This window comes from Felis catus, chromosome B3 (assembly GCF_018350175.1).
Source record: "Felis catus isolate Fca126 chromosome B3, F.catus_Fca126_mat1.0, whole genome shotgun sequence".
Taxonomy (NCBI): domain Eukaryota; kingdom Metazoa; phylum Chordata; class Mammalia; order Carnivora; family Felidae; genus Felis; species Felis catus.
Genome location: NC_058373.1, coordinates 15,129,003 through 15,201,091, shown reverse-complemented (window position 1 = coordinate 15,201,091; position 72,089 = coordinate 15,129,003). Strand labels below are relative to the sequence as shown.

Here is a 72,089-nt window from a genome sequence, read left to right as displayed (position 1 = left end):
GGGGGGGGGGGGGGGGGGGGGGGCTCGAACTCACAAACTGCGAGGTCATAGCCTGAGCTGACGTCAGATGCTTAGCCGACTGAGCCACCCAGGCGCCGGGACTATCTTTTTAATGTGATACATTTTATGTTGAATTAAAAAAATCTTCCTTGGGGCGCCTGGGTGGCTCAGTCGGTTAAGCGGCCGACTTCGGCTCAGGTCATGATCTCACGGTCCTGAGTTCAAGCCCCGCGTCCGGCTCTGTGCTGACAGTTCAGAGCCCGGAGCCTGTTTCAGATTCTGTGTCTCCCTCTCTCTCTGACCCTCCCCTGTTCATGCTCTGTCTCTCCCTGTCTCAAAAATAAATAAACGTTAAAAAAAAAATTAAAAAAAAATCTTCCTTAATTAATGCTACATTTTAATGGGAGAATGTTGTAACGGCGCTGTATTATGTGCATGTTAGAGACCACTTTATCCATGAAAGCCTTCAGGATCAGACGTTTTAAGGGGTCTCCCTGCCTGCAAGTATTGCCCTCTCGTCCAACTGGCCAGTGGCCTTATTTTGAGCGGAAAAACAATAACAAAAATATACATACGCTTTAGGCAAGACATGTGTTCCCCAGTGTGCCATGGGCCCCACTGCAAGCCATTTCTAACTGGCCAGCCATGAACTCAATTTGAATTTCAGATTATGGTACAGAGGCTAAAATGGCAATACTTTCAGACATCCTAACCCGCCTGTGCATAACTCCGTCTTCCCTGCATCTCACTGGGTTAATGGCGCTGGTGAGGTTTCTCTGAATGAGAAACAATCCTTTAAAACAAAATAGCTCAGCTCAAAACCACTATTTACCCTCCGGTCCTCTCCGAGAGAGAACTGAATGTGGGTAGCTGACTGCTTTCCTCTCTTTTCTTCCCGGGAGGGGGGGGGGGGTGGGAAATAACGCCTCATTCAGATCTTTGGCCCAACTAATGAAAATTGCAATATATATATATACGTATATATATATATACGTATATATATATATATATACACATATATATACGTATATATATACGTATATATATACGTATATATATATATATACGTATATATATATGTGTGTATATATATATATTCCTGCTAATTACCCACGTGATGACCGCTCCAGGTCAGGTTCCGGGCTGATTGGCCCCGTATGCGCATGTCTGACTCTTCACCATCAGGCTGCAGACTGCAGTTCTGTTGCAAGCCAAAAATCCTTTTTCTTATGCTGGCAGAGTGTCATCTCATATTTCCTGTTTTTAAGTGACATCACCACCACTTTTAGGAGAAATCACGGACCTGTCACCCTTCCTAGCAGAGGCGATCTGGCCCTATTCATGGCTCTGCGGATTCCCCTCCAGGAGTGACCTCATGAGACAAAAAGAAATCCATTACCATGCCCATTCAGGTCTTTGGCCTGTCTTCTGAGAAAGCCTGCCAGCCTGAAAACCTTGCTAACTATATAAGTGACTTAATTTCGATAATGTAATAGTTGACCATTAGATAGCAGACAGATACAAGTGGGCTCCGCTCGGCGTTATGATGTCCAAATTGCTCAACGTTTGGTTGTTTCGTGCAGCCTCTTTTCTCTTTTCTTTTCTTTTCTTTTTTTTTTTTTTACTAGCTGGACGTATGTGAAAATAACTTCAACGATACAAATCATCGGGAAATCTTAAAAGTGGAAAGTAGAGCATGGTTCTTCCGCCTCGATAAATACACAGTCTCAGAAGTCAGAGGGTTTGGTATCGGGCCTCGAAATGGGATTGATTTAGGGTCTGAAAGACCGTTGCCTTGATTACTTCCTTCTGACACAAACTCCTCAAAGAAAATGTCTTCTTCCAACCACGTGGGGTTGAGTGTCGAGTGCCTTATAGAGAGCTGATTTCCACTACTGTGGAAATGGTTAAAGAGAGACACCATTTGGAACGTTTAGCACGACTCATTAGAAAAATTATCCAAGAGTGCCGGAGGTTAATCTTGAACTGAGTAGCGATGTTCTCTTGCTGCAAAGATTAGCACCTGGGTAGCTCGGTCGGTTGAGCGTCGGACTTCGGCTCAGGTCATGATCTCGCAGTTCGTGGGTTCGAGCCCCGCCTCGGGCTCTGTGCTCACGGCTCAGCGCCTGGAGCCTGCTTCCGGTTCTATGTCTCCCTCGCTCTCTCTGCTCCTCCCCAACTCATGCTCTGTCTCTCTCTCTTTCAAAAATAAATAAACATTAAAAAAAAAATTAAGGTACGTTGTCTTGCATCAAGTGTGTCCTGTGTCGCTGTTGTTGTCGTTGTTGTTGTTACAGAAGCTTATTGAACACAGAGCCACCTTTCCACACGAGCTTACAAAGATCCACTACTGCGGTTCCAAACATAGGAACTTGAAATCTGTCCGCCATAATTTCTTCTCATAGGTTTTACGGAAATGTGAAAGCATTCAAAAGTAGCCAAAATGAGCTTCCTCAGTTTGACATCATGAATAGAACTCGATAGAAAGAACACCCTTCTCTCTAACCGGGGCACGTAATTCTGTGTGGTTTGGTGTTTGGTGGCACCCATTGCCCAGACAGAAGTCTGAAAATGACTCCTACCCATTGTTATTTTGGCTTCCTATTCCCACCTAGCTAATTCACTCGTGGGGCAAAATCACCGTCGTTTCTAATTGCACCCACAGTTACTTAATTACCACAGTAATTGGTCACTTGTGTCCTCACAATCGGAGGCAAATGCCTGATCTCCCCTGCCAACGGCAGGTGTAATTATTTGTTAGCAGAATTTCCACCTGAAATTAGAAATGACCACGAGAATAACAGGTGCGAAAAGGAAAACGCCTAAAATTTGGGCTGAATCGATAGCTCGTTTCGATAAAGGGAACTGGCCATAGAGAAAATAAATAATGAGAATTGTCTCTGTGACCTTAAGAAATCTCTGCAGGAAATAATGAAAGGTAATTGTAGGGTGGGGTGGGGGGCGGCAAGAGGAGGAGGTGAGGAATGGAGAGAGGAAGGTACAGAGAAAGGGAGGGAGAGAGAGGCAGAAAGAACCTAGTCTTGGAGAAAAATAATGCCACCTTATCAAAATGTGCAAGCCACCTCGTCAAAGCTAGCCTGACTTCCCACTGCCAGAATGAGGCTCCAGCGATCAATTTCTTTTCACAGATAACAGATGAGGAGAATGCCTGACACCCAAGTACGTTTTTCGTCCTTAAACTCCAGTCCCTCCATGTCTGGAGGCTTTTCTTTCCCCCCTAAAGATGTCGTGGGGCCTGGGGAACCACTTAAAAGTTCCTTCCTATGCTTTTGCCCAAGAAACACAAAGTGTTGGTGAAGTATAAACAGAGAGCTCTTTTTCTTTGACCCACTCTGCAGAGTGATGGGGTAGTGTTGTTAGTTTATGTGAGAGAAAACAGCATAGGCTTTCTGAAAACAGTGGGATTGGATTAAGGCCTTTGTGCAAGCCTCAATGCTGAGGGGAATTAGCAAGAGTTGTAGGCACTTAAAGGGGCCCTCATGCTGAAGCTTATCCCAGATTTTACACAATAAACATTTGAATATCAACAGTGTTTTGCAACTTGCAGCACTAATGTATAAACTTCTCTCTTTTGAAACCCCCAAATCCTTCCAAATGTCTGCAACACCCTCTCCATAAACATATAGAAGCTAGAGCAGAAAACACCTAGTCAATGATGTAAGTCTGCTTTTTTAAAAAGATCTTTCTCCTTTCTACCTTCAGGATCTAGAATGTTTTATAACGGCTGGCTAGTGTAAGGACTTCAGATGCTCTATGTCATTTTAATCATTCAACTTTCTTTCAGGCTTTGCATTCTGACATGGGGGGGGGGGCGGGGGGCGGGGGTCCCAGGAAGGGACAAGGATGCCCGGTTGAGTTTAGGACGGTTTTGACCAAGATCGTTGTTGTTGTTGTTTTAAACATCAGAATGCAATTTGGGTATGTTGTTTCAGAAGGACTCCTGATGAAGTTTTCAAAAAGAAATCCAACTTTGGAGGACAAGAGCTGTTTTGTCTAAAAGCCTGCTGCCTACCTCATTGAGAATCCACATATACAAGCCGGGTTCCCACCCCAAACACTAATCTGATACCCAGTCATCCTGACTGAAGGCAGGAGACTGATTTTTGTAGCAAGAGTGTCCAACATAAAACAGCTATTTGACGTCCCTGACATTAAGCAAGTTCTATTTTTCTCTTTAAGAATACCAAACTCCCAAAAGTGAAATCAAAGTGTCATAGAGCCTGGGGGGCGGGGGAGGGGGGAAACAGCTTTCAGTCCTCTCTCTTTCCGAAATCGATCAGAAGACAGACATAATATTTTGTTTTCAGACAACGGGATACTTGCTTTTGGTTGCTGTATTCTTCCGTCCAGTGCTTTGTGTGATCTGTGCAACGGTGTTGCTTTTTAACATTCGCCCCTCTGAATTTTACACGAAAGCAAACACTTGGGTTGCAAGCACATTCTTCGTCGAAAATCTACATCAGCAGTGTATGGAACTTAATGAATAAACAGATTCCCTTCTTGCTTTGCAGCATGTAGTGTCTCGAGATGATTCTAAGCAACTTAGCCTGGCGGTAATGTATTCCATCCAACTGAGGAGTTTAGAGGGAAATATACCTACAGTGACCCAACAGAGTGGTAAAACACTTGTTTGAAATTATTTTTTATAACTGTGCTCATTTCATGCCTGGAAAGGCGGTGGTAAAAATCTCATTGCACTGGGGGCTGGCGGGGGTTGGAGGGGGGGGTGGGGAGGGGGGTGGAGGGGGGGATGGGAATGAAGACATAACTGTCCTGTCCGGCTCTGAGGCATGTTGAAGCTGTTTGCCTATTGAATTTGATACAATGATGTGTAGATGAATAAAGTTATCTCCGGTTCTGAATAGGATGGTGTCAGTGGGAGGGTAAGAGGGGGGAACTTGGAATCTGAAAAGAATTCTTTTTTTTTTCTTTTTCTTAAAAAAAAAAAAAAGAGAGAGAGCGAGAACTTGAAGGTCAGGGTCCAGCTGCCGGGCAAGAGTAGAATTCAACAAAATGCTGGACAGGCCTAAATAAAGACAACTATAGACACCCAGACGCACATATTGCAAAAGTTGCTTCGCTTCAAGTAACTAATGTATTAACATATATTTCTATAGGCAAAGAGCTATTTCTTTCCTTTGGGCTGTCTTAGACACTGATGAAAACATAACATCAAGAGCATCTGTAAAAATTACAACTTTAATGAAACAGATGAAACAGTCCATCAAAGGTAGGAGAAAAGAAGAAATTTTAATGATTATGGCTTAATTCTAATAGATTATAATTATGATGATTGGTACGAACCAGTTTCTGACTGACATTCCATTTTCCCCCATTTAAGCTTTCATTTTAAAAAGGGGGGGGGGGCGGGGTGGGGGGGGAACAAAAAAAATCCCAGCAGCCACTAATTATTCTCCAGGATTTGCTGCTTAACTCAATACAAGGCCTTTAATCAAATAGAGTAAAGAGATAAAACCTTTAAATGTGAATCATCACAGAGATGCACACTTTTCCTCATCCCGTTCTTTTCGCAATGGTCTAAAAAGTTAACATTTTGATTGGTAGCAATTCGAGTGCTGTTGATGTGAAGGGACGTCTGAAGAATTTGCAGGCGGTCAGCTGGATTATAGCCGGAAGGTTGGGAGGTTTATGACAGATCAGCTTGATCTAATGTTCGTCATCTGTTCTCAGTACTGCTGATCGCTTTTATACTTTTTTTCAAATGTGGTGGTTTTTGATGCTTATTTTGATTAGATGATGCTTGTCTGTACCCTGATAAGTTTTTAGAAGACAGAGAGAGTGAGAAAAAAGATGCGGAAGAAGGGTCTTGCTCATCGAATCTGAAAATTATGGCCCTCTTGCTACAGGCACCGTGGTCCCCTTTCCATGGAGGTACACCTGCGAAAAGCATTCTCGAAAATCACAAGTATGGACGATTCATATATGCATGCATTCATTTTTACTTCCATTTCAAGATATCTTTTGAGCCATCTTCTCTCAAAGCAGGTTGATATTCGGGTCGGAAACATTCTACCGGAGAGTTTTGTATCTCTGTACTTTAAAGCAAAACAGTAAGGCCACCATGATGATGCCAAATTATAAAAACTCAAAGCGTCTAGCGTAAGGTAGAGACTTGTTGAATCACTCTGTTGTACACCTGAAACAAGTGTAAACTTTGTGTGTCAGCTATCCTTCAATTAGAAAAAGAAAAAAGAAAAAAAAAGAAAAAGAAAAGAAAGAAAGAAAAATTCAAAGTGACTGAAAAAAAAAATCTTGTTTCTCTGTATTTTGGTCCCAGACTGTTCCAAGTCCAGCGTAGAAATCTAGACTCACAATCGTGAATATTAGCATAGGTTTTCTAAAGGCTGTTTTCGCAGAGATTGCATTCCATTTGATGCTTGCAATCAACCTGCAATTGAAAAGTACTTAATTTCAATGAAAAAAACTACAAACCCTCACAATAATACTTCACGACCGAAATTATTTGCCGAGTGACATAACAGCCCTATATACGTCCACACTTTCCAACGTCCCTTACACTAGAGCCTTTTCTTCTATTCCGCAGTGAAAAAGCCCGGGCCTGATCTATACATGTCACTGCATTAAACTACAGGGTGGCACAGCGTTTTAATCATGACAGTGGTCTCCTACGTCCGCAGGGGGGACAAATGGAGGAGTTTCTTCATCGTGCATGTTGCCAGTAGGCTATTGACACCCTATTGTGCGGTTGAGAGAGGTAAAGTCACCCAGGAGATTATTCAGAACGTGCGATTGTAAATGTTTCTTAAAGATGTCTTTACAGAAAGTATAGTTTCTCTCGTGTGGTCTCCAGGCCGCAGTGCACGGCTCCGGAGCCGCAATTGTTAAAGGCGGGTTTGGTAGCGTGCTGTGTTTAATGCAACTCTTACCAACAACTTGCAGAGATTAGGAGACTGGCAGAATGATGTCAATGGAGGTTTAAGGGCTCTGCTTTCTGAAGTTGCTCTGAGTTAATAATTAATGGGTATCTTTCTTTGATGGTTCTTTTATATTTACATGCAGCTGCCTGAAAATCGGCCACAAAGGAAACTTGATTTTGTTTGTCGTTAATTTTGACTTTGCTCAACCGATGTTTTTGTGCGCCTCCGCGTCACAGCCTTCCTAATTTGGCCTTGGTTGAATGTGGAGACGAAATCCTTGATTAACAGCACTGTTGTTAATTTCTAGGGATCGGTGATGGCGTTTTTTTTATGGAGTGAGGTCGTTCTAAGTCGTTTACCATCTTTCAGATGGGCTGAATCCAAGTAACAGTTCAGTGGTGATGCTGATGTTGAGGGAATGTGTTCACAGAGGAGTTCCTGTTCTCGTAAATGTAATCATTTATTCTGAGTGCCTTTAGCATCGGACGATTCTCATGTTCTCTGCTCTATTTTTAAAGGCAAGAGGGAGAATGACATAATTGCCCACAATGAGCAAATCTTAAATGTCCTCCCTGTACGTGTCTCCTGTCAAATAATAGGCAACAATTTGCCCAAATTAATATGGAAGGTACCAATTAAGAAAGATAAATAAATACCTTGAAGTATATCCAGCCTTGAAGATATTCAAATAAACTGTTGCCATAAAATACATGTAACTTACCCGGATTTTTATTTGCACCGAATCCAGTCTATCTCAAAGGTGTCAGGATGAGCTTAGAAACAAAACGGCGAATTTAATGTTTATATTATGTGCATGGGATAGACTTTGGTAGCACGACACTTAAAGTCATTTCAAATGTCTTTTTATGCCAAAACAATTTCTGTTGACTCATTTCCAATTTCTAATTATATGAATAATTATTTCTGAATCCCACATTTCTCCCAAATAGCGTCTATTTTAATAACTGCAACTGATACTCCCATCAGTTAATATAATGTCTTGCTTCAGCAAATAACTAAACATCTGCTGGTTGCATTTACTGTCACTGAGTAAATGATTTTATTTAAAAGAAATCATGTAAATTAGAGAGAAGGACAGACTACGCAATTTTCTCTTCTTCATTAGCCAAAGAGTTTCCTTTCCCCCTTAAGATCAGGTTCCATACCTGAAGAAAATTACCTGCCTTCCTAGCTTTCTGTAACAAGGTTACGGCATAAAATCTGGCTCCAGAAAAGCAAGATAAAAATAAATTCTATTTGGTTTCAGGATGTTCCTTAATGCTCCAACTGTTGATATTTAATTAGCTAACTGGGAGAGTTGAGATCTTTAATATCGGTGTTTCATTTTGCTGTGTTAGGCTACGCTCTGCTATCTGACGATAGCCTTGGATATTAATGAAAGCTTTCGGTCCCTAAATCTCTGTTTGCTACAGACAGGGCAACTAGATGCCTTCAAGACTATATTTCTCAGGTTTTTTTCCCAGTCAGCATTTAAAAGTCTTTTTCTCAGTCCCTTCTAATAGCTACAGATGGCATGCTTTCAAAAAAAAAAAAATGGAAGGCTTCCTCATCATTCCAACATGCCCGTGATATCGGTGATCTCCTGTAATTGATAAGAGCATCTCTAGATTGTTTCTATCTGACACGTGTCAGACTCGAAAGCCACAGATGTACTGGGGTCGTAATATACTTGTTCATGCCCCTACCTGTTTTCACTGAGAAGGTTAGAAAAAGAAACTGCTCCTGTCTTCCTGGATGTGTGATTACTACTTGGGTTGGACTTGAGAATACCTCAGAGTGATGTGTCAAAAAGATGTGGGTGGAGGGGGGGTGGGCATTATGAAAACTTCCAAACCAGAATACTAAAAGGTGTCATGGTCGTGAACACAAAGAGTGCAGAGAAAATATGTGAAGAATTCTTTTAATCAGCACAATCAATAATGCCGTTAAAAATAAAACCTCCGTTTGAAAGAGAAAGCACAAAGTTAGAGCTGTTCGTGTGAAAATGTGTGTTTCGCAATTCAGCAAATGAATCTTACACAGCGCGTATGGAAATGCTTTTTAAAGAAGAGTGACACTTGTTGCAAGCTTTTCCTTTTGATGACATCTCATAATCACACATTAAAAGATACATTTTGTCCTCAAAGGGGTAATTACAAGATCAATATTGCACAAATGATCACAACCAGTTTTACGATTGGTTTCGTGTTTCCAATACTAAAGGTTGTGAGTACTCCATTCAGGAAAGGGAAAAAAAGAGCACTGGAATAGTTTAGAGTGCTTTTTATCATCCCTGATTTAATGCTGTTGAAGTTCCTTTTTTAGCTGAAAAATAGAAATGTCCTTTCTCGCTGTTTTGGTCAGAATAGGTCATATATTTCATCATCGCTTTCCAAATTGTTGTACATTTGTCAAGGCTAGAAAAAAATTATTTAAAAGAAATGTTTGACATTTAGGATTATTCGGAGAAAAAAGAGAGGTAGAAATGTAACAACGTGTATGTCCTCTAAAAGAGATTATGCAGATATTTAAGGACCAGAAAACTAAAGCACTACCAGGTTTTTATTCGTTTTCATCTTGAGACAGCTTACCGTGACATTGGAAATTATTCTTGCTGTTGATTCTAATAACTTTCCCCAAAATGTATAAGCATCTTTAAAACATGTTACTTCTATATCAGCCACACGAAAATTCAAATCTGTACCTCGTTATCTTTCTGTATAAATACACTTTCAATAGCATAACACCTCAACTGAGAATATATACCTCATGAAAAATGAAAGGCTAACCCACATTCACTCAATTAGCTTTAAGCTATGACAAGATTAAATATTGTTTTCCCTAAATTGATTTTATGTGTTCCTGCTGTTTTTACTGAGTCCTTCGCTTTGTACTTTGGTTAGGTTACCCTCTGCTCAAAAGAAGCCCATCGCTGGAATATTAGAAAATGGGGGGCGGGGGGGAAATGCATCATTGTTCCACGGTAATAGATATTGTTTTAGAATGTTTGTCCTTGAGTTTAAAATAAAAGATATGTTAATAAGTGTCCTATTCAGGACTTTATTCTCCTACACTAAGAAGCTTGTTTTCATTTGATGAAAACTATTAATGCTAAAACAAAAATTGTTTTGAATTCATTTATCAGGGAGGTGCACCTACCTCTTTGGTTAAAATCAGTGATCCATTAAGGCTTTCTAGCTTTTTTCCAAGCTGTGAGCATACTGAGTATTTAAGTATGAATAAGAGGGAAGGTGGGGGGTAGGTTTAGCTAAATAAAAGATTGCTTGATATCTTGGGGTTCTTTGAAGAGTTTTATAGGCTTAGAGTTCACAGTTTGAATAAAGGACTTTTTTTAACTTTTATATAGAGAAATTTGTTAACCTGCATTTCAATTATTGAATAATTAATTAATTACACTAATTACCTTGGTGAAAAAATTTACGCGGTGAGCAAACCTAAGCTTAAGTCATAAATTGAAGTGATGGACCTGGTATTGAAATAATTAAAATTGACTAGGATTTCAGTGATATTTATTTAACATAGAACATTTACATGAAAAATACTACGGTATTTGCTCTGGAATATTAGTTCAGTGTCTATCAATGTACTTAAATACTAAACTATCAAGATATTTCATGCAAAAAAAAAAAACCAGATAGTTACGTGTTTGCAAAGTTTTTGCTTTGGGAATTTATAAATATTGGCACTAAAGAAATAATAAAAATGTTTACTTTAAATAACTTTAAATAATTTTTTATGAAAAAAACTGATTCTTGCTTGCCCAGAAATTATAAAATTATACTTAAGGAACAGAGTAAATGCCAAAAAGAAAAAAAAAAAAAAGAATGCAATTTTGCCTTTGGAAATTTTGCCTTTTAAAAAAGTTTTTAACACGATCAACATCTACCAAACATTCTATAAATTGAAGACAGAAAAAAATGCGTCCTTTTGTACTACCTGCTTTTTAAAGCAATTCTTCTTTATTTACCTGAGAATACTTAAAGAAGTCTTCAAATGCACAAAAGCAAATACAATGAATTGAATCTTGCAGACTTCTGTGAAATACTTTTACAAATGAAAATAAATGAAAGGCAAACAGAGTACCCTTGTTCCAATATTGACACAAACCGATGAGAAACAGAAAATTTACTCTCATTCTGCTCAGAAAATTTCCCCCTCCTAGCAGAACTGTCTGCCACAGTATCATTTCTGAAGGATAACCAAAATGCCGGACTGTTCACCGGTTTACTTCTTGATAGTTAGAATTTTTAAAGAATTATACCTTTGAAATATCTTTTGGTCTTCATGAACTACAACTGCTGTATTGCCTGGCACACACGATCCAGGATCCAGAAATAAGTCCAACAGAACGGGTCTAGATATACTTGAATTGCTTTGCTAGATTTTGTTACTCATTATGGACTACGCAAACAAATAGCAATATGTCCTGATAATTTTCTCTGAGAGAATGCATTTTAAAATCATCACTACCTTGAAATCATAAATTTAAAGATTTTAAAATTTTATCACATCAAACTCAAACTCATAAATCATTACTTTCTTTGCAATTCCAGCCTTTTAAAATGGCTGCTACAAAATATTAAATATATTGAAGCAAAAACATTTTCTAAACTTGTGCAACTTATCTCCCCGTTCTTATTGCCCTTGGAATATATATTGCGGTGGACTTTTATTATATAGAATTATTATTAAGAAGGAATCTTTTTCATAAATTAGAATAGAATGGAAAAGCTACTCTCTCTAGAAAAGTCTCTAATTTTGACAGTCCATGTAAAAATTGTGGAACTGCATGAACTTAGTTTTATTTTTCTTGTATTATAGTCCACAATCAAATAGAAAAGTAATCAGATACATCTAAAATTAATCTTCCCTAAATTCAAAATACTGGTGATGTCGACAGTGAAAAATAAATTACTGTAGCAAAATAAAAAAGTAATGTTGTTGTTAAACTCCAATTATCATAATTTAATGCTATTAAAGTAAATCTTAAATGTCTAGTCCGTGGCTTTGATTAAAAATTTCCAAATATTTATCTAAATGATCCACAAGAACTTAGGCTTCAAAAAATATCCAAGACAGTATTCTGAATCCCATTCATTGAGGTGTGCACCTGAAGGAAAAGGCGTTTGTTAAAATACATTTAAGTAAATATTAGTGTGATAATTTTACTTAGCCTTCGATTTGATTGAGGAAAAGTTACTTGACAAATAGCATTGATGGAGGAAAAAACAAAAGAATTTCTATTTCTTCTTGAAATTTAAATTGTAGAAATAAAGGATCTGGGGTTCATATTAAAATGTTATAATACCCTTTTCGATTTGAAATTGAAAAACTTAAAAAAAATCATAATTTTCTTCCATAAAATTATGTTATTGAACTAAGCAAAATGCTTACTTATGCCGTGCGTTCAAATGCAAGCTGAGATAAAGTGCTTCATATTTTAAAGGGCTTAAGGCATAGATAGCATATTATAATTTAAGGAAAGATATACGTGTACTTTTTAGTCCCGTTAATTTTGAATTATTTGGATGCAAATTATATTGTCGTGCAGAAACGTCAATCTTTAAGGAAGTTTAACACAATATTTAAATGAGTCTACTGTACTAAAATTTAAAACTACTTTTTTTTCTTTTGATAGTCTGTGCTACATTGACATTTATTTATAAATCTTTTGAAATTTTCACAAACTATAATGGGCACCAATTACAGGGGAAAGTATTGACCTGAATTTATTGGTGGTAACTATCAAAAATACAATCTTTTGCACTATAATTCATGTTGGTTTTATTCTAATGTTTTTCCTATGTGAACATGTATCACTGCAGATCAAAATTATTCAATGGCCTTTTGTCCTACCGTCTACATTCCAAGAATTATCAGAGATGAGAACGATGCCTCATGAACATTTCTCAGATGGTAACAAAATACATTCTAACCATAAGTTCCCTCGCTTGTATGTGCAGATTTCAGTTAAATAAAATTTCAAAAAATAAAAATAATTTTCTCGATGTAATTTTTTCGCACAATGGAAAATCTTTATCACAAACTGGCCTGAGTTACCTAATCAGGAACAGATCATATAGTAATGAGTGGGAAAATTCTAGGGTGAAAAATAGAATAGAGTCTTCCAGAAATAAAAAAAAAAAAAAGCAATTAAATGTAGAGGGAACTTTCTGATAAAGGATATAAGCTCCTTAGGTTATAATATAGTTTTTAAAAAAATTATTAACATGTTTTTTTTTATGTTCAGTAATTTTATATGTATGTTTGTGTATACATGTTATGGGCATATGGGTGTCTATATATTTACAAAGTATGTTATATATTTAATATTATACATTTTTGCAATAGAAACAGTTAAAATCTTTAGCTTTTCAAGTGTGACAATATTTTCCATTTGACAAAAGTAAGGCTGAAATAAATCTTTTTAGACATTTTATCAAGCTGGCCTTAAATGACCTCATTGTCATTGTACCTTCCTTTGGAGCCCATGATGAATAGATAGATTTACAAAGTAAAAATCTGAATTGAAAACAGATCATTACTTGAGCTAAAGACTTTTCTTATTAATTTAGTTTACTGAGTTGGAGCCTATTAAACAAGGAAAAAAGTTGGCTGTTTTCAAAGTACTGAATTAAGGATTATCATTATTTTGATGAGGCCACCCTACTATGATAGGGCAATGTAATCAGAATGTTGAATTAAGTCAAGCTCTAGTCTGAAAGGAATAAACCGTATTCATCAGTAAATGTTCTTAATGGGAATCCTGAAAATATTTCATTACTCCTAATTTAATTAAGAGGCCTTGAACAGTTAACTATAGGCCCGCATTCATATTCGAGAATATATTATTAGGAAAACCATAAGAAATGGTCCACAGGGTACTGATTTTAACCTGCATTTTTTTTTCATATGAAAAATAGCCTTATTAACTTGACAAACACTCGTGGCCTACACAGTTCTGAAACTTTGCAATGTCATCGACTATACGTTACCAATAGAAACCCGCTGAAATCAACATGTTAATTAAACGGTAATTTATAAATATTTATACCGGGTTTATGCTAATATGAAGTTCAATTATATTGGCCTTATCTATATAAATAATGGATGTGCGGGCCTATCAATAAGTGGACCTCGGAGTAACGTATAACGTTCAGAGAATGTTTATCGACAAGCATTGTCTTGCATTATTTTCACCTATGCGCAGCATCGCTGCATGGGGGCCATACCGGAACTACATTGCAGGTGTTTTCAGTATCAGATATAATGCAAACACCTAGCACGATGCCAGGCTCACAGGAAGCAGGACAGAAATGGGAGAAGCTGTCAGCAGTATTATTAGAAGGTCCCTCTCCCTCAAAGCATCACTGCATCGTTATAGCCCGGAAGAAGTTCACTCGCTCGCACACATCTCCCAAGTTAACTCCTCTGGCCAACTATACATTGTCTCCGTATAATAACGCATTACCATGTAGGGTTACACCTAGCATTAAGAAGACATTGGTGCGGGGTGAATATTTCCGATGAAATCTATCAAACGGGCTCGGGGGAGACGTGTCTGTAGCAGGGGAAACCCACGGTGACAAGCCGAAGCCTGGGTCCTCAGGCTTTGTGCACAGCCGTACGTGCACGTGCTGGCCGCCAGAAAGAATGGCACGAATTTAACGCACAACTGCGCGAAGCCACACTTGAAACTTCTCCCTCTTTAGTTTCCTGTTGGGCTGGACGTCAGCTTGATTTGCTCCTTCTTGCTCTCTCTAATAAAATGGTAAGGGGACTCTGCTAGACCTGCAGGCGAAGGGTCCTGGGCCACACAATCCATTTGGTGCCCTTTCTGATAGAATTGCTCTGAGTGACAGTGCAGGGTGAGGGGATAAAGCCTGGGTATGATCTGATGAGCGTGGCTCGACTGGGGGCAACTTCCCTAGGCAGCTAAATTAAAAACCTCCCTGCAATTTTGATCGTAATCACCCCCTCCGAGGCTGTAATTGGGGACAGTCACTTAACTCTTTCGCTCCTTCCAGATTCAAATGTGCAGTGTCCCTTTCCACCGCACATTTATTAGATGCCTCCGAGGGGACTCAGATGGCATGCCTGCGTGACCTCCCCAACACAGGATGAAGACAGAGGGGATTCGACTACATCAAATCTCACCGGCCTCATGCATTGTTTCTTCCTTCTTATTTTTTGTAACAGGGAGGAAGTGACATCTTTAAAGTGCCAAAGATTTGGGCTTTTTCAAATGCTCGTTATTAAAAGCCCGTATTTGGGGCGTCTGGGTGGCTCAGTCGCTTGAGCGGCTGACTCTTGTTTTCGGCTCAGGTCATGATCCCAGGGTCATGGGCTCAAGCCCCGCGTTGGGCTCCGTACTGAGGATGAAGCCTGCTTGAGATTCTCCCTTTTCTATGTCCCTCTGCCCCTTTCCTCTGCTCAGTCTCTCTCTAAAAATATATATAAAGAAATAAATAGTAAATAAATAAATAAATAAATAAAGCCCACATTTATAAAATAACAAAAGATTATATTGTAGATGTTGAACCTAGAATCTGTGGAATGAAGGGAGTCCTTTAAAAATTGAAAAGCACTCTGAAAAAAAGCTATTTAGGAATGAAGATCAAGCTGGAGAAAATCTAATCTTCAAAAAGCTTCCACATGCGGGAACATCTGATGGCACCCTGAAAATCCTCGGTCACACCGAAGCACGTCTATCTGACCCCTAAGAGAGCTTGCTGCCTTGTCGTTTCCTTTTGTGTGCGTTTCTTTTGTAGCAGGGGGGTATAAATGATTAGGAATTAGAGGCAAAGCAGTGTGATTCCAGAAGGTCTCCAAATCCCCACGCAGTCTGAAAGATGATCGTGGGGGTGGGAGAGAGGATTGCATTCAGTGTAAGAGACGCTTACTGAGTCGTGGGGGGCCGGGGAGGCGCACAGGACAGAGGCTCATCCCTCGCTCCTAAGGAGTTCGCCGTCCTTGGGAAAGAGAGAGGGCACGCACGGGGACCGATCACCCTCACCCGGACAGGAGCACACGCTCACAGAGGTACACACACACCCAGCAAACACAGGAGGGCTGCAGAAAGAGCTGAGGAAAAGCCCCAGAGTTGCGGAGAAGTCCATATTTCACCCAGTAAAGACATCTCTGAAATAAAAGGTGGCCTTTCTCACGGAGCCGAGCTGTAATCGACACCGCTGAGACTTGTAAAGTCATCCCCGTGACCTCAAGGCTGACCCAAACGGGGCTGGGGCCAGACAGTGGAGGGCTGTGCTGTGGGTATGGTAGTGGGGACCCAAGCGGCTTCCTCTTGCTTGCATTCCCCTGAATTACCGGGGTGAGGAAGCACGCAGGTTCAAGGGGAGAAGAGAGACAAGTGCATCGGGAACCGAGCCCGTTTCTGTGCTCGGGAAGAACCCATCTCTGCGGCCCAGCAGGCTGGCATACTGTTCACCAAGCGTGCTGTGAATGCCAACCCCCAGCTGACTGCTTCCGGGGGGCAGGGATGAGAAGACGGTCGCTTTCCGCTTCATTCTGACCACAGTGCCTCGGTCACAGCCAAGCGACAACGTCACCCCCAACTGGATGGCAAGTCAGGAGCCAGCAGCGGCCCTGTGCTGGGAGACCCGGCGGGCAGGGTGGCCCCCAGGGCTGGGGCGATTGACGATCATGATCTGTAGCCATAGCTGCCTTTGCGGAACAGAAGTGTGACCCTGGAAGTGCCCGTGGGGTCTGCTGCGTGCATTCCACCCGCGGACACCCTGACTCTTCTTCTCCGTGCTCTGATAGACCAAGAACCGAGGGAGGCTGAGATATTTACACATTCACACCAGGGCCCAGGAAACGAGGCTCTCGGTCCGTTAATCTGTGGCAGAGTACAGCTGACTCCTCTCTCTCGCCGTTGGTGAGTTCGAGCCCCGGGTCAGGCTCTGCGCTGGCAGTGTGTGGAGCCTGCCTGGGATTCTCTCTCTTTCTCTGCTCCTCCTCTGCTCACTCTCTCTCTCTCTCTCTCAAAATAAACAAACTTCAAAAGTAAATAAATAAATAAATAAATAAATAAAGCGGGCCTGAACCGAAGGGATCCTTTCTTTCATTTCCTCCGGAGACGAGCAGCCCACACCTGGGAAACGTGAGCCCAGAACACACGCGGCTGGGATCCTTGCTCAGTGCTCTCCCCACGACACAGGAGAGGTCTCGTTGCTGCTCGGGTTATGGCTCATAACCCATTCATTTAGCCCCCGCAGGGCCAGGCACGCTCCAGAGATCTGGAAGTGAACTTGTTGTCGTTCCAGCCCTCAAAGAACTCGGAGCCTGGGGGGGGGGGCACAGAAATTGCTAGAAATCGCAGCGGAGTGTCCAGCAGCGCGCGGCGTGTCTGAGGCCCACATCTTGATGAGGCGGACGACAGATGGACGTGCATGTAGCGTCTCACCAGACACACCGAGAAGGAGGCACCGACGCAAGCCGTCCTTCCATGTGGGAAGAGACCCACGCCCGGAAGCCATCTTGGACGGCCGCTTCCGCAAAATGGAAGGACACCCACTGTGGCTTCACGTGTGGCCTTCAGTCACGGAGCAAGCTGCGAAGACATCTGAGAGCGGAGGGCACGCGTGGGGTGTACACAGGGCACTGGTTTCCCGCCTTCTTGCCACCCCCCCCCCCACCGGGCCTCTTGTTCCACAGAAGTGTGGAAAATGCAAGCCGCACACCACGCAGAGCGCCCCACGCAGAGCAAGAGGCCCCCCGAGCAAAACAGCTCTTCGGTCTCCATCCCACCGCGTAGCACACCCTTGAGATTATTGATGCCACGTAGTTCCTTCAGGAATTTTCAATGTGCTCCCGCCGAGCAGCAAATCACCCGCCATCCAGAGTTCTGATGTGAGCAGCATGAGTTTCCCCAGGCTTCGCAGGAGACATATGCGAGCGGCGTTACTTCCTTCGTGAGAGGCTGGCCCAAATGCATGGACCGTTTCTTCCACCCAAGGGGGTGGGCTTCTTTTCCAAAAAGTTTGCCTTATGACAGCCATCTTGCAAGGCACGGAGGCAAGTCACTAAGTAGGATACAAGGCTTGCTGGTGACGAAGGTCTAGGGGGCTTTATCCTGGACAACTGTCCGGATGGGGCACTTCCCTTCCAGGTCGGTAATGGGCTCTGTGGACCCAGCTGCCCTTCCCTGGCCTGGATGATGGGGTAAGGGGGTCCCAGCTCTGTGGCAGGAGATTCTCTGACCCACAGTGAGATGTCCCGGAAGTGACGTGTGACGAGATGGGGCGGCAGGAAATTTAACCTGAAGGAACACCTGAGCCTGAGGCTGCCATCTGTAGCTGCTCCCCAGCGTCCTTTGTGGCTTGGGACAAGCTGCATTTGATGCCAGGAATGGGACTCAGTGAGTGCTGTTGCCATGGGATTTTTCTAGAAGCACGGAGGAGCTCTTACAGGAGTCCCCAGATGACTATAGAACCTCTAGACGTTCCCCCAGGAGGGTAGACACTATTGCGCTTTTGTTCAGTGTTGCCTTCTCAGGAAGAAGCACGGCCTGGCACTCAGTGAGATTTGATGGACATCAATAAATGGACCCATTCCCTCCCCTTTCCTATCCAAGAGATGTCTGGTCCAAGATCAGGACATCCTTTGACTCTAATCTCCAGGCACTGCACTGCCGTCCTCTGAATACGGAAAAGCAGCCAGGCTATGGAAATCAAAACAGTACTTGGGCGCAGTTATAAGACACTCTGTTTTAAGCATCTCCATTTACTTATTTAACTTCACTTCAGCACTGAAAGGTAGATACAGCTATTATTTCCGGAAGACGAAACTAAAGCAAAGAGAAGATAATAGATTAGTTGCCCAAAACACACAGCTAATAGCTAACAGATCCAGGATTGTGAACCCAACAGTCTGCTACAACACGCCAATACTTTCTTTTCTCAAAACCAGTGGGTTTTTCTGCATGCAGGAAACCTGGACCTTCTAGAGAAACCTTGTACTTCAGAATTGATGACGATGGTGTTTTCCCCAAATTGAAGAACAATGAGTAACAATGGCTCGCTCAAACTCTTTCTTTACACATACCTTGAATTCTTTAGATGATGAGCTATCAGTGGTTGGGGTTGCCTGGCCCACTCACTCTCCTCTTCCCCTCTCCCCTCTCACTCTCTTCTAATTTCTGGGCTCACTAACTAAGGAAAGTGAATAAACACAGCAATGGACTTCAGCATAAAGACGTAGACTCATTGCGTGCATCTATTTTTATTAATGGACAATAAAAGTTTTGGTTTTTTTTCCCTAAGGGAACAAACTTCAAGAGGCAGGAAGAACTGAAGATGTTACTATAGCATCAAAATTTTCAAAGCTGTAAATCAGAGAGAAAAATAGCTCACACACACACACACACACACACACACACACAAACAGAATCCTGTGAAAGACCTAAATGTAAGACAGGAAGCCATCAAAATCCTTGAGGAGAAAGCAGGCAAACCTTCTTTGATCTTGGCCGCAGCAACTTCTTGCTCGACACGTCTCTGGAGGCAAGGGAAACAAAAGCAAAAATGAACTACTGGGACCTCATCAGAATAACAAGCTTCTGCACAGCGAAGGAAACAATCAGCAAAACTAAAAGGCAGCCGGCAGAATGGGAGAAGATATTTGCAAATGACATATCAGATAAAGGGTTAGTATCCAAAATCTATAAAGAACTCACCAAACTCAACACCCAAATAACAAATAATCCAGTGAAGAAATGGGCAAAAGACATGAATACTTCTCCAAAGAAGACATCCAGATGGCCAACCGACACATAAAAAAATGCTCAACATCACGCATCATCAGGGAGATACAAATCAAAACCACAATGAGATACCACCTTACACCCGTCAGAATGGCTAACTTAACAACTCAGGCAACAACAGATGTTGGTGAGGATGTGGAGAAAGAGAATCTCTTTTGCACTGCTGGTGGGAATGCAAGCTGGTGCAGCCACTCTGGAAAACAGTATGGAGGTTCCTCAAAAAACTAAAAATAGAACTACCCTACAACCCAGCAATTGCCCTACTAGGTATTTATCCAGGGGATACAGATGTGCGGTTTCAAAGGGACACATGCACCCCAATGTTTATAGCACTATCAACAATAGCCAAAGTATGGAAAGAGCCCAAATGTCCATTGACAGATGAATGGATAAAGAAGATGTGGTATATATATATATATATATATATATATATATATATATATAGGAGTATTACTCGGCAATCAAAAAGAATGAAATCTTGCCATTTGCAACTACGTGGATGGAACTGGAGGGTATTATGCTAAGTGAAATTAGTCAGTCAGAGAAAGGGAAAAGTCATATGACTTCACTCATATGAGGACTTTAAGAAACAAAACAGATGAACATGAGGGAAGGGAAACAAAAATAATATAAAAACAGGGAGGGGGACAAAACAGAAGAGACTCATAAATATGGAGAACAAACTGAGGGTTGCTGGAGGGGTTGTGGGAGGGGGGATGGGCTAAACAGTAAGGGGCATTAAGGAATCTACTCCTGAAATCATTGTTGCACTATATGCTAACTAACTTGGATGTAAAATAAATAAATAAATAAATAAATAAATAAATAAATAAATAAAAACAGAATCCTAACCTCGCACGGGAAAGGCACACAACTGACCAGGTTCATACCAGCCATCCTCAAAATGTTCGAAACTTAGTGCTACCACACAATTCGGAAAATGGGCCATGAGTAATCGGCGTTAACACAGGGATTAAATGCAAGTGTGTTTTTTAATGTTCACTTCGTTATTTTGACAGAGAGTGGGAGAGGGGTAGGAAGAGAGGGAAAGAGAGAATCCCAAGCAGGCTCCGTGCTCAGTATGGAGGTCCACAAGGGGCTCCGTCTCCCCACTGCAAGATCACGACCTGCACCCAAATCAAGAGTCAGACGCTCAACCGACTGAGCCACCCAGGTGCCCTGAAAGCATGTGTTTTAGATTCTCGGAAATCTCCCCATTTCCACACACTGGAGTGACGTGTTCCTACTCCACCCTAGCAAAAGATGAGCATTCCAATCTTTGACTGGATGGAAAAAACAAAAACAAAAACAAAAACAGAATCTTCGGACCGGGGAAACACCAGACACATCTCAGGGAAGTTTTCATATGCAATCCAAGAGAATTCCAGCACCGGCTACTACGGGACCCACAGCCCTCCATCTGCTATGGTTCCAGAACGCTGGAAGCTTGACCTTCAAGGCAGAGGTTAAAAGACCTTTCAAACAAGTTACTGCCTTCTTCCCAAAGACTGAAAGATGCTGAGCCTGGAGATTCCCCAACTAAATGGTCCACTTGCACCACGCTAAAGCTCTGCTCCCAGATGGTAAGCTCCAAGAGACTTCTAGAATTCCTTTTCCTTTTTTTTTTAAGTTTTTATTTAAGTTGCAGTTACTTAACCTGCCACGTAATGTCAGTTTCACATCTATAATTTAGTGAGTCAGCACTTCCAAACGTCACCAGGTGCTCATGATGCCAAGTGCCCTCCTTCATCCCCAACCCCGGGTCTCGCCCACCTCCCCTCTGGTATCCATCAGTCTGTTTTCTACAGTGAAGAGTCTGCTTCTTGGTTTTCTTCTCTCTTTTTTTTCCGAGCTGGTGCAGCCACTCTGAAAAACAGCATGGAGGCTCCCTCAAAAACAGTTAAAAAATGCAATTCCCTTTTCTGAAACACGAGGAGGCAAAGAGAAATTATGGCACCAGGAAAGCCTCCAACATGAAAGACAGAGACAAGAACACACAAAGAGAAAAAGCAACTTGAAGGGACAGAGATGTTAAAATAAACTATCATTCATGTCCCCTCAAAAATAAGAGAAAGTAATGCAATTGGGAGCCTATCAGAAAAAAAAAAAAACATAATTAAGAGCAAAATACAATAAAATAATATCCTGTAAGACACTATTTTTTTTTAAGGAAGATTTAGAAGAACTAACAAAGAAGACCGTTCGAAATTAAAAGTATAATAGGGGGAGTAAAAGCATCAGTAGAAAGGTTGGAAGTTAAAATTGGGCACTTTTAAAAGACTAAAGCACAGAGACAAAAAGGAAATTAAAAAAACTATGTGAATGTCTCGCGTGTTCACGGTATGTGAACAAGACCTACCCAGAACCTTCAGTATCTACATAACAGAAGTTCCAGAATGAACAAACAGAAAGATTAGGAGGAAGTCATCAATGAAGTAATTCAAGAGATTTCCCCAGAGCTAAAGGATATATATTTCCAGATGGAAAGATGCCCATCGAGTGTCAGACGTAATGGATGAAAATAGATCCAAACGAGCACATTGTCATGAGAGTTCAGAATTCTAGGGACAAAGATAGGAGCCTACCATCTGGGTATGCAGGATAGTGGGTCATATAGGAAGAATAAGGTATTAGAAGGATTTTCAACTTCTTTTTTTTTTAATGTTTAGTTATTTTGAGAGAGAGAGAGAGAGTGCGTGCAAGTGGGGGAGGGGCAGAAAGAGAATCCCAAGCAGGCTCCTCACTGTCAGCGCAGAGACTGATGTGGGGCTCGATCCCACAAACCATGGGACCATGACCTAAGCTGAAATCAAGAGTCGGATGCTTGGAGCACCTGGGTGGCTCAGTAGGTTAAGTGTCTGACTCTTGATTTCAGCTCAGGTCATGATCTCACAGTTTGTGGGATAAAGTCACATATTGGGCTCTGTGCTAACATCATGGAACCTACTTGGGATCTCTCTTTCCCTCTCTCTGCCTCTCTCCCTCTCTCTCTGTCTCTCTCTCAATAAAGACCATGGGGAGGGGAAAGGAAAAAAAAAAAAGTTAGAGAGGGAAGGAGCCAAACCATAAGAGACTCTTAAAAACCGCGAATAAACTGAGGGCTGATGGGGGGGTGGGAGGGAGAGGAGGGTGGGTGATGGGTATTGAGGAGGGCACCTTTTGGGATGAGCACTGGGTGTTGTATGGAAACCAATTTGATAGTAAATTTCATATTTAAAAAAAGACATATAATGAATGGAAGGAACACATGGGTGTTTTGGACGGTGCTTGGAATGTCCTCTATTTTTTGATCTGCACAATGGTTACCTGGTTTTGTTCGGTTTGTGAAAACTAGTTTGAATTATATACTTACTATCTGTATATTCTTCTATATGAATAACTCCATGAAAAGATTTTTTAAGTTTTTTGTAAAGCTGATATATTGAGTGATGGTTACTATGAAATTCATTAGCTTCTACATATATGGTTTATGCCTCATATGTGGGGTTTATATGTAACAATAAAATGATTTAAAAATGGGAAAAAAAAACATTTAAAAACATCTTTAAAAAAAAAAAAAAGAGTCAGATGCCAGGTGCTGACTGAGCCAGCCAGGTGCCCAGGACTTTCAACTTTTTAACAGTAGCACTAGAAGCTAGAAGCCAATAGAATAATGCCTTTAACAACCAAGAAAGAAAAAAAAAGATGTCAACGTAAAATTCTACTTCTGGCAAAACTAACAAACAAATATAAGAATGAATATAAAGAATCTCAGACACGTGAGTCGCAAAAACATTTTCCCTCATATGCGCTGTCTCAGAAAGCTACTAAAGGATGTATATTACTAAGTCAAGGGAATGAACCAAGGAAGCGAAAGATATAGGAGAGAGAATACAAGATCCAAACAGGAGAAAAGCAGAGACAGTCTCCAGAATCTCAGGTGAAGGAAGGTTGGCAGGTTGGGAACTGAGCCTGAGATAAGAATGGCAACCAGCCCTGATGAAGACAGCTCCATGAGAAAAGATACAAGTAATAGAATACAGAGTGTCCCTGAATGTCTTAACAAGAATGCTGGCATGGCCTTAATGATATAAACAATGAATTGTGATCTAAACAAAATTTCAAAATAACTTTATTGGAAGAACAAAAACATTGAAAAGGGATGCGTTCGCTTAAAACTGAAAAATCAAGTAGTGAATATACATGCACAGCAGTTAGAAATCGGGAAAGATTATCAAAGATAATCAGAAAAGTCAAGAAAGTGGCTGCTCCTGGGGAGAAGAAATGTAGGGAGGGATGCAGGCGTCTACGGTTTTTCCTAACAAAACCCGTAGAGCAACTATGGCTCTATTAAATTGTGTGCATGTATAACTTGATCTTTTTTTTTTAATTTTTTTAAATGTTTATTTAGTTTTGAGAGAGAGCGTGAGGGAGGGAGGGACAGAGAGAGAGGGAGACCCAGAATCCGAAGCAGGCTCCCCGCTCCGAGCTGTCAGCACAGAGGCCGATGCAGGGCTCAAACCCACGAACCGTGAGACTATGACCCGAGCTGAAGTCGGATGCTTAACCGACTGAGCCACCCAGGTGCTCCTAATTCGATCTTTTTTTAAGTTTTTTTATTTGTTTTGAGAGAGAGAGAGAGAGAAAACACGAGTGGGGGAAGGGTAGAGAGAGGGGGAGGGAGAGAATCCTAAGCAGTTTCTGCACTGTCAGAGCAGAGCTGATGCACGGCTTGAACTCACAAACCATGAGATCACATAAAGCTTCACTTTTTAAAGGAAGAGTGGCTTTGTACTTCTGAATAAATTGCCTCAGACAGGACACTAGCCAAATATCTGCATCTCTCATACAAAAACACAAAAATCCTTGCATTGACAAGAAAGAAGGCAAAAGCAGAAAGGCCGCAATCAATATTTGGTTTAAATGGCCTCAATATCAATTGAAGTTACACCCAAGGAAAGATTCCTTGACCATCCATGTGGCACACAGCCATGCAAAAGGAGTGGAAAACTTCAGGAAAGAGGAAGGAGAATCGCCCGTCTCTTGTTCAAACCATCTTGCATGCTTTTCATACAATGGTGCTAGTTAGCGATTCCTAATCTATTCCTACAGAGTTCTTCACCTGTTAGCAGGTTTGCTAACTAAAACAAACCCTTCAAGCTCAAAGAAGCGCAAGAGATGTTAAGGGAAAAAATGTTCCCAGGATAACTTGTTTCTCTATGAGGGGAAAACTTAACATTTGTTAAATGGAGCGGGGAAGAAAGCTCCTGTGTTTACAGAAAGTAGCGTTTCTTCCATAGCACAGTCTTGCGGCGTCTTCACAGATGGAAACCACACTGCGTTGCATCCATCACGGCCCTTGACAATCCCCATTTGGGGAAAAGACATCTATATTCCTTACCCAGCATTCCACCTCCCTGACATCTTCTTATGCCCCATCCAGTGTCTTGTAACCCATCCCCCCAAAAAGTGGGTAATTTTGACGTTGATAGGGCACTAGTAACACTCGGTTATCATTAAAAAAAGAAAAAAAACATAACAAAACAAACAAACAGACCTGGTTTAGAGGAGTTCCCACCTCACTTGCTATAACCATACCTCATTCCTCTCCGTTCCCGGAAAAGCAATGTCAAAAAAAATGAGGAAATGAGGGAGACTTTATCATAGTAAGACCAAGATATTACCAACTGATTACTAAGAACATACCCCCACAGATACCCCAACAATGCAATTGAGAACCTTTCCTCTGTTATCTGTATAGATAAATACTGACGGCATCCCTTCTAGGTGCCCACCATTTGAATATTTGAAGAAAGTAGCCAGCCCCGCCCCCAGAGTCACCTTGGCAGAGGAGGCATTTTTTTAGAATGGAGTTGATTCCCAGTTGGAAGCTTTATCAAGTTTTCGTTAAGAATTGTAGTTTTATTTTACCTAATATTCACGATTTTCTTTTTGTTTTCCTCACACTCTCCCCCCATTAATGGATCCACCTAAGCTTAAAAGAAACTAAAGACTCTACATCCTTTAAATTGTTTAGCTGCTATTGACCTCTCCCTCCTGCTTTGATACATCAGTTGACCTTTTTATTTTACATGTAAGCTCACATTCTCCTATTTTCTTTATAGAATCTGGTCTTGTAAGATTCAGCCCATCATCCCAACCTGTTGTGAATAGTTTTTGTCTTGACTTTCTGAGCTTTAGATCATGCTCACGTGATTGACAAGATCCATGTATATCCTCAGTGATAAAGTTGACATTTCAGTCAAGGGCAGAGCCAGGTGGCCAGCTGCTAGAGACTTCCCTTTGGGTGGATCCAGATCTATTAGTCAGTTCTTTTGTCCTAAGATCATACTCCACCCCAGTTGTAGCCAAGCAAGAAAACCATTCAAAAGTTGATATGGCGGAGGGGCATGTCTCCTAATTAGTCCCCAAGCCAAAGACTTATCCAACTATGTCCCTCTTTTCTTTGAACACCCCATATGTGGGTGGTCTCTTTTCCTGTTCTATTCTTCTAGATCGTTGCATTCCATTACTAATCTTTTGGCTGTCTTCCCTCTTGTTCTGTTGTCAGACTATGATGAAGCATTCTTTCTACTGATACTGAGCTGCTTTCGATTTCTATCCTAACAGCTCATCTGTCATGACGAAACACGTAAATGCCCCATCTTTGAGATAACTTCCCTCTCTCGTCTGTGTGTCTGTCATAGGGACGCAGCAGAGCATAGTGGTCAAAAATACCAACTCCCAGGGGCACCTGGCTGCCCAGTCGGGAGAGCAAGCGACTTTTGATCTCAGGGTTGTAAGTTCGAACCCCATGTTGGATGTAGAGATTACTTTAAAAAAAATAAAAGAATACACGGGGCACCTGGGTGGCTCAATCGGTTGAGCATCCGACTTCGGCTCAGGTCATGATCTCACAGCTCATGAGTTAGAGCCCCACATCGGGCTCTGTGCTGACAGCTCAGAGCCTGGAGCCTGCTTCGGATTCTGTGTCTCCCTCTCTCTTCCCCTAACCCACTCACATTCTGCTCTGTCTCTCTCAAAAATAAATAAACAGTAAAAAAAAAAATTAATAAAAAATAAAAGAATACAGACTCCTGAACCAGATGACCTGAATTCAAATTCTGACCACACCTTTCACTCACTTGGTAACCACTTACTGGCTTTGCATTTTCTTTGTGCCTCGGGAGTTTTGCTCAACACTTATGACGAACTCCCAACCCATCGCCACCACCTCTGGGCATTTTCGAGGCCCCAGATCATTTTTAGGTTAGTAGGGTAATGAACTTTAGCTTTCTTCATCCTCTACCCTGTGATTTCAGTTATTTTCCCAATCCTGCTGAAGTAAATGCTCAATCTATATGAAATTCAGACACTTACTAAGCAAATGCATCTTTATGACAAGTGTCCATGTCCTTCTGGCCAGCCAGATTCTGCCCCTAAATTCCTCTTATACAGAAACTGAGGAGCCACCACTGGCCAGTGGGAAGTCCCATGAAATCGGACAGATCCTGGGTTCAACTCATGTCTCTGCGTTCAGATCTGCACCTTTGGGAGCCAAACAGCTTCTTGCGAACGATGCAAAGAATGATCTGGGTTCAGGTGCAATTTCAAGAGAAATAGCAAGGTACATTTTGTTTTCCCAAACAAGCAAAGAACTGGAAAGCTTTAATTGGCCGTAGGAAAATCATAAGATATTTCAGCATCAACAGGCAGGACAAATTCATTCTAGGGGGTTATTAGATTAGGGCCCAGTAAGAGGTTCCAACACTTACGAAGATAGAGACAATGATTCAGAGTTTTAAAAATGGAACTAGGAAGGAAATGTTCTTCTGGGAGGGCTGAGCCTACGAGGGCTCCAACAGCGGTCTATATCAAATAAAACAAGTTCTTTATCCCTGCGATGTCCAACAGCTGTTTGCCATTTCCCCTAAAAGCAGCGGGAAATTGGCGTAAACGGCGAGGATTTGAGTTCGACATAAGGAAAATATTCCTGACAGTAGGGGTTGTTAAACAATGGAACAAGTTAGCAATAACAATCGTGGAATGGGTTTCCCAGGGCTCTTTGGACATTGTACCCCGTTTGTCTGGGAGGTTTTGATATAACCTTGCCTATTGGAGACCTCCTAGGCTCCTTTCCAGCTCCCTGGTTGTTAATTAGTTCAGCATGCTTTTGCATTAATAGCATTATAATCCTGGTCACAACTGATTAAAGGACAAAAATCAATTTCCCACTCAAATCCCCCAAACAAGAAGGTGTTTTTCTCCCCCCGTGCCCCAGAAATGGGATGGTCCGTGCATTTTCATTCATATGTTTTTAATTTCTTTGGGGAAGTTTTCAAATGGAGATTTCCATAAACCAAAGTTTAGCCTAAGAATACGTTGAATTATAAACTGGTGGAAAAGTTGAATAGAGACGTATAATGGAAACATTAACAGAGCTTTAGCAGGGACGGCAATAGCGTGTCCCTACAATGCAAGGAAATCATGTTAAAGTAACTGCTATTGTAGATAAGGGGGTGCCGCTCTTAATAATGGATTTTTCATGCATTACTTCTATGCTTTTAACATTTTTTCCATCATGAATAGTGACCTTGGAATAACGCTAAGAACTATATTTTGTATTTAACCTAAATACCAAATTTAAAGACTTAAATAGATAATACCAAGGACTTGATTCCATGCTGCTAAAGACTGCGGAAGGTTGTAAAATGCTCCTACAAACTCATATGTAATGGAAGTAAATCTTTTTCTATTGCAAATATGCGATACATAACGACTTCCTTCCAACAAAGCCCGGAATAGTTCACGGGAAGGGAAAAATTGTAACTGAATTGACAGGTAGATATGATGCAGGTGCAAAGGGGTGGGGAGGGGAAGATTTCAGCTTCCTCCTGATAATCCTCATAAGACCCCCTCAAACCACCCTAAAGATGTCGAAAGCAAAAACAACATGGGCCACCACAGCTTCCAGTAACTTCTCCTAATCCTCCTTTCAGCCAGACCGCTGTCCTAAGACTCTCCACCTAAATTCTAGAACTCCAGCATGTCTCAAGGTAAAGCATACCCAATTCATTGGATATGTAATTATCCCGCTCCTAGGAAAACCGGAAAGTGTGCATTTAAAGTCTGCGGGCCCATGCCACCTCCGTGAAGACCTGATCGTTCTTCCCCTGGCATTTCATCCATCCCCTAGGGCCAGCATACTTGTCACCCTCCATTGTTTTTGGTCTGTCCCTGCCCTGATCGTGCTCATCTCACTGCCCGACCTAGTCTCCTTATCTCAGAACCAGGAGGCCGACCAGAAGACCTGATCAATTGGCCAGTCCCCTTGTCTGGCGGGAGAGGGATAGGCGAGTCACTAGTGAAATCTGAATTAGACTGCCTAGTGTTAAATGCTCCCTGCTCCACCACCCCCTGTGAGTGCTTGGACAGAACACGTGCGTCTTTGCTTCCTTTTTCCCATCTATAAGATGGAGGGGATAATACCACCTAGATCTTAGTGTTATCGGAGAATTACTGGGTTAATACGCATCCAACAGTGACTGGCACAAGTGAACACGTAATAAATGTGAGCTTTTGAACTGGCAATCAAGAGATAAGACCTAGGTTTCTCCAACAGCGATCTACCTCTTGCCTCAAAAACCGTACCTGGAAAATTCTCGTCTGCTCTGGGGTCCATGGTTAACCAACCTCTTGTCTGCCTGCTTCCCTTCACTCTCTCCAGCTAAGAAGGAAAGGCGGTCTCTCACCTTGGTACACCTCTTCACATGTCACTTTTGATTCGGTTTCCTTTAAACAAAAACAAACACAAAAACAAGCAAAAAAACAAAAACAAAAACAAAAAACTTTCTCTGAAGAAATGGCCAGGAAAGCGTTTCACCTTCCTCTTCCCAGTCGTCACAGGCTATCAGGTGAAAAGAATCATTTTTTTCAGCCATGAAACTTTAAACAAAAAGAATGATGAAAGCTTAAAAGCGTAAGTCTTATTTTTTTATTAGAGTAACATTTACATACAAGGTCACCTTTGTTTCTGGTGTGTAGCTTATTGACTGAACGTTTCTATCGTTACTCAATGCTCATCATGTTAAATGTAGTCACCATCCGTCATTATGTTATCACAGTATTATTGAGTATATTCCCTATGTTGTACCTTTCACCTCCATGACTTACTTATTCCATAACTATAAGTTAGTATCTCTTCATCCCCTTATCTATTCAGCTATCAGCCCACCCACCTCCCCTCTGGCAACCACAGTTTATTCTCTGCATTTAAGGATCTGTCCTTCCTTCCTTCCTTCCTTCCTTTCTTCCTTCCTCCCTCCCCTCCTTCCTTTCTTCATTTGTTTTGAAGGGTTTTTCTAAGTTTATTTATTTATTTTGTGAGATAGAGCACAAGCTGGGAAGGGGCAGAGAGAGAGGGAGAAAGAGACTCCCAAGCAGGCTCTGCACTGTCAGTGTGGAGCCTGACGCGGGGCTCAATCCCACGACCTCGAGATCCTGACCCAAGTCAATACCAAGAATCTGACACTTAACTGACTGAGCCATCCAGGAACCCCATTTGTTTTGTGTTTTAGATTTCACATATAAGTGAAATCCTGTGGGGGGGGGTGCGGGAAACGCCTGGGTGACTCAGTTGATTAAGCATCCGACTCTCAATTTCAGCTCAAGTCATGAACTTACAGCTGATGAGTTGGAGACCCACATCAGACCCTGCCCTGAAAACCCAGAGCCTGCTTAGGATTCTCTCTCCCTCTACCTTTCCTTGCCCTCTTTCCCTCTCTCCAAATAAATAAACTTTAAAAAAGAAAAGAAAAGAGATCCTATGGTATATTACATATTACACTTAGGATAATACCCTCTAGGTCAATCCATGTTGTCACAAAGAGGAAGATCTCATTCTTTTTTATGGCTAAGTAATATATATGGAATAATATATATATATACATATATATATACATATGGCTAAGTAATATATATGGAATAATATATATATATACATATATATATACATATATATGTATATATATATTCCATATATATATATATTATTCCATATATATATATGTATATATATATACACATATGAATATATATACATATATATATGTATATATATATGTATATATATATATATTATTCCATATATATATATATATGGAATATATATATACATATATATATATATGTATATATATATATGTATATATATATATTATTCCATATATATATATATATATGAATAGATAAAGATATATATATATCCATTCATCAGTCAATGGATATTTGGTCTGCCTCCATATCCTGGCTATTGTAAATAATGTTGCAATGAGCATAGGGCTCCATATATCTTTTTGAATCAGTGTTTTTGTTTTCTTTGGGTAAATACCCAGAAGCGAGATTGCTGGATCATACGGTAATTCTGTTTTTAATTTTTTAAATAACGTCCATGCTGTTTTCCACACTGGCTGTACCAATTTACCTCCCCACCAGCGTCACATGAGGGTTGTTTTTCTCCACATCCTCGCCAATACTTGTTATTTCTTTTTGATTCTAGCCTTTCTGACAGGTATAAGGTGGCATCTCATTGTGGTTTTGAGTTTCATTTATTTCCCTGATGGTGACTGATGTTGAGCATCATTTCATGTGTCTGTTGACCATGTGTATGTCTTCTTTAGAAAAACGTCTATTCAGGTCTTTTTAAATCAGATCATTGGTGGGGGGTTTGGGGTTGAGTTGTGTAAATCTTCTATAGATTTTGGATATTAACCCCTTATTGGATATATCATTTGCAAATACCTTGTCCCATTCAGTACATTGCCTTTTCATTTTGTTAATGATTTCCTTCACTGCACATTGAGTTTTAATTTTTAAAGTTTGTCTTAGTCTCCTTCTCTCCTCTGGTTAGGTTGTAATACAAAGAGAACAACGAGGCACCTGGTTGGCTCAATTGGAAGAGCATGGCATTCTTGATCTCAAGGTTGTGAGTTTGAGCCCCATGTTGGGTGTAGAGATTACACTAAAAAAAAGTCACAAAGAGAATAACACAAGCACGTGAATCAAGCATCAGGTAAAAGGGACCCACCACCATCTTAGAAAGATCCAGTCACCAGGATGACCCAACAAATCCCCATTCCTTCCAGGTCCACCTGACTGCATACCACAAAAGGATCAGACAGGCTATTCCATATATCTTATAAACTGGAGTGAAAGTTATTACCAAAGCACTAGTCCAACTACCCAGATATTTTCGGGAAAGATAGGGTGGAAATATAAGCTGGAGAGTAACACAGTGAGAAGGACGAGAGAAAGGAAAAGAAAAGCGCATAAAGGAAACAGCTACATTTATTGAGCACTTACTACATTTTTCTCTTTTAATCCCTACAACAATCCAGTGAGTTAAGGATTTTTATTTCCGGGTGAGAGGCTGAGGCCCACAGAGCTACTAAGGTGTGGATCTTGGGATCTGAGAACCCAGATCTATCATATTTCAAAGCTGGTACTCTTGACATTCTATAAGCTCATACCCAGCTTAGGTGCACGTTCAGCCTTTCCTATTTCTTAAAAATAACCAGATTAATCTTGCACACTATCACAATCTGACGTGTCAACTATTCAAAGAAAGAAAGCAGCTAAGAAAAGTAAGGTTTTGATTAAGTTGGTTTAATAACTTGTTACTTTGATTCTTTTCCCTGTGGAGTGAATACTCAATAATGCATCTTCCAGAATCACGCCCGCTCTCTTTCTGACCTTCCTTACACTGGGTCTCATAGCTTCCTTATTTATGTAATATATTTTCAAGTCTGCTTCAGGAAAGCATCAGGCTAAGTGCTCAGTGATGCCACGTTGTACCCAGACCATTCTTCTTTCCAAAAGACACTCCCTTCTGCAAAATGTCCATGTTGTCACTCCACACAACAGCTTGGAAGTCCGGGAAGACATTAATCAACTCCAGCTCCCCCGCCAAGGGTACAACCTTGGGCAAGTTCCTTGGTTTCCTCGCTTTTTAAAACAGGTGTAACTCATGAGATCTCATAAAGATGAAATGAAACGGTATGTACAAAGTCTCAGGTATATAATGTGCCCTCTGTGAATGACCGCTATAAATGGTGTTGGTCATGGTGAGGCCTGATGACTCATTCTACAAAGATGGCACCTTTTCTGGGGTCAGAATGTTCATACTATCTTCCTTCCCCAGATGGTCCTGAAGAAACCTTGCTAAATTCTGGCTTTTTCTGTATCTTTTTATCAGCCCCTATGCTGGTGGTCCATAATGTCCTTTTTCAAGATAAAGACTCATTTTTAACACACACACAACACTCACTGGTATCTCATAGGATGATAGCTGTTGACTGATTGAGAAAATGGCTGTCGCCAGACCCCTTTCCCATACATCAGGAACCCTGCTCTCAGTTTATCAAGTCCCTTCTGTTCAGAAATTCTCTCTCCAAGCACAATATAAGAAAATAGGTCTTTACTCACCAAATAGCAATCACATTCCTGCTTCTAGGCCTGCCTTCTGTTAAGAATTACAAGGTCACCTGGATTGGACTCTTGGCTATTCTGAAACTCCCCTGTTCAACTTTACAGAAAATGCCTTGATTTACTCTCACAGATGGTTCGTCATGTCCATTGTTCATGAATTTTTAACAGTTTAATACTCTGAAAACAACTTTATTTCCCTTTATTTTAAGTTCCTGGCAGAGCATGTGGGAAAGAAAAGATCTCACTTGACCTTTTGTACTTACAACACAGACATCCAATAAATATCTACTAATTTGGTTCATGATGTTGAGATTTAAAGGAGATATTTGCATTCTCCATACACGCCCAACACTTTCCCAACTCTGAGTTTTCCCTCCCTAGAGGTATTTGTCTTCATGTTCAAATTCAGTCAGGGCTTCTAGACGCCAGTAATGCTCCCACACCAGCTCCTCTGTGAAACTCCTGGAAGCCTGCCTCCAAGCTTGGCCAGGACTTTCTGTCCCTAACCACACCACATTGGTGCCAGCTTATCACCAAAACCCTGGCACAACACCCCACAGTCTTCATGATTATCCATGCCTCTACCCACGCTCTCACTCCTAATTCCCTCCACTCTACTTGAATCATTTTCTTGTACTCAAAAGTTTGGCCCCTGGGTCTAGGTATTATTTTTCTTTTATTTCCAACACCCTAAGCTATATTAGATACTAAACCATGGAGTCCGGGAGGATGGTGACTGGCCAGCCTCACTTCCTGTCCTTGCAACCTCCAACTGTTTCTCTACCTGTCCACTTGCCTTCCTGCATACGATATCGGCATCTTGCTTAGAACAAACTCGGGCTATTCCAGCATCCCACATCCACATAGATTCACATGTAAACCAAACACAAGGTAAATGGAAAAAAGAAGGGCTTGTATTTCCTATTACATCTGCTATCTGATCATATTTCAATTCTAGACACGTTTTCCATTGTTATTTTCCGGGCTCAGTTAGGTTACTGGAATTACAAGGCAAAGATTATGGATATGAAGCCCATTACCCATGAGTTCATATGAGATTAGGGTGCTAAACAGTGGGCCCCCAGGACTTCTTTTACCCACAAGACTGAAATGATTAAGACAGAGTACCATTAGCTATAGCTATAGCTATATAGATATAGATATAGATATGGAGATAGATACAGACCCCAGCTAATTTATTTTCTTTCTTGTTGCCTAATACATCATACAATTTGGGAACCACTTTAGTGGTTACTCAATCAACAAAGACCATCACACCCCGGTATTACTTTTTACCTAATTGCCTCCCTCTTTTTCGGAGGCCTGCCCTCCACAGCCGTGGAGTGTGCTTTGACTAGAAGGAAGGGGTCAAGGTGCGAAGTGACTACAGTGTTAATGTAGGTGTCACATAAATGCATTAGCTCGGTGGACCAAATAAGGGACAATATTTTGATGAGAAAATGGCACTTAGAAGTGCTGGTGCATTTAAAACATTTTCCCGGGGTGGTTACATTAGCAGACCTAAACAATCAAGGGCCAGGAGGCGTTGCTGCAGGGACTGTGGGCTTAAAAAGTTACCCTTGTTCTGACACCTATTAATAACCACCTTTGGAGAATTATAAAACACAGTGAGAAGAGAATTGTTCGTCTCTGTGCCTGCAAATATTCCATAACTCTGGCTCATACCGACCGAAAAAAAGAATCTATACAGTATAATATATGTTTATTCTCTGTGAATAAGAGGCTTTGGGCATTCAGAAATCTATTGTATGTGATTCTAGGTGCCAGCGGCACTTGGGACCTTTTCCTGACATTTCCTACTTACGGAGCAGATCAGTTGCAAAGGCACAATGTGCCTTGGCAAAGAATTCAGAATGCATGTGCTTGTTCCAGCTTTGAAAGAATTTTCACTCCCTAGGCTAAAGAAAACCTCAACACATGGGGAAAAGAGAACTTTTCTCATCTTAAACCTTTTGATTCAACTGCCTCCTGCAGCAAGTTCTGGAAAGGCCTTCATTCGCATCAACCGCTTACATTTTTCACTGGAGGGAGATGATTTGGAGGGAAGGGAGGAACCTCAGGGTCTGTTGATGTTGAAGGTTGTACAATCAAATGCCAAGGCCAGCTTGTTTGACAGAGTTAAATTCACAGGATCATGCTTCATGATGAGAAGAAGCTTTGTCCAACCTTCCGTTTCTACTGGAATTACTCATTTGGGCACCTTGAAATCTTCTGCCACTGATGTTGAACATAAACGTTACTGGAGAAATATCTGTCCCTGAGGCACAGAATTCCAAACATGGAAGACCACCAGGAGGAGTGAAAGATCCTGTGCCTTTTTCTTTAGTCAGCTTCTTTTAGCAAAAAAAATTTAGCAAAGTTGCTTTTAGCCAAATCGGAGTGCCTCCATCTGAAGAGTCTGCCTTCCAGGTACACAGCTTCTTTGACAGAGCTCAGAGTCTCTGGGCAGCTGCTGTAAAGTTTACCCCAAAAGAGAGATTCCCTCTGGCCAGACCAGTAGGGGCTGTGATAAGCTAGTTGGGGTGTTCAGTCTTTTTCACAAAACTTAAGAGGGATTACAGGGAAGACAAAACCTCAGTGTAAGTTCAGATCTGAGGCCAATGTCGGCCCTCAGACACAGGCTCAGCAGGCAAAGCAAAGCCAGTTGGAGAGGGTTGCCCGCGTCGGAGAGAACATCAGCAGTCGGAAGACATGGATCCTGTATGAGATGTACGTCTACAGAACCAAGGCAATAGTGACGTTACATTGGCGTTCAGAACTTGACAGAGTTCTTTCCTTATCACAGACAAGCAAACTGAAGTACAGAATCATAAACTCGTGAACGTTCAGGATCGGAAAGGGTCTTGGATGGTTGTGTTCTCTGGACGTTCAGATGCCCATGACCACGTCATCAGCAGCTTCAGCAGGTACCATATTTAGCATCAGGGTCTCTATCAGAGCATCAACTCAACAGCCACTGGGCTTGGCCCTCCTTGAGTATCATTCCACTGATCTCCCCATCGACTCTCTGACTTGGGTATTACTGGTCCATCTTACACAGGGAGAAACTGAGAAATTAAATGACTGGCCAAATCCAGAGGGCCTGGGATTTGAATGTTAAGTGCTCTGTTACTTCCCTAATCGGTCACCCCATATCCACTTGAAGACCGTTAACAATAGGCAGCTCGGTACTGTGCATAGCAGACATTTTTATCTTAAGACCCTTCCCTTTGTGCCTCCACAAAATCAGCTGAATTTTTACCCTTTCGTTGAAATTCTGCCTACTAGGGCCCTGTAAGACAGGTTTAATCTGTATTTTATGTGGAAACCTTGAAACCAGCAAGAGACAGTAATTATGCCTATTTAAGTCTTCTTTAATTCAAGCTAAATTCCCTCCCCAACTCCTTTACACTTTCATCATTGTAACCAATGAGATGACATCCGAGCCTCGAAACCCAAGCTTTTCTAGAGCAGGCTCCATTTCTTACTCATTCCTCATCCCCAAGACTCAGCACTGTGAGTTCTCTATAAATGCTAAAGGGTATACTTAGAAAGGGTATAAATGCTTAAATGTTTGTCTTGAAAGCTGTAGCCACGTGGAGGTTAGACTGGAAGAGAGCCAAAGCATAAGAGACTCTTAAAAACTGAGAACAAACTGAGGGTTGATGGGGGGGTGGGAGGGAAGGGAGGGTGGGTGATGGGTATTGAGGAGGTCACCTTTTGGGATGAGCACTGGGTGGTGTATGGAAACCCATTTGACAATAAACTTCATATATTGAAAAAAAAAAAAAAAAGAAAGCTGTAGCAACTTTCCACCATCCTTCATAGAACGTGGAGCCAAAATGAAATAGAATCTCCATGGGTGATCCAGCCTTTAAGCCGGGGAAAACTAGCACAGCCCTTCTAAGGGTGCTACATTACTCTTCATACAACACGGAATGGTGTTAGGATTTGACTCCCTGATTACCCTGCCTATTCATGCCAAAATTAGGGGAAATGAAGCTCCAGGTCTTTTTGTATGTCATCCTAGAGCAGTAGCTTTAAGATCTAGGTGCAAGACTTTATCGCCCGTAAAGCTGATGCTAAGCCCATGGTCCAGCCTGCTAGTCTATCTATGGGGCTCCTGCGGTCTGTCATGAAAAACAGCCATTTCCCCTTCTGCCTTGTTTTATTCTCGAATGAGTGAAGCCAGACACCAACGATCTCACCTCTACCATGCAAGGAAAATCTGTCATGGCTTGGTTTTAAGCTCCTCTTTTCCCACAAAGTGAAATTCTCTTGACTCCGCATTAGCAGATGTTCCTAATCCCAGCCTCTAGAACCAATCCTGATCCTGGAAAAGAGACTTTTGAAGGAGCTTCGTACTCAGAATCCGAGCCTCAGCTCAACCTATTTCATCCAGCTCTGATCCCCTGGACTGCCGATTAACTCCTTGGTGCTCTGGTCCTTGGGTTGGTAATTAGACTAGCGCATTAGCTGCACGAGGACCACGTTAGTTCAATTAAGCTAGGCTATGTGCAGGAACAAACAAATCCCTAAAGCTCAGTCAGTAACAAACCCAACTTTGTCTCACACTTATGCAGCATTGGAGAGTTCGCTTCTAGACAGGTTCCATTTCACAGTGCTACGATTTCAGCGTGTGGCCCTCACAGTCACCACAGCAAGAGAGGGAGCACAGGGAGCCAACACCTGCCCTTCAGTGCTTCCTCCTGGATATCACACAAGTCATTTCACATGGCACCAGGGGTCAGAACATGGAGAAACACCTCCCCACACACACACCCAACAGCAGGGAAGGCTTCCTATGTGTCTTGGAAGAGTAAAATGACACAGGACTTGATGAGCACGGGGTATTGTCTCTGCTACAATTGCTGTTGCATTCTCCCTTCCTTCTTTTCCTCCGGGACCAGCTTCCTCCCCAAACCAAGCATGGTGATAAGGATGCTACTTTTCTGATGCTTCCCGCCTGCTATATAGCTCTTATCATCACCTCTTCTTGGCTTCCTCACTGACAAGTTCCAAAGATTCCTCATATCAATCAGGACTCCGGCTACAGATAATAGAAAATTCCACACAGAGAGATTTAAGCAAGAGAGGGAATTCACTACCTCACGTAGCAGCAAAGTGCAGATGTAGATTTAATTCTGAACTCACGGTTCGGACAGTATCATCGGGATTTGTCTTCTCTCTAGCTGTTGGGCTGTGTCTAATTCCAACATTGGCTTCATTCTCGGGCTCCACTGAGGGCACCAGAGGCACATTATCACAACATCAAGGCATGTTCTGGCGCCGACAGAGTAGTGAGATCAGCTCCTACACAACTCAATCAGAAGTGCCAAACACCTGTCTCCTCCATCCTGATTAACCAGCCCAACCAAGCGCACATCCCTGAGCCGATCACTGTCCCTCGTGAGACCTGCTGCCTGGATTGGCCACGTCTGGGTCACGTGGTATTTCCTAGAGCCGGAAGTGGGACTGTGCAGGAACCACGTGCACATAAAATAGGGATATGGTGGATCCCCAAATGAAAACTTGGGCTTTTCACAACATAACTCATAGGTACTGAGAGGCCACAGACCATGCCTGTCCACTAACCATCACTTAACTTTGTGTCAACCAGCCCCCAATGGCGGACCTTGATGCTGGCTCACCTGAGCTTCAGCCTCCATAGCCTTTGCCAGTTGACCTGCTCCTGGTCCAGCCCCTGCAACATCTGCTTGGCAAGACGCACCCTCACCTCCGTAGTAGATTTAGTTCTAGATCAAATGGCCACCCACGGTAGCCATTCTCACCAGCAGAAACTAGACTGGCCTGATTGGATTGAGAAGAGCCTGAGACCACCTTCAGGACGAGTAGCAGTACTTTATGCAACACCCTACGAGGTAATCGATCCACCAGCCCCAAATGTCACTACCACCTAATTGGCATTTCTCCACCTTATTTTATAAGGCTCTGGGGAGAGTCTGCATCAATTGTCTTTCGGAAATCCATACTCACTTATCTCTACCTGACTTGTAACTGCATCCAAAAAGGAAATGAAGTTATTAATCTGGCAAGATTCATTCTCAGCAAATCCACCCCGGTTCCCAAGACCACCACTGCCTTTGGTCAAGGGCTCGCAAACCATCTTCTCAATAATCCATTCTAGAATTTCACTCGGGATTGACATTAAGCTCACGGGTCTACAGTTTGCAAAATCCTCTCTCCCCCTTCTCAAAAGCCAGGGCTGTTCACGTCAGCCTCCTGTCTCTCGGCACTTCCTCCTCTTTATGAGAGGAAGCTAATGGGGGATTTGCCTAATGTCTCTTAATGAGGCAGGTGCAGAGGCAGGATTAGAAGTCAGCAGACCGTGAGGGTCCAGGCTTTTGCTTCTCCTTTTCAGCTGTGACCATTTCCCCACCCTGTGTTTCCGAGATGAGAGCTCCTTACCAGCACTGCTAGGCATAGGATCTCTTTTCAGAAACTGGCCACCTTCCCTCTCCCCTTTATGTGCCTCTCCTTGGGCATTGGAGTGGGGGGTTGAATGGGAGGACCGTGGCCTGAGGTCTCTGCGTACAGCACAGTCCTGATCCCCAGTGAGGGACGATCTGTGTCACTGTCATCGCTGTGACTGATTAGTATTCCTCCGGTTCATTTTTGAATGGAATGTTATGGACTGATTTTACCTGGAGGTCCTCTGAACCTGAACGTAAAGGAACTGGGGGACTCTGGATCATTTCTGTGCCACGCGGCAGGTTGGAACTGCCTCGTAACCCCCACCGCCCAACCAGCCTACGCTTTCCTGAAAATGTGCACCCTCTGAGCTGGTCTCATTGGGCAGAGCCGCCTGCCTTTTCATTCCCATTTGCTTATGTGAATACATTCACTTTTAAGTATCCGTCCAATTTCCCATCTTGCCCTTGAAAATCTCAACTAATCTAGCATAAAGTAATCAGAGAAAACATGTTACACCACCGTTAGGAGCTCAACTGCACAAAAGCCAAAGTGGCGCTGGGCACGTGTCTGGGCCGAGAAGATTTGCAAATTGGTGTAAATGCACTTGATATTGATAGCTCTGTAATTTCTAGAAGGGTTCAGAATGCGAGTGATGTAATTAGGTTTTATTGGAAGTTTTCCTTTAGACTTCAAAGAAAAGAGGGGAGAAATCAATATATTACCTTGCTATGAGGTAAAAGTAAGTGAATCATCCATCCGTCTTAATTTATTCCGTGAACTGAGGAGAATAATGTTCACCTCTCTGGATGATATTGTGCAGCGTGAATAGATACCGTACTAATTTTTAAAGGCTAAATTCAACCTTTCCACAAAGCATAAAGATTATTTTTCGCTCATGACTCACAATATAATTGAGTGTAGAAATGAATCATAAAATTTGTAGGTAACCTTTTATAGCAATCTATATACTTAATATGTCTTTCACTCTGTGTCACTGTGTGGATCTTACGGAATGAAGACCTTGTAAGAAATTAGAACACCAGCAACAAAGGAAAATGACAGACCAAATGATAAAATCTCTGCCCTTCTCCATGTGGGGGAGGGGCGAGAACACATTTCGCTGGGCGAAGAGGGCACAAAAATTTGAAGGGCCCAATTTGATCTGAGCCACCTCTCAGTGCTATAAACTGAGGCAGACCATTAATAGCTCCAAGACTTGGCTTCATTATAATAATGCACACTTAGTGTATCAGTCAGCTACTGCGGTGACAGTGTCCTGTAACAAACATTTCTTAAATCTGACTGGATGTTGGCTAAGGTTCAGCTGATTCTGGCTGGACTTAGCTGAACTCAGCTGGACTGCGGACTTTGGGTGGGATGGAGGTTTGCTCTCCATGTTTTCAATCTGGGATGTGGAGTACACTCTTCCCATTGGAAGAGGTCAGAAAACTAAGTGAGATGAAGGAAAACCCATGAAGCCTCTTACAGCCTTCGTTCCTAACACTGACACTCTACATGCCCATAACCAAAGCAAGTTTCTTAGCCAAGCCCAACATCAATGGGATAGGAAAGTATTTCCACCCATAGTGAATACAACAAAGGTGTGGGAAAAGGAAAATATGGGCAAATGGTGTATTCTATCCCCCTTCACATGCTTAACATAAGGATGTTATGGGTTAAGTTATATAAAGCACCAATCACATGTTAGGCACACAGAATGTACTAGCCATTGTTTGACCATCTAATTATGTAATTAAGAGATCCGAAGATTATCAACACATTTTCCCAACCTTGATTCTGAGGAGCCCTTATGAGCTGGCATTTTAAGCACTTGCTACTCAGCCACAAAGTGGCTTGCCAAAGAAATGTTTTGCCCATTTGACGTCATACATACCAATACTCTGGATGTGGCCAAGATACAAACCAAGGAATGTGTCTGGAATTGGCATTGCTTGGTTACACTTTCCTGCACTTATTGGGCAGATACAGACAGGCAGCTGCCCTCTTCTGGGTCGTCTGGTGAAACCGTTACAAGCGGTGTTACTCCATAAAGGAATCAATGAAAATTGTCATGATTTTTGGTCACAGCAGAGCTGCTACTATGTAAGATTTCACAAAATTCAGAATTTCCTTTTTTTTTTTTTTGAGTTGGTGTTTTCCAGATTTTTTTTTTTTTTTATCTCAAGGCAGTTTTCTGCGTGGGGGAAAAAAGGGATCACTTGAGAAAACACATTTTATAGTTAAAAACAAATTCTCATACAATATGCTGGGCAGGCAAAAGCAGTCCTGAGATCCTGTCCAATTCTTGCTTATCTCTCCTACAAGTACAAGTCAATCTTTCTGCACCACCTTCTCCTCAAGTTTAAAGAGACAAGATTGGCTTTGAAAACCTTTACGATCTTCTCAAGATCAAACATTGTGTAATCCCAACTTAATTCTTGCTCAAATCGGAAAGTGCCTCAACAGATATTTGGCCCAGGTGCAGAAGTGATGTTGGTTGTCAGGGATGCCACAGGCAAAATCTTGGTGAAGTATTCAATCCAAAGGGTTTTGCTAAAGCTAAAGCTCTATGTCGCCATTGGATTATTTCCCCCCTCTTTTCCACCACCAACATTCAACTTTCAACACACACCCCAAATCTCTTCGCGACTCTCCATTCCCAGTGCGATCACCTTGGTCCAAGCTTCCCTCTCTCATTTGCACACGTCCTCATCACCCACCCCCTGCCTCCACGTTTGCCCCAATCCATTCTGTTCTCCACCCAGCATTCCGAACACTGTTTGTAAAATCAAAATTAGATCACTCCTTCTTTAGGAACCCAATGCCTTCCTCTTACTCCTAGGATAAAATTCCAATTCCTTCCATGGACTTCAAGGCCCTACAGCCCTGGCTATCCCCCAGTTTCTTCTTAATCCTCCCTCCTCTAGCCACATGTGTATACTTTTGGTCCTTGATCACGTGAACTCACTTCCTAGCTCTCTTATTCCATCATTCTCTCGCGCTGGACGTGTCCCTAGATTGAGCTGACATTGTCAGCTCCAATGTCAAGTCCTCAGAGAACTTTCTTGACCATCTCATCTAAAGGCTCCCCCTGCACACCTGGGTGTCTATCATATTACATTTTTTAGGCTCTTTATTGTTATGTGAAATCGTCTTGTTTATTTGCCTGTTTTTCACCCTAGTACACAAGCTCTGTCAGGCCCCTGCTGGTCCCTTAGATGCTAAAAATACTGCCTGGAACATAACCAGGGCTCCACAAATAGCTGTCAAATCAGTGATGAGAATAATGAGGTGAGCTGGCATATGGTACACCTCACCAGCTCAGAGACAGGGAGAATTAGTCTCCCGGTGGCCCTTCGAGGGATTGGGACTGTGTTCTCCCTGGAATCATAAAGCAGAACTTGAAACACCAGGTGTCTCTTTCTCCTGAGATGAGTGAAGACTCCAGAAGTTACTGAGAGAGAGAGGTGGGGTTCAAGGAGACCTCCCTGAGGTCAACACACAAACCGTTCAATGTCAGGATGGCTTTCTTGCTTCAAAGGAGGGAAAGTCCCAGGGACCAAGAAGATCTAGGCAGTGAGCATCAAGAGAAATCATGAGTTAGCCCTAAACATGATTCCAGCTTAGCCCTTAACTTCTGACCTCTGTCTCTCTCTCTTAGTCGTGGGTCCCTTGTCCGTGACATGGAAATAATAACAACAGTGATTGTCACCCGAAGGGCTTATTGAAAGAACTAATCCAGTGTGTGTGAAAAGGCTCTGGTACATAGTATGCACTCAGAAAATCCTCATTTCCTTACTTTTGTGTAGGTGATTGCATCCATTAAGATGTTAAGACAGCAAGTAAACCCCTGAATAAAAGGGGTTGAAACAACAGCCACTCATTTTTCTCATCTGACACGAGACTGGAAGAGGTGGTCCCAGAGCCCAGTCACCACAACGGGGCTCGCACAAGATTGTCTCCACCTTCTCCATCCACATAGGTACAAAACCACCACCATGGCTTTGATCAGCTGACCTCTCAGAGCAAGTGCTGAACGATGAAGGCAGGTGAACATACTTATTTTAGATCTTCTCTCTTGGGCTCTCTGGATCGGTCTCTCTCTCTCTTTTCTGGCAGTACCTTGGATATGTCTTTTTCTACGTCCGCTTTCCACCTCCCCACCTCCTCCACCCTCTGTGTGCCTTGGAGGTTGACCTTCCTGAACCTAGATAGCCTCCCTTGGTCTCTGCCCTTCAGTTGCATTCGGCTTCCTCCTCTTCTCCAGTTGGCTGCATACCTTGGCTGAAAGCCACGGTTCCGATTGGGTGGCCCTCTCCAACAGAGACAACTAGTCTCTCTGGGTTCTGATAACCATTCTCCATGTGCCCTTTCGATCCTAGGGTGGTAATGTCCCTCTCTGATTCTAGCTCCACCACAGATCTCCTTAACCATCCCTTGCAAGTTTCCCTTAACCTGGCTCAGAACTTTGCAGTCACTTGATTAAATCCTCCTTAATGACCCTGTCTGAGTGAGCCATCTGTTTCCTGCTGGGACCCTGACCGGTACAGGAAGAAAAATGTTTCTCAGAAGCTGTCCAACACTCCCATCCCACTTCCTGCCTGTCCCAACCCGAAAGGGAGAAAGAGAGAAAGAAAGAAGGGTAGGGGAAGGAGGGGAGGAAGAGAGGAAGGAAGGAAGGAAGGAAGGAAGGAAGGAAGGAAGGGAAGAAGGAAGGAAGGAAGGAAGGAAGGAAGGAAGGAAAGAAGGAAGGAAGGGAGGAAGGAAGGGAGGGAGGGAGGGAAGAAGGAAGGAAGGAAGGAAGGAAGGAAGGAAGGAAGGAAGGAAGGGAGGAAGGAAGGGAGAGAGGGAGGGAGGAAGGAAGGAAGGAAGGAGCAAAGGAGGGAGCGCGGGAGGCATGGGGGAGGGGAGGAGGAAAGGAAGATTTCCTTCAGATCTCTCTCTAGGATAGAATCATGCAATGGAGCCTGGGAAACAAGTATCTGACATTTCCAAATAACCACCATTGGGTAGTTAGTGGTGGGCAACCAATAATGTCTTCCTTAGAGGTACCCCAACGCTTTACCAAGAGAAGGAACGATGTCGATGGGCAGAGCAGGAGAGAAAAGTCAGATGGGTGGCCCACTCCTGGTTTTCTGAAAACCCACAGGAATTCTCATGGCTCATGGTTTGCCAGCAGTTACCATGGTTACGGGGGTGGTGGGCAACAAGAATCCATTCCAGAGTGGGGCAAGGAGGACGGAGGGATGCCAGCCACCTGCCAGCAGACTCATGGAAACTCTCTCACGATGGCGAGAGGGGTCTTGGGCCAGGACAACGACAGACTTTTAGATCCTCCTAAGCCAGCCTTGCTTTTCACACTGAAACCCAAAAGAGAAGTGCGTATTGTTGTGGTCGTGTTGTGGTCATGGCTGTTTTGCCCCAGGTCCTTCCCTTTGGGTCCTGACACAGACAAAAGCACAAAATTCTTTGTTCATTGAGGAAATTGCAATTACATACATAACACACAATTAATTCTTTTTTTTTTAATGTTTATTTATTTTAGAGAGAGAGAGTGAGCAGAGGAGGAGCAGAGAGAGAGGGAGACGCAGAATGCCAAGCAGGCTCCAGGCTCTGAGCTGTCAGCACAGAGCCCGACACGGGGCTCGAACCCACAAACCGTGAGATCATGACCTGAGCCCAAGTCGGACACTTAGCTGACTGAGCCACCCAGGCGCCCCAAATTCTCAATCAGCATGAGCTAACAAGACGGCTGACATCAATGGGGACCCCGTAGGGATATTTGGATGGTCATCTATTGGACTGGGTGTATGGTCCTAAATGCCTTTTTGCTTTCTCTCACACACAGCGTCACATGTCCTTTCCGACTGGCCAGGATGCAAAGTCACCCTGTTTTCTGCCTTAGTAAGTAGTTTGGTTCTTGTTTTGTGTGTGTGCATGTGCTTGTGTGTGTGTGTGTGTGTGTGTGTGTGTGTGTTGTTTATTAGTAAAGAATCCAGGCTTAGCCATAGGGAAATAAAGGGAAGAGATCTTAATAAAAAAAATTTAAAAAAAGAATGTATTCAGGCATTTAACTCATGTTATTTATCCATCCCCTTGGATGTTGCATAGAAACTTGTTTGTCCTGGTTTCTTCTTTGTTCATAAGCCTTTTATGACACCCACCGAGCTTGTTCAACACGCACACTTTATTATATGTATTTGTCTTATTTATTGAGTGAATCCTACTAGAAAGCAAGAGCAGGGATTTTTGAGTGTTGTGTCCCCTGCCGTATCTCCAATACCTAGAATGATAGCTGGCACATAGCAGGTGTTCAATAAATACTCGTTGGCCGTAGGATTGTATTAGTAATGAATGACGGAAGGTAACCTCTGACCTTGCCTGCTGTCTGGAGTTTAGACAATAGCTGGCTCATGACGTCACTCTACACTCTGCCCGACAACATGCTCAGACTGTCCAGTGAATGAGTAAGAGGCCTGGGGCTTTGGGGATGCCACCTGAAAATTCACACCCGTATGGGGTCCCTTGAGGCCCTGGGTGAGGAGATCTAGCCAGTAGCTTCTCTATTTTGGCCACTCTTAGTTGAGTGATGGCTGAGCAGGTGAACTTATAGCCATGTCCGGAGAAGGTGGTCCCCGAACAGCCTTCTGGAGCATCACCTTCAACTAGCACAGAGGGTGTTGCTGCCCCTGGCGAGTTTCCGGGAGTGTCACACCATATTTGACAAATCCTCTAGGCTGACAGTTGGTCCTATTTTTTCCGGAAAAAAAGGGAACACTCCAAAGCCTAAGACAAGATGCTAAACTTAGCAACAGCTGCCCAGTGCAAGAGTTGGGAGAGGAGGCCATGATGAGGAAGGAAACCTTCATTTCCTCCCTACCTGCGGCCCCAAGAAGACCAGACAGATGTACAGGACACCTGCAGCTTCAGATCCTCTGCCGGGTCCCACACTCACAGACTCACTACCCTGGTGGACAGACCATATTGTATCATTCCCAGATTGGAGGGCCAGTAGCCGATGTTCTCCTCCATAGAATCATCCTTCATGACTCTCACCCCCCAGTCCTTCTTTCTGGCCAATGCTATGGTCTGGGAGGTCTGCACATTGGTATAGCAGGGTTCACTTTGGTGAATCCCAAAGCGAGGCATTGAACGAGAGAATTCCAATCTCTCGGCACCAAAAACTAGCAGTAAATCTCAAATGTCTTTTTATCAGATCACACGCTCTAAAGATTGGTCTCACACTCAAAAAAAAAATATGAAGTAAGCAGAGAATATTTGATTCGGTAGGTTACATGTGTCAACATTTGCAGTATTAGAAATTAAAATTGAGAAGTATTTCAAATGTTAATTTTAATTAATTCTAGGATAACCAAAATAAGCCATCGCATGCTAACATAAGTAACACATTTAATGAAAAATAATAATCGCAAAAAAAAAAAAAAAAACCTGTGAGGAGAGTAGGCTTGTTTGACATTTTTATAAATCCATTCAAAGTTTGGCTTGATAAAAAAACAGCTGGAGTCTCATGTCTGCTTCTGCATTTTATCTCATGTAATATCACACAGCTTGCAGCCCCTGGAAAGTTCCACTGTAAACTCACAAGAGAATAAAAATGAAAAAGGCAAAAACAACCTTCGTATTATTATGAGAGTCATTTTGACAATTCTCATCTATTTGTTCCCCTCCACATTGAGGCTCTGGCCCAAAGGACAGGGACTCTTCTCTGGGGGAAGACGAAAGAAATTCATTTTTCAAAGAGATCAGTCTCCTTCTTTTTTTCCCCGAAAGAAATAGATTATTTCCTCCTTGCTAGTTATAGTCATTTTGTCCAAATCAACCAAAGCGTTCTACATCGGTGGTTTGAGGAGTTTCCTAGGCAGTAAGCATAAAAATTCCATAAATGTACTCTAATAGAATATGCCAATATCCACTTATACCCTTATTTGAAACCAGTGGTTTTCGAACTTACTTTAACCATTGAGCACTTTATTTGAACGAAATCACATAAAAGCTCATGAAGACAATATAGGCAACGATGCTGTAGTGGAAATTGGCTCAGAGCCTCTGCTCAGCCTGCCCTGTGTCTGTGCCCCAGCACCTCCCCGCCCTGCGCCCCACCCCCACTCACTCGCCCACTGCCACAGGACCCCCTGAGAGGGAATTTCAAGGATTCTCTGGGACAGCAGAGCACAACGCGAAAGCCAACGTGTCAGGCCATTGGACATCCATCCTGGGTCGCCTTAACTTATATTCCAGGCTGCCCCTCAAATTCTTGGCCCAATCCCAATGTCCCCTGTTCCAAATCCCAGATCCAAACCCATTTCTATGATAAGCCAAGAGTATAGAAGAGTAATCCCAAGAAATAAAAATTAAAGCAATAACGATGACATGTTATACTCATCCTATTGGTAAAAGTTTTATTCTAACATATTAAATACTATAAAGGATAAAGAAACATGGGAGTGCACTGTGCATGGGAGGGAAAATTGATGCAATTTTGGACAGAAATTGGGCACTATCTAGAGAAGCTGAAAATGCATCTTTCGTACAATCCAACACTTCTGCCCTGATCCATTCTGTTTAGAGAGACTAAAATGTGAACATAGAAGACCTACCCTAAGATATTTGTTACAGATTCTTTGTCATGGCCAACCAAAAAAAATGGAAAAGATTAATGTACACTAATAGAAGGAAAGAAAAATAAATTGGGCTTTATATGCTGAAATACTATGGAACGGTTTGAATGAATGAATTCAATATATTATATACATATGGTATATAATATATATATCTATCAACAAAGGTACTTCTCAAATATATTAAGCTAAATGAAGGAGAAAACTACCACGTGATACTTTTAGCACATAACATTTATATATGAGTTTAAATGCTAGGAAATATTATTTTGGAGGTATTTATTAATATAGAAAAGCACCCAAAACAGCTGGAAGAATATGACGGTGGTTATTTCTCATGGAGGCAAAGGCGGTTTGGGACTGGGCAGAGTATCGAAAGGACTGCTATTTTATCCGGGATGTTCGCTCTCTTTTTGATTGTGTGTGTGTGTGTGTGTGTGTGTGTGTGTGTGTAAATGCAAAAAAAAAAAAAAGATAAAATATTAACAGCTCTTAAATCTAGATCGTGATGACACGGACATACATTATTTGATTCTGATTCCGTATTTTTCAAGCCTCTGGAAGTTTCGAAAACTGAAAGCAGCCCACAGCAAGTGCAGTTAACCCTTTTTCGAATGCTTTGTCCTCGTGACAAAGGGCAACTTAATCCTCCAGGCTTAGAAAAGCTCAATACAGCCGGCAGGAGACAACACGAGGTGGTCCACCTTAAGAACCCACGCACTCGGCCCTTGTGCACTACTGGATTCTACTCTCACCCCACCTCGCCTCACCCTGGAGCCAACCCGAATTCTTTCTAGGCTCTACAGCCTGGGTTTCCCAGCTCTAAAAAAAAAAAAATGGTGCACGAGGAGCGCATGTGTAGCCCTTCTGGAGTATCCATTCTTCCCCATTTACCTAAACCCACAGAATCACAAGAGCGTGCTCTACATCTGCCAAACCCGAAGTGAATAAACTATTTGCAAGCAGAGTTGCTGGTGACCGAGCTATTCATGGTAACCACAGGACCCAGAATTGGAGCCTTCTAAATCATAACAGGCTGGAGTCTACTCAGTGTTAGTGGTCAACATATTCCATCCTTGAAATGGGGGGGGGGGGTTGGGGGTCGGCGGCAATAGATACACCCACACTCTGAACTATAACGGGTCTCCCGGGAGTGTATGCAGACTGCAATACAATCAGAGGCTCCGAAGCGGGCTCTGCGTGCACAGCAACGAGCCCGGTGGAGACTCGAACTCACGGACCGTGAGATCACGACCGGAGCCAAAGTCAGGTGCTCAACCGACTGAGCCACCCAGGAGCACCCAACGAAAAGTATTCTTAAGGACTGTGATTTTATTTATTTTTTTAATGTTTGTTTATTTTGGGGAGAGAGAGCGCGCGAACAGGAGAGGGGCAGAGAGAGGGAGACACAGAATGTGAAGCAGGCTCCAGGCTCTGAGCTGTCAGCACAGGGCCCGACGGGGCTTGAACTCCAGAACAGCAAGATCATGACCTGAGCTGAAGTCTGATGCTTAACCGACTGAGCCACTCAGGTGCCCCAAGGGTTGTGATTTTAGAAATGACCCTACGTAAAGCAGTAATGCTGATACTTATCTCATTTTAAGACTTAACCAGAAGTCTTCAACATGTAGCTAGAGTCATAAAAGTGGCCATTTCTTTTTTTTTTAAGTTTATTAATTTTGAGAGAGAGAGAGCAGAGGAAGGGCAGAAGGAGACAGAGAGAGACAATCCCAAGCTGGTCCACACAATTAAAGTGGAGCCTGACTCGGGGCTCGATCCCATGAACCGTAGGATCATGACCTGAGCTGCAACCAAGAGTCAGCTGCTCAGCCTGCTGAGCCAGCCAGGAGCCCCATAAAAGCACCCATTTCAAGCCCAGCACAAAGTATTTCTAAAGACTGTGATTTTAGCAAGGATACTATAAAAACCAATAATGCTGATACTTGCTTCACTTAAGAAGTAATCGGAGGTCTACAACAGGAGGCATTTGGGGAGCATGGGTTCCCCATTCACTCCTCTGTTAAGGTGAGGAGGGGAGAAGGAATCTTCCTCCTTCACAGTGAGTCTGCTTCATGCTTCTCTCCTTACTCTAACATGGAATTCACAGAGCTTCAAGGTGCAAGACCAAAACGCATGCCCTCAGCCTCCAAATAGCCACAGCCCAATTTTGGGAAAGTCCTCCGGGTCAGTCCAGATTTCCGAAATCATCTGCCTCGCCAACAAGAAAATCCACCTTTAAAAAATGAATTTCTCTGATTAAAGGAAAACAGAGTTGCAGTGAATATTCTTTTTTTTTTTTTCAACGTTTATTTATTTTTTGGGACAGAGAGAGACAGAGCATGAACGGGGGAGGGGCAGAGAGAGAGGGAGACACAGAATCGGAAACAGGCTCCAGGCTCTGAGCCATCAGCCCAGAGCCCGACGCGGGGCTCGAACTCCCGGACCGCGAGATCGTGACCTGGCTGAAGTCGGACGCTTAACCGACTGCGCCACCCAGGCGCCCCGCAGTAAATATTCTTATGGCTAAGGTTTTGGGCGCACTCATGGTTCTTTATACTACTGGCCGTTCCCCCCAGAAAAAGAAGAAAGAAAGTGTCTGGGCCAAGAGACTTAGTTAAGTTCACACTAGCATTAAACAAGCAAAGAGGTATAAAACGCTTAGTGGCAGCCTGGGAGCTAGCCAGTTCTCAACAAAACATAACAATTGGTTATGCAATCAGGCAGCCAAGATCGGGATTGCATACAATATTTTTAAGACGTGGGAAAAGAAAATAGAACGCCACTGAAACTTGTTCATAGTATATTATAAGGTAAAAATAATCTTTTTCAAAATAGTATATGCCCTATGATTTCATTTGGTTTTTCATATATCAAACCGGTTACTTTGGCGAAGTAACATCGCAATTTTTATTTGATTCATTTTGTTACTGCGTCTTCGAGAATCGGAGCCCATTGATTTTTTTAAAGACGGGAAAGTTTGTTCTCACAGGAGACACAGAACGCAGGCCGGCTCTTAATGGAAAATCACGAAGCGTAATGGAAGCTGCCTCTCCCCCAAGCCTCCCCTGCCGTTGGAGCCTGATGATTTGGGGTAAGACAGGCCACACTTGGGTCTTTACTGCTGACCAGCAAAGGAACGGGGGCAAGATTCACAAGCTCCTTGGGTCAGTTTCCTCACTTACCAAGTAGGAATCATGGGTATTGTCATACTTCCTAGGGTTTTGTAAGCGCTAAATGACACAATACACCTAAAGCACTCAGCATAATGTGCCCGATAGGGACAGAAGACTCAGCAAATGTCAGCTACTGTCACAATTATTTGCCAAGACCATGGAAAAATAACGAGCTACCTTCCTACTTTAAGAATATTAAAAACTTTAAATCAGACCACGCTTGGAATTTCTGTAGCCCTTCTACGGTTTCCTATTTATTCTAGAAAATTGGGGCATTTGGCAAATTTCCTATTTGGGATATTTTCTTTCATCAAACTTTTCTTTTAGCCTGAGGATTAGAGGTGAAGTTCAAAAGTTCACCAGGTCTATTTTTATCTTTAGTTGGTCGGATAGCTTTTCTCTAAGAAAAAACCTTCTGTGAAAAAAAATATGCAGAAAGATTATGACATTACTATCTTAAAATAGGCTCTACGGACTGAATAGACAGGCCAGTTTATTTAAGAAAGATCTGTATCACAGAAATAGAAAATTACAGTGATTATTCTTAATGGGGTTTTTTTTGAGAAAAATGTCTGAATTCATCATTCCCATTTTTGTTTTTTTTTATTTTTTTAATGTTTATTTATTTTGAGAGAGAGAGAGAGAGAGAGAGCACACTAGCAGAGAGGGAGAGGCAGACAGAGAGAGGAAGGGAGAGAATCCCGTGCAGGCTGTATGTTGTCAGCACAGAGCCCGATGCAGGGCTCTGTCCCACCAACCGTGAGATCCTGACCTGAGCCGAAATCAAGAGTCAGCTGGATGTTTAAACGACTGAGCCATCAGGCATTCCTTGTTTGTTTTTAACTTAGAAATCCACTAAACTACAGATAAGGCATCTTCAAAATAGTGTGTGTGTGTGTGTGTGTGTGTGTGTGTGTGTGTGTATTGACTCTTACAAATAGAAGTACTGGGATACTTATTAGATGGAATGATACTGGAATAAAATCAGATGAAAAGTCACTCTTATCCCAGAGACAATAGAAGACAGCCCAGGAAAGTGCCCTACCCTAAAACTGAATAATGAGGCCCAATAAATATCTATGTAGATGAAGCAATAGAACATTCTTAGCGGTTTTTATTTAAATATCATGCTCTGGGGTACCCATAGAAGCATTATTATCGCAAGACCACGCGTCTGATTATGGGATAGAGAACATGTGACCATTGGGCACATAATAGATTCGTCTCCAATGGAGCCCCCAACGTGAAAGGCAAGTGGGTCACTTGAATTCTGCATAGGGTTCACATCCGCCCCAGTCAATACATTTTCTCATCAACCAATTCTGCTCGAGGTCTTTCGGTACAGGAAGCAAGGTGCTTTGTTGGCCACTGCCGTGCCTTAAGTCCTCCTAGTCATTGCTACACCTCTTGAGTTCCCGCAGCACTTAGCGAGTTACCTCCTTTTCTTCTTCAGACTTCCAGTGGTAAAATGTGGTGGAATGTCAGTAGACGTTTGGTCCTGGCCGCCCATTTCAATGCCACCTACGCTAGTTCAAGTTTTACTTTCGAACTGAATTATGATGATTTATTAAACGCCATGTCACAGTCTAAAGACCCTTCTCTACCTCCCTCCCAACTCTGCTGAGGAACAGGAGGTGGAGGCAGGAAGACCGGGTTGGAACAAACCACTGCATTCACGTCAGCTGTAGAAGGAAGCCATTGACGCTGATGGCTGCCGTGGCTCTCGCCGAGTGAAGAAGAAAGGGCTGTAGGAACCAGCTGATTGTGATTCACCTTGCTAGCCACACAAGGCAGTTTCCTTTGCCTGTGGCAGGGATTGGCAGGGAAAGAAAAGGGAACACACAAACTTAGCCTTTACCTCTTACCTGTGGAACATTATTATAATCTACACAAGAGTCCTCGGACTTTAATGAATTTTCCTATTCCCTAGACTTGTGTTACTTTTGTAAAAAAAAAAAAAAAATGTTTGTGAGGTTTGTTTGGAGAGAGAGAGCACGCGCACGAGTGGGGGAGGGGCAGAGAGAGAGAAAGAGAGAGAATCCCAAGCAAGTTCCACACTGCCAGCGGACAGCCCAACGTAGGGCCTGATCGCACTATGAGACCACGACCTGAGCCAAAACCAAGAGTCAGATTCTCAACTGACTGAGTCACCCAGGCACCCCTTGTGTTACAGTTAAATACCAGATGTCACAGCATTGCACTCAACAGCATGACACACGCGGTGGCCTCCCCTGATCATCTGATAGCGACTTCAGGGTGGTGACCGTGTCTCTTTCCCACTCTGAATCGAAGGCACGGCCTGACGCTCAGGAGATGATCCAAAAGCCATGAATAAGCGAACAGCTGGGTTTTGGGCTAACACCCAGTTGAACTACGTATACACTCACGAAGATACCATGTCGTCTGCTTCTCGGCCACATGGCTCATGCCAGTATCTCTGCCTAGAATCTTTGCTGCCTTCCTCTTGTCTCTAAGAAGAATCTCACCCTTCAAGGCCCCCGTTCAAACTTCCATTTCCTTTGTGAAGGTTTGGCTATGCCACTTTCCCAGTGTTGATCTGCCTGAATACGTGCCTATCACTTGTCCTCCAGTGTGACATAAGTTGTTTTGTTTTTGTTTTTGTTTTGTTTTGTTCATGTTTTTTGTCTCTGGTCTTCTCAGTAAAAGAATGCACTCCCAAAGGATATAGGGAGACTGTATAGCAGATCTTAGTAAGAGTCCCCAAACAACCAGAAATTCTACACAATGCTGATAAACAGATAATTTAAATGAGTCGTTCAAATGGGTTCTAAATGTGATAGATTCCACAATACTTTGGAAAACTCTTTGGTGTTATCCACGAAAGCTAAATATGTGCATATCGTGTGACCCTAGCAATTAAACTTCTGGGTCTGTGTGCATCAGAAGTGTGCATATATGTTCTCCAAAACCTATCACCTAGAATGCTTTCTTCACAGCTAAAACTCAACAATTATGCAACGTTTTCTACAGTAATATGTCTGCAAATGAAAAAAAAACTGGGTTTCTTTCATGTTTTTAATCTTTTTAAGGTATATGAGCTATTTAAAAGCAATTTTTAGGGGCATCTGGATGGCTCAGTGGATGGAGCGTGTGACTCTTGATCTCAGGGTTGTGGGTTCAAGTGCCGCGTTGGGTGTAGAGACTACTTAAAAGTCTTTAAAAATCTTTAAAAAGAACGTATTTTTTAGAAAAACATTAGATTTTAAAAATTAAGACCATATTGGGGCACCTGGGTGGTTAGCTGGTGAAGCATCTGACTTTGGGTCAGGTCATGATCTTGTGGTTCGTGGGTTCAAGCCCCGCGTCTGGTTCTCCCCTGCCAGTGTGGAGTCCGCTTCAGATCCTCTGGCCCCCTCACTGCCCCTTCCCCCCTTGTGTGCACTCTCTCCCTCTCTCTCTCTCTTTCTCAAAAATAAATAAACATATAAAATGGAAAACAAAATGTATGACACACAGAGAACAAGGGGGTGTATGAATGGAAATGTATTAGTACAAGATTCTTCCACTATATACATAAAGTGGTACAATATTATTTAAAGCCCATCTGTGATAAGACAATGTTATATACTGTAAACTCTATAGCAACCCCTTAAAAGTAAAATAAAGCAAAACAAAAACTAATAAATAAATAATGAAGAAAAAATAGAATCATAGCAAACCAGTACAAAAGAAAAAGAAAAAAGGAAAAACGTAACACAAATAGCCCAACTGTAGGTTAAACTACAACAATGTGATAATTGCACTGGTTTAAACACATCAAGTAAAAGGCAAATTTGGTCGAATCTGATTAAACTATGCAAGACTCAACCACACGTTAACTCCAAGAGAGATCATTTAAATATAAAAACAATAACACGTTAAACATGCAAGAGTGGGAAAAGATATATATGCAAATACTAACCCAAAGGAAGTTGAGTGGATATGGTATTATCAGACAAAGTAAATAGAACAATAAACATTACCAAAATAAAGGATATTTAAAGGGGATATTTTATAATGATAATTCGTCGAGGAGACAAAGCAATTCTTTATGTGTATGCACTCATTAACTGAGCTTCGAAATACATGAGGCAAAACTGATAGATCTAAAAGGAAAAATGAGCAAATCCACACTTAAGTTTGAAATTTCCACATTCCTCTTTCAGTAATTGATAGAACGATTCGATAGAAAACCAGTAAGAATTTAGAAGATTTGGACAACACTATCAATCAACCTGACCTTTATAGGCATTTATAGAACAGTTTCCAGCAACAGCAGAAAACACATTCTTTTCAAGTGTATACAGAACATTTACCAAGACAGACAATATTCTGAACCATGTAAGATGACTCAATAATTTTAACAGAACTGAAACAAAAAGTGTGTTCTCCGACCACAACAGAATTAAAATTAGAGCGTGAAAACAAAAAGACATCTGCAAAATCTGAAAATATTTGGAAATTCAGCAATGCACTTCTAAGTGTCCAAGTGTCAAAGAAGAAATTACAAGGGAAATTAGAAAAACATTAACTTGATAAAAATGAAAGCAAAATATATCAAAATTTGTGTGCTATCACTAAAAAATCGTGTGCGTCTGGAGGGATATTTATTAGAATTAAGTGCTTATATTAAAGAACAAAAAGAAAGCAAGTCCTTGACTCACGTTTTAATCCATTGAAACTAGAAAAAGAAGATTAGGTTAAAGCCACAAATGAAATGATAAAGGTGAGAACGAGAACTACAAAATGGAAAACAGGAAAACTTTTTGAAAAGTCAGTGTTCTTGAAAACAACAGCTCTAGCTAACCTAAACAGGAAGAAAGAGAGAGAATACACAAATTACTCTTATCAAGAGCAAAAGAGTGGACCTCACTACAGATGCTTCAGATTTTACAAGGTTAGCAAAAGAATATTATGAACAACTTTATACCAAGATATTCAACAATTTAGATGATATGGACAAATCCCTTGAAAGATACAAACCACCAAAACTTGCTCATTCAAGGGGAATTAGCTAATGCCAATAGCCTTACATCTATTTTAAAAATTTACCTTATGGTTATAAAACCTTCACACAAAGAAATATTCAGAGCCAGATGGCTTCACTGGTGAATTCTACCAAACAATTAAGGAATGAATAATAGCAGTTTACATAAACTCCTCCAGAAATCAAAGAAGGAGGAAACTCATTCCAACTTATTTTATGAGGCCTTGGTTTGGCCATTAATATGAAATCTAGACAAAATTTACAAGAAAAATTACTTGCAGACCAGTATCCCTCATGAACATGAACACAAACTTAAAAATTTTTTTTGAAATCAAATCCAAAAATATGTAAGTAGGGTATTACATCATGACAAAGTGGAGTTGATCCCAAGAATGCAAAATTGGTTTAACATCTGCGAATCAAACAATATGGTTCACCATATTAACAGACTAACAACAACTACAAACTGATTACTTTAAGAGAGGACAAAAAAGCATTTGACAAAATCCAACATCTATTCATCACATGGTAAACGTCCTCGACGTGAGAAAAGGAATCTAAAAATCAAAAGAAAAAACAAAAACTACAACACCATACTTATTGGTGAAAGACTGAAAGCTTTCCCCTACAGCAAAGGAATGAGATCGGATGTCTGCCCCCAATACTCATAATTCAACATTCCACTAGAGGTCCTAGCTAGTGTAATAAGGCAAGAAAAAAATAAATAAAAAGCATATATATTGAAAAATAAGAAGCAAAATTTTCTTCATTCACAAACAACATGATCACCTAGGTAAAATATCCTAAGAAATCTATGTTTTTAAAAGCTACTATAATAATAGTGAATTTCATAAAGTTTATAGGCTTTAAGGTCAATGTCCTAAAAAATTAATTATATTCCCATATATTAGGAATAAACAATTATAAATAGAAATATAAAAGTTGTAACATTTGCAACAACATTAAAAACATAAGTTACTTTGGGACACATTTAACAAAATATGTGCAAAGCACCACTGAGAGAAATTAAAGAATACTTAAATAAATGAAGCAAAACACCATTTTCATATGTTCAGTATTGTGAAGATACCAATTACCCCTAAATTGATACATATGCTCAATGAAATTCTAATCAAAATATAAGAAGGAATTTTTGTAGGAATAAACAAATGATTCTAAAATGTATATAGAAATTCAAAGGACCCAAAATACCCGATTCTGATAAAAAAGAATAAATTTGGAAAACTTACACTTTCTTTTTCAGACCTATTAGAAAGCTACAATAATCATAAGAGCATGGTATTGGCATGAGGTTAAAAACTAGTACGATGGAATAGAACTGAGCGTCCCGAAACAAACCCAGACGCATAAAACAAATGAATTTTCAAGAGAGATGCCAAGACAATTCAATGGGAAAAGGATAATATTCCCAACACAGGCATTTTAACAATTGCACAGCCTTACCTGAAAAATGAATTTCGACGCTTATCTCATCATCAACAAAATTAACTAAAGTGAGGGTGCCTGGGTGGCTCAGTAGGTTAAGCATCTGGCTGTTGATTTTGGCTCAGTGCATAATCTCACGGTTTGTGGGATCAAGCCAACAACTGAGCATAGATCCTGCTTGGGATTCTCTCTCCCTCTCTCTCCGCCCCTCCCCTGCTCGTGCATGCATGCTTTCTCTCTCTCTCAAAATAAATAAATAAACATTTTTTTAAGTTAAATAAAGAAGATAATAGTAGACCTAATATAATGGCTAAAACTGTTAAACTTCCAGAAGAAAATATAAGAGAAAATCTGTGACATTTGCCAAAAATATGTTTGCCCAGATGAATTTTTCAGATAGGACAGAGACATTAACTATTCTTTAAAATTTTTTTTAATGTTTATTTATTTTTGAGAGAGAGAGAAAGAGAGACAGAGCATGAGCAGGTGAGGGGCAGAAAGAGAGAGAGAGAGAGAGAGAGGCACAGAATCTGATGCAGGCTCCAGAGCTCTGAGCTGTCAGCACAGAGCCTGACACGGGGCTCCAACTCACAGACTGCGAGATCATGACTTGAGCCGAAGTCAGATGCTTAACCGACTGAGCCAGGCGCCCCAGAGAGACATTAACTATTAAAAATATATACAGGGTGCCTGGGTGGCTCAGTCGGTTAACCATCCGACTTCGGCTCAGGTCATGATCTCGCAGTCTGTGGGCTCGAGCCCCGCATGGGGCTCTGTGCTGCCAGCTCAGCGCCCAGAGTCTGCTTCCGATTCTGTGTGTGTGTGTCTCTCTCTCTCTGCCCCTCGGCCGCTCACGCTCTGTCTCTTTCAAAAATAAATAAACGTTTAAAAATGTTTTAAATAAAAAAAAACACATACGAATTAGATTTCATCAAATATTTTTAATTGTTCTCTTCAAGGGACTCTTAAAAAATGAGAAAGAAAACTATAAAACGAGGGTAAAATGTGTCCAAAAGATCTCTGTGAAAAAGAGCTTTTATCCAAAACATAGAAGAGGACAAACAACCTAATGTGTAAAGTACACAGAAAGCAACAGAAGAAGATACCTGAAAGACCAAAAACAAGTACATGCAAAGGTATTCAACATCATTAGTCATCAGGGAAATGCAAATCAAAATCACAAGGAGTTTCTACTACAAACTCATTATAATGGCTAAAATTAAAAAGACTAATGCTATCAAGTGTTGGCAAATGTGTGAAACTGGAATTATCTTTTGTGCCCCTAGTGACATGTTAAGTGGGACAGCCACTTTGGAAACAAGTTTGGGATGTTCTTACAAAGTTACGTATACATGTACCCTGTGACCCAGCAATGAAAAAGAAAAAACTACTGATACACAGAGCATCGCGAATTAATCTCAAAAGCATTATAATGTACCAAGTGGAAAAGGCCAAACACAAAATACCATGTAACGTATCATTCCATTTATATGAAGGTTTAGAACAGGCAAAACTACAGTGATTGAAAATATATGTTAGTGGTTGTCACAGGCCAGAAAGGGACAGAATAACGAGCAGGAGAGAATCATGTGGGAGAGAATCACGCGGGAGAGTGATATCATGGAAATGCTACATCATGATAGTGATGACCACACAACCATCTGCATTTGTCAAAACTAATCACAGTGTCTCTTAAAATTGGTGACCTTTGTTGTATGTAAATTATACTTCAGTGAAGTTGAGTAAAAAGTCTTCAAAGAGAAAAACTGTAAATATACATGTATGTAAACCCATACACACACGCACACACCACACAGTATTACCCATGGATATACTTTTTGAATGAAACCTTTACATCCATGTAGAATAAAGTGCCCGTTATCCAAAATAATAGCTGTAAAAATTGAGTCTTCAATAAAATTTTATATATACTTGTTCGCTTGTTTCCTCCGCACTCAGAAAATTACGATCCATACGTATGTTCTATACAACGGTATATGAAATAGCATTTTCAGTTTCCCTAAACAACTTACTCACTGTAGCCCTTGATGTAAACCATACTGCAAAAGAAAAAAAAAAAACTCCATTTTTTAGAGGACAAATTCAGACCAGGGTTGATGAAAAGCTAATTCCCAATCCATGTTTAAATATATTTTATCAGACTATTTCATTTAATAATGTTTGTGAAGAGGTTTTCCATCTGGTTGGGTAACTATTTCTTAAAGAAAATCTCAAAGCCATGGTGATTCCATCATCGTATTGTGACAAGAATTTAGTATTTTTCTTACAACATACAGGGCAGAATTCAAGGTTAAGGGTAAAACACCAAAGATTTGCTTCAGGAGTAATTTTAATGGTAAAGGAACCTTGACTCTTGCCTATTATATTACTTCAACTAAAACTGACCTTCAACATATGAAGATTTCATTTTCGCAAATAAATGGCGGGACTGATGTCTTTTATTAGAATCACAAACAGTAATCAGTGTGCTTTCAAGGCCACAATCTTTCTTTTAATTCAAACTACAGATAATACAGATAATAGAACAGAAGTCATGGGAGGGCACTAAAAGCTAAAGTAATCTTTGTTTCTTAAGAACACATAACTATTTACTTAGGGGTCACATTCTGCCACTTTCCAACATTATCAACAGTTATCATATTTATCCTGTTAACAGGATGGATTTATTGTTTGTGTATAATAATTTGGGCCCAAGCTGCATTGATGTGTTTTACGGCATGTAGTCAACGCCGATATATTGCGGGTCTATAACCGCTCCATAAACTGCAGATGCCATCATTGAAATGAATGAGCCCAAGTATCTACTGAGCTGTTTTTAATTATATGTTTATCTTTCCTCATTCCTTTGACTCACATTTTATTTATACCACATGTGGTTACATGTGGTGGAGAAGCAATTTTAGGAGGTTTTGGAAAACCCTAAGCAATCATCTCATTTTACTCAGCAAAGCCACATTACTTACATTGACAGCAATTATGTCTCTATATATCATAACATTCATACAATTTCTGGTCCCTTCCAACCACACTATTTCCATTTGAATTCTCCTAAAGACAGAAGACTTTTAAATGAAGCTTATTCATTGGTCTTGAAATTTTTAATGATGCTTTTGTGTTCATAGTTATAACCATGACATAATATCTAGACCTAATTATTTAATTATAATATGTCATCCTCCGCTAAAAAGAATCACAAATATTTACTGAAAACGTTAAATCATCGCAGGAAATAATTGCCTGTAGATGCAATTTAAAGAGCTATTTTGATTAGCAGCGTGTATCTATACATGTAATACCTTTGTTTTGACTTAACAGGGGCTGGAAAGAGCACAAATTAAAATTCTCCGGCTGCCCCAGAGCCCAAAAGCCAAAGATTCTCAAGAACCGACATGGTCATGGGGCGCTTGGGGGCTTGGTCGGTTAAGCTTCTGACTTCCGCTCAGGTCATGATCTCATGGTTCGTGAGTTCCAGCCCTACATCGGGCTCTCCGTTGATAGCACACAGCCTGCTTTGGATCCTCTGTCCTCCTTTCTCTCTGCCCCTGCCCCACTTGTGCTATCTCTCTGTCTCTCTCCAAATAAATTAAAAAAAAAGAAGGAACCGACATGGTCATTTTCCACCTGAATGGCTTCTGGCTCATGTTTTCCAACCTCAGCCTGTGCTGGTTAGAGACACGTAGGTGACTTCTGGCCTTAGTTTCTGTGATGTGCACTTCAACTGCCCATGAAATGGAAACCTCTCTCCCGTGTCCCCCTGGTGCCCGGAACCCCGACTCAAAGGCTGCCTTTCCTGACCTCTGCCCTAAAGGCCAGGACCCTAACCATGAACTGTGGCTCCCTGCCTCTTACCACCCATGACAATGAATGGTAGGCTTTTTCTTCTGCTCTTACGCTAGCCTCCTCTATCTTGAACCCCCCCCCCTCCACACCTGAATCTGCAACTGCCCTTCAGACATTTGACACTTACGCCTCTAGGTCCCTATACCACCTGGGCCAAACTTCCTGCTTCTCCCAGAATCCCTTGCACGAAGCCCACTTGCATGATGCCAGTGGCTTCGAAATCTCACACTGCCCTGTGTTTTCATTTTTCTATTGCCGCGTATAAATAATTACTATTTTATCTAAGCTTTTTTTTTTTTTTTGTCTGTGCTCGTTCTGCTGCATAGTATCATGAATAAAATATCACTGGGATGACTTCATTAAGAGAAGGAATGTTCTCTAGCTTTAAAACTCAACAGTATCTAATTGGTCAGAGTATCTGGTTTAAGAGAAGTCTGGGGCTGTGAGTTTTATCATCAGCATCGGGCTCTTAGAGAAATCTAACAGGTCGTCTAGAGATAGCAGAGATTAGAACACGGTATTGAGACACTGAGCATAATTACCATTCCAAATCCACTTACGTACTCGCCACTTTGGACAGGTGAAGGGTCAAGGGCTTACCAAACAATTGTGTGCGGTGGTTCCAAACAGCTGGATACAGCCAGGCTCACACGCGCAATTTAGTCCCCATCACACTGGCTGTCACTTACACTCAAAACACTGGCTCAAGAACTGTCCGCTTCAGCTCACTTGCTATAAACCAGATATATACACCCAGCCAAGCGCACGGGGAGGTAGGCTCCTCCTGGGACATATTTCATCACAAAAATGGAAGCCATACATGACTTCTGATAAACATTCTTGACTCTTTGGAGAAGGAAATCTCAACAGGCCAATGGTTTGTTTCAAAGCCAGGAAGGCAGCCGGTCGAAAGCGTTGGCATTGTTCCCTTTTGTTTCTTACCACGTCAGTTTCAGCCTGAACCCGAGTTTATAATTCTGGGGCGGGGGGGGGGGGGTGTTTTCTAACTTAGAAGTTACTTCATTACCTAAAGCATTTCTGAGAGCTGTTTTCAATGGTAGACAAGACTGAACTTGAAAGTTCAGACGCTTGTCGGTTCATCGATCAACCATCTGTTGCTATGTATTCTGTGCTGGACACTATTCTAGGCGTTGGGGACTCCGCAGGGGGCAAAGAGCAGGTAAAACACTGTCTTCTTGGAGCTTACGTTCCGGTAGGGGAGAGCGACAAGAAAACAGAATTAATACATGACAGTATGCCAGGCAATCATAGGAATTATAAAGAAATGAGAAGAGGGTATGAGCGAGGGGGGGGGGGGCGCGAGGCAATAGCGGAGGTAGGACGGTCAAGAAAGACCTCTCGGAGGAGCTGAATGGAGACCCACGTGCCTGAAAAAGAATGACCCAGGTAAAGAGTGGGGTGAGGAGTCTTCCAGAAGAAGGAAAAGAAGAACCAGCGTCCTTGAGGCCGAGAAAAATGGCCTTCATCTGTTCAGGGAGAAGCAAGAGACCAATGTGTCTCGAGCTAAGGAAGCAAGGGAGAGAGGTTAATGCTCTCCAGCGTGGTCATTTCATATCACATTAATTTTTTTTTCTGCCCATAGCAGGCCGAGAAAATGCTGCTTTAAATCAAGCCTTTCTCTCCTGACCTCCAACCTGCCTGAGAAGTCACCTTTGTTTGAATTAATTATTTAATCACTTTCATCACACATGACTTCAAGAACTGCCTTGTGTTTAATTCAAGACAGTTGGCTTTCTCTTTGAAGACAGATTAAAAACGGAGTGGCAGAATAGAGAGGTGGTGTCTTAAGCTTAGGGCGGCTTCAGAGAAGCGCAGGGCGGAGGCGGGGGGAGGGGGGGTGGCCCAGGGCTTTCCTTTGATTCACAAGAGCTGTTTAGATTCTGGCAGTGGGAAATTTCCCAAATTTACCCAAGTGACAATGTTCACTTCACAGAACAGGGAGCATGAGCTAATATAATAAATAAATAAACCCAGGCTAGGAGCCACACCTGCCCAGCCCCCATCACGATGTGACCAAGGGGTTCTGGAGACAAGAGAATGGGCAGGGGGGATGGCGGGGGGCGGTAAGCTGGGTTAGAAACAAGGCAAAAGCCCATCGGCCAAGCCTCCTTCACGGGCCAGTGTGTGATCTGCGGGCTCCAAGGCTGTCTGCTTTATCTGATTATTATTATATTATTATTATTATTATTATTATTATTATTATCAGACAGCTGTGATCTGCCTTCGAACCCTGTCACCACCATTCAGAGGAACGTAAGCGATATGATTAGGGAACATGGCATCTTGTGTAATCGGTCACAGTCGCCCTCCGAGGGTTTGGGGAACACGACACACACTTCCAGGGCTGCGTGACAGCGACTCGCGGGATGACAAGAGTTCCACTCATGTCTCCGCCCCGTGCTTACACGTCTTGTCTCGGCCACTATGTCCAACTGCTCCCGCTGTGCCCAAACAGGCCCAGCAAAGTGCGTCTCTCCGAGGAAATCCGTGCATTTGGGAATCCCTCCTTTTCTTACTTGTTAGATGAAAACTTTGCACCTGCCTCTGTCAAACATGTTCTGCCTGAGGGAATTTTCTAGTGAGCCAAAAACTTTACCTGTAAGCATTCAAATAGTTCTTCTTGCAATGCAAATTTGGTGAAATCTTATAAAACCAGGTTTTTTAATGTTTATTTATTTTGAGTGAGAGAGAGACAGAGACAGAGAGAGCAGGGGAAAGGCAGAGAGAGAGAGAGAGAGAGAGAGAGAGAGAGAGAATCCCAAGCAGGCTCCACGCTGTCAGCACAGAGCCCAATGCAGGGCTGGAACTCACGAACCGTGAGATCGTGACCTGAGCGGAAATCAAGAGTTGTAGGCTTAAATGAGCCACCCACAAAACAGGGTTTGTTGCTTGAAAACTGGTAGTAAACCTTCTTCTTTTCTCTGAAATAATTATGACTTAACAGTACCCCAAGGTCAAAGAAGTCTCATTTTTATTGTATGAAATGAAACAATGAAGTCCTTGGGGTATTTTAAGGGTTAGGGCCGTTGCCCCCTTGTAGGACAGCCTGTGCAGGAAGCAAACCCAGTAGGGGACCCTAGCTCTGCCGCTCTCTAGCTCTGTGATCTCGGACAAGTTGCTTAACCTCTCCGAATCTGCTTCCTCATTTCTTTTTTTTTTTTCAACGTTTTTATTTATTTTTGGGACAGAGAGAGACAGAGCATGAAGGGGGGAGTGGCAGAGAGAGAGGGAGACACAGCATCGATAACAGGCTCCAGGCTCCGAGCCATCAGCCCAGAGCCCGATGCGGGGCTCGAACTCCCGGACCGCGAGATCGTGACCTGGCTGAAGTCGGACGCTTAACCGACTGCGCCACCCAGGCGCCCCCTTCCTCATTTCTAAGAAGGGACATCATAAAACCAGCCTCTCAGAGTTGTCCTGCGCATCTGCGCCAATCAACGTTCTTAGCTGCCGAGAAGAGAAAGGGTCTCCAGCAACTTGAAGCGGAAAAGACGCGTTTAGAAAGACATCGGGTAACTCACTGAATTAAAGGAACACGTGGAAAACTAGACACAGGAAATGAAGAGGAACCAAGAAGCCAGGAAGCAGAGAGGCGAGGAGAAGCCAGGCTCCTGGCTGTCCAGTTGGAAGGACCTCACCAGACGCCCCACCATCAGATCTTTTTGCCGCCGTGCTAGGGGCGTGATATCAACAGTCTCTCGTTGTCTCTTTAGCATCTCGCGTGCTTCTGCCCTCCCAAAACCCACACCACAGAGATGCTCCCCAAAGAAGAATGGGTTCAGCTGCTGGAAAGACGAGCCATCTCCTATACGAGTTAGGTGAGGGACCTACGGTAAGCGTCTCTCGCAGCACCTGGCAAGTAGGACAGACTCCAGAAATGTCGCGTTTCTACTCCCAAGCCTTTTTCTTGGCTTCCTGATTACCAGCTAGTCCTTCCATACCTGCCTCTCCCCTCCAGAATTATTAGGCCTTCCTGACTGAGCTGGCACACCAGATTACTAAGCTGCTCTCAACGGTGTTGCAGCGGAAACGTTTCGCTCCTGAGTGAGACCGTGAAAAATGTCGAACAAAGTAAAGCACTAAATAAATTTAGGATATTTTATAGATATTGTTGTCACGTTAAACTTAGATTCTCGGGGCGCCTGGGTGGCGCAGTCGGTTAAGCGTCCTACTTCAGCCAGGTCACGATCTCGCGGTCCGTGAGTTCGAGCCCTGCGTCAGGCTCTGGGCTGACGGCTCGGAGCCTGGAGCCTGTTTCCGATTCTGTGTCTCCCTCTCTCTCTGCCCCTCCCCCGTTCATGCTCTGTCTCTCTCTGTCCCCAAAATAAATAAAGGTAAAAAAAAAAATTAAAAAAAAAACAGTTGTTTAAACTTAGGTTCTTGCTTTCAGGGAGGTAACGTGCGCTATCAGCGAGATCTGGACTATGACGGGGACACTCTAGCCAAGGGACTCTTATTCCCTTAAAAACAACAGTTGGAGAGTTAGGGCTAGGAGGACGTCTGTGCGTTCTACGTGCTTTCGGAATCCCAAGCTGGAGTGAGCTGGGGGCCCTTCTGGGAGGAGCAGAGAACCGTTGTGAGCGTTGGGACGAAGAGGAGACTTAACACCAGATAACAGAGATACAAAGCTCCCAGACCGATGGCCTGGCACCTAACGGGTAAAGTTTCATCAGATGCTTCTCACTCATTAAAAGAGCGTGCTGAGATCTTGCTGTCTTCCCTCTGTACCTGTTGGGGTTTTAAAAATCCCCAGGCCCAGACTGCACACCAGACCAATTATATCAGAATCATCTGGGGAAGAATCCAAGGCGCTAGTACCTTCCGTAGGCTTCCTCCCCGGCCCTACATCCCATTACATTTGATTCATCTCCAAACCTCCTCTGTCCATCCTGGCCGCCACCACTCTCCCGGCACCAGGGCTAGGAATCATAGGTGTTCATGTTCTTGCCATCACCTAAGGAGTTGCCAAATTCCTTCTCTGCCTTCTCTCTGATCAGACCACGCTCCGCAATACCATGGCCCAACCTCTAATATATATTATACCTAGACTTCTTTATTTTTCTCAAAATCAAATCTACGTACCCCGCCTCTGGATTCGTCTTCCTAAAATGCCACTTCCTTTTTGACACCCCTATGATTCATCCATGATGAGTCTTCATTCCCCATTAGATAAACTCATCCTGGCAAGCAAGGTCTTCACAATTTTCCAAAAAAAAAAAAAAAAAAAAACAAAACAAAAAACAAAAAACAAAAAAACCCTGCTTTACTCAATCTACCAGTAATCAATCAATCAATCAATCCACTAGTAATCATTACTGATTGGTAGAGACCAACCAACATCCTCTCCCCGCCTTATGCACCCCCTTGAGGAGAGGGTTCAGAGATTCTTGGCAGCCAAAATAGACATTGGTCCTACAGGGAGTAAATGGACCTGTGTGCATGCACTACTCACCCTGCTGAGGGGAATCAGCTCCCCTAGGACACTAAGACCCTTCTAGAAATAATCTCTTGCATAAAAAAAAAAATTTTTAATATATAAAAAAATAAAAAAATTAAAAATTAAAAAAAAATTTAAAAAAATAATAAAAAAGTAAAAAAAAAAAAAAGAAAGAATCTCTTGCACGCCACCCTGGAATCCCAGAGTGAACTGAATGCAGCTTACCCAAGTTTGCTACTGAATCAGATACCCTTTGCAAATAAATAAATACATAAGTAGGAGATAGATGGATAGACAGATGACAAATGATAGATGGATAGATAGATAGACAGATAGATGATAGATACAGAGATAGATAGGTAGGTAGGTAGATAGATAGATAGATAGATCTGCCCCAGTCAGATCTCCCTTTAAAAAAAATCAATCTTCAGGGGCGCCTGGGTGGCGCAGTCGGTTAAGCGTCCGACTTCAGCCAGGTCATGGTCTTGCAGTCCGTGGGTTCGAGCCCTGCATCAGGCTCTGGGCTGATGGCTCAGAGCCTGGAGCCTGCTTCCGATTCTGTGTCTCCCTCTCTCTCTGCCCCTCCCCCGTTCATGCTCTATCTCTCTCTGTCTCAAAAATAAACGTTAAAAAAATTTTTTTTTTTAAAAATCAATCTTCATAGAATTTGCGAACCATTAACTCGTTCTAAGAACCACTGCATGCCAAACATATTCACTTTTTTCAACCACTGTATGCCATTATCGTCCTCTTTTATAGATGAGTAACAGATTCCCCGTAGTTAGGAAGCTAGCGCTCACGACTAGCGAAAGCCAGGAATAGAACTCAGTCCTCTTTGTCTCCAGACCTCAAATCAGAGCCATTGAGTTTCAGGGCTTCCTGAGCTTTAGAGCTGAAAAGAACCTCAAAGATGCCACGCTGATGCTCTTGTTTTACTGAGGAGGAAATAGGTTAACTAAATCTTACCTGGTCACGGGGCACCTGGGTGGCTCAGTCAGTTAAGCCTCAGACTTCGGCTCAGGTCATGGTGTCACGGTTCGTGGGTTCGAGCCCCGCGTCGGGCTCTGTGCCGACCGGTCAGCGTCTGGAGCCTGCAGATTCCGTGCCTCCCTCTCTCTCTGCCCCTCCCCCGCCAGCACTCTGTCTCTCTATATCAAAAAATACATAAACATCAAAAAACTTTTAAATTTTACCTGGTCTTGCAGGACGGAAGTGTCAGAGGCGGAACAGGAATCGGAGTCTCCTGTCTCCCGTGAGCTTTTGCTAACTCAACTCGAGGAATCTGGAACAAAACCCTACCCATCGTCCCACCTGATCCCACGCTATTCTCACCACCTCAAAGTGCCCCTGTTTTCCTTTTCTTCTCACCCAAATCCTATCTCTTCCTCCAAAGCCATCGTCCCCCGAGCACCCTTTGTTCTCTGCTTCTTCCCGGATTTGATCTATAGTGGTCCTGCCTGTATTTACCAGGCCATCATTTAATCACGCACCTTCTGGCATTGTTTCCTGCTTATTTGTTATGAAGACCTTGTCTCCCTAATGAGATTTTACAGGCTTTCTGCAGAAGCCATCTGATTCTTCCTGAGGGTCTCCGCACCGTCGGTAATCCCCGAAGCCTTGTGAGGGACAGGGCAGGGGCTCACTAAATGCGTGCTAAGTGAAATTAAATCTCTGTAATACTAACAAACAGCCCCGGTCATCAGTAATAGTTGCTTCAACCCCCGAATTTATTTTTTGAGTTGCCTTTACATCTGGGCATTTGTCGGCGTATTCAATGAACGTCCAAGACGAAGGTTAAGACTCTGTGTTCTCCGCGGTCTTGGGTGACCAGAAGGCCAGGGAGAGCTGACAGGTCTGTTTTCTTAAGTCTTCTTCTTACGACTGCCTTAAAATATTAATGATGTCTTCTTTTCAAATATAAGTGAGCCGATGTTTTTGTATCAATTCCAAGATGGATGGTTTAAAATGCACTTTTCTGAATTGGGTTGATTCGGGTCAAGGCTTAAAAGAAAAATGTGTGTATGGATAAGTAGTTAGAGATTAAATCCGTAAACAGCCCTCCATTTGCTAATGCTCTTTTGTCCTTCTGGGTGTTTGTTGGTTCTTTTTTTTTTTTTTTTTTTTTTTTGGCAACAAAATAACTTGAAGAATGTGTTGACATCTAAATATATAAATGCAACCCATAAAATTGATCTAAGTGAAAAATGTGTTTTAGGGTACCAATTAGGGTAAGAGTCAACAGACAATGTAAAAAACATGAGGGGGGCGGCGTCTAAGACTTAGTGGCAAAATTCCGCAAATTCCAGCATCTATATTTTTCTTTCTTAGGAGCCCCACATGCTTCCTCTTTCTCTGTAGACAACAGCTTGTGTTTCCTCCCTGTATGTGTCTCTGGCTTTTCACAAAAAGTATTAACTACCTGTCTCAAGCTTAGGCAAGGAAATTAACATAAGATATTTTCACTTGACCGTGATCGCATGAAGCCCTCTCTAATCTCATTTGGCACATTACCCATCAGATTTATGGAAATTCTCGATGAACTCTGACACTGAAGTGTAACAGTGGCATAAACTGTGTGTGAGATGCGGCTGTGGTGTTCACCAGGTATGCCCTTGACCTTGGCTACTGACCGACTCTTTGCCTGGGTCTGCTAGTCACCCTGGAATCCAAAATGAAATGTGCAGTAAAACCAGGCTTCCAAATACGCGGCACTGGGGCCGATTAGAGGGAGAGGGGTAAAAGGAATTAATAACGAGGGGAATTAAGATAGCCAGAAACTGCAAACAGCAGGGATCCTATTTCCACGGAACTTGAAAATAAAGTAACAATAGAAAGGGCAGTCTTCTAATTAAATAATATTTTTTTTCCCTCTTTCGTGGTGTCCATGTTATTTAACGCCTCGACTTCTTCCATCATTTGAACCATAATTTCAACGGAATTATCAAAAGGAAAAGTTGTCAAACCTCACAAGCTCGTGATCTGACCATTGTAAGTAATATGTCACAGATGGGGGGAAAAGAATTTTTTTAAGCCATGTGGCAGCAAGGTGCACCATAATAAGATTGATATTTGAAACCGCGTTGGTAAGCTTCAAACAATTCACGCCTTGCAACCTTATCATCTAGCACAGCTCCGAGGTATTAGAGAGGAGGTGGGGAGAGGAGAAATTATGGGGAGAAAACAATTACGAATTTCCTTCCAGCTAAGCAGTATTATCATCAGAAGGGGGCACAGGACGGTATCTGTAGTTACCCACTGAGCCGAACCCGCGTCGTCAAACGTACGCATTTTCGGTTCCAAAACCGAGTGCCAAGTCAGCCCTCCCCGTTTGAATTCCCGCTCTGCCATTCATTAGCATGTGTCCTTAGGGACGTCGCTCAACCCCGTCACACCTTGGTTTTCTCATTTTACAGGCCTACCTTGCCTCTTCGTGTCTGCGTGAAGGTCAAAATGACACCATTGGTACAAAATGCTTAGTACTGGACCGAACGTATAGTTGATGCTCCAGATATTGGCAGCAGTCTCCTCTTCGTCCCAACAGATGGGGAAATGGAGCTAAAAAAAAAAAAAAAAAAAAAAAACAAAAAAAACATGGCACACCCAAGCAGGAACCCCACGCTTTGCTGCTTTCTGAAAAGATAAAACAACACAACTTACGTTGATCACGTCTACACATTGTACTGAGCGGACTGTCATTGGTCACTATAAATTGCCACCCTGCTACCTGGAAGACCTCTTGAAATAGATTTTTCTAAGCCACCTGAAGACCTTGGTTAAGCAAACATAACTACCGGGGTGCCTGGGTGGCTCTGTCGGTTAAGCGTCCAAATCTTGATTTCAGCTCACGTCATGATCGCATGGTTCATGGGTTCAAGCCCACGTCGGGCTCTGAGCTGACAGTGCAGAACCTGCTTGAGATTCTCTCTCTCTCTCTCTCTCTCTCTCTCTCTCCCTCTGCCCCTCCCCCCACTCGCCCATGCGCTTTTCCTGTCTCTCTCAAAATACATAAACATTTTTTAAACACACGTAACTATGTATTTTTCTTACTGAACTACCTCGTTTGGATTGTTTGGGTTTTTGTTCTCGAATGTGTGATGGCAAGAAACCAGGCTGAGACGTGTTCAACCCAACTGCACCGTAGAATCACCACTTTTAGGACTTGCTAAAAAAAAAAATCCGATCCCACAATCTCGTCTCATCCACTGAGTCAGGACCTCCAGGCCATGCGGTACCTGTGACTTCGAATATTTAGAACACTGTCTCTGGTGTTTCCAGATCTGGGGCAGATCCCTGGGAAATGTTGATATGATAAATCATCTTTCAAACGTGATGATGGACAATTGTGGAGTGCGATGGAAAGTAGGAGATTTCACAGGCTCTGAATAGTCTTTGCTGTTGGCTGCTGTTGTTATTAACTTCTTTGTCACCAAATGTCCTAAAGATATAGCTTACCTTTTTCACAGCAGACAAATATATGCACATACGTGTAATTAGTATTTTTCCACTCACAGTGTTTTTTATTCCATATTCACACTTCTGCAGCCACAGCAGCATTGAAACCTGTGATTACCCATTGCAAACTTGGTTTTGGTGCCATTTCGATAATCTCTCTGTCTGAGGGTTACTTGTTACTCAGCGTCTATAATGCCACCACAACTTTTCAGTCTTAGATGGCTCTAAAAGGTGGGGGGGCGGTGTGGGAGGGAGGGGAGGGTGGATGAGGGGCATTGAAGAGGGCACCTGTCGGGATGAGCACTGGGTGTTGTATGGAAACCAATTTGACCATAAATTTTATATTTAAAAAAAAAAAAGAACACCTCCCTGGGGGTGCCTGGGTGGCTCACTATGTTAGGCATCTGACTCTTGATTTCAGCTCAGGTCATGGTCTCACGTTTAGTAGG

General features: G+C 42.3%; 1 long non-coding RNA gene across 1 annotated transcript; it reads left to right on the top strand.

The window, feature by feature from the left end:
- Positions 1–44,491: 44,491 nt before the first annotated feature.
- Positions 44,492–71,066, top strand: LOC123385829. The gene is made up of 4 exons (XR_006598940.1): positions 44,492–45,002; positions 45,473–45,528; positions 70,137–70,176; positions 70,602–71,066. It is a non-coding gene; the product is annotated as an uncharacterized LOC123385829 (long non-coding RNA).
- The last annotated feature ends 1,023 nt before the right edge of the window (positions 71,067–72,089 follow it).